We start from the raw sequence: 61,296 nt of genomic DNA on the forward strand, positions 1-61,296 counted from the left end.
AGAAAATAAGAAGAGGTTGATCTACGAGAGCCGCTGGAACTTGTGGGATGCACCTTACCTTTACAGAGTCTGTTCAGATGGCGTACTACGGAGATGCGTTCCGGCAGACGAAGGCATGAAAATCATTGAAAAGTGTCATGCTGCCCCATATGGAGATCACTATGGAGCATTCAGGACACATGCAAAGATCTGGCAGAGTGGATTCTTTTAGACAACAATGTATGATGACCCAAAGAAATTCGTTCGAAGATGCACAAGGTGCCAGAAGCATAGGGGGATTACTACTCTAGATGCGATGCCACTGACATACAACCTTCAAGTCGAGTTATTTGATGTATGGGGCATCGACCTCATGGAACCTTTCCCAAAGTCCTATGAGTACGAGTATGGTGGCCGCTGACTATGTGTCCAAGTGGGTAGAGGCAATGCCATGCAAGGCGCAGATGCCAAGCACGCTCGGCGGATGTTCCACAAGATTATCTTCCCTCATTTTGGAACTCCGCGGATGGTGATAAGTGACGGAGGGTCTCATTTCATCGATAAGACCTTCCGAAGCTTTTTGCAAGAGCTTGAGGCTCAACACAACATTGCCACTCCATATCATCCCCAGACAAGTGGGCAGATAGAAACATGCAACAAACAAATTAAGAATATTCTGTAGAAGACTGTCAATAAAATGGGGAAGGCATGGAAGAACAAGCTACCTGATGCGCTTTGGGCATATAGGACTGCTTATAAGGCACCCATTATCATGTCACCATACCAACTTGTCTACGGGAAGACTTGTCACCTACTAGTAGAGTTGGAACACAGGGCGCACTGGGCTATCCGGACTTGGAATATGGACCTAAAGGGAGCTGGACAGCTCAGGAAGATGTAGCTCTCTAAGCTGGAGGAATGGAGGGACAAGTCCTACCATAATGCCAAGATCTATAAGGACAAAACCAAAAGATGGCATGATAGACAGAGCAAGCACAAGGTGTTCAAAGCAGAGGACAAAGTGCAGTTGTTCAACTCACGGGTGAAGCTTTTCGGACATGGAAAACTTCGAAGTAAATGGATGGGCCCATATACCGTCGTCGACACTTCATCACATGGAGCCATCACACAACGAGACAACAAAGGTAACACTTTCAAGGTAAATGGCCATCGTTTAAAATTTTTCCTTGATCCGTTAGAAGTTGATCATGACTTAGACGTAGTAAACCTAGTCGCTTTTAGCTTCTACCCGGAGTCCTTAGATCCCCCTTGATCCGTTAGTTTTCAATGGCCTGAGTCGTTAGGCCACCCTCTAGTTATCTTAGGTCTAGCTATTAAAATAAAAATAAAGTAAAATAAAATAAAATAAAGTTGGCTTCCTGGTCTTCCAACCAAATGAGTCCTTTTTGCTTCACTCTTGTCTTTGTTTTTTTATGTCCAATAAAGCATCCCAGGTACAAAGACAAGTGTGTGAGTGATCTTGCACATCAACACCGTAACCAAAGCAAGATCACCCTAGAAGTGATGAGCCATGACAAACTGCAAAGTCACGGTGTCCTGTAGCAAAATTTGCCTACAAGTATAGAGCAATATCATGAAAAAAAAAAAGAGAGACAAAAGGAAAAAAAGGCAAAGAGAAAAAAAAAGATAACCATGCACTCTCCAAAATTTCAAAACAGAAAATAAATGGAGGAGGAGGTATACAAAAGGAGTTATTATTATTAATAGTATTTTCCTTTTTCAACCCACAAATTTGCCATACACATACACATGCACTTCTTGACAAGAAAGTATGTCTTGCATTTCCGTGGGTCCATTATTTGACTTAACAATATATGTGACGCAAGTAATGCTCTACTCTTTTCCATACTCTGAACTCCACATAAGCCTTATTAGATGGTAAGAAAAGAAAAGGCACAATCATGTGCCTTTGTGAGGAATCATACACCTTGAGTGATCGAGAGAATCAACTGAGGAGCAAAGAAAAGTTATAAATTTTGTGTTACTTGAAAAAAACTCAAGTTGTTCTTCATGAAAAGCTAGGGTGATTGGTACATTTCTCAATTGCTCAAGATCGCCTGGTAGACACTACAAAGACCCACAAGTACAAGTATGGCTTTGAATAATTTGTTTACATGATTATTAGTAAGGAAGTCATAACTCTATTGTAGAGTCCATAGCCTTCACTTGGGACAAGCAAATGTTAAGTGTGGGGGTGTTGTTAACGGTCCATAAATCATAATATTTGACCATCAATACCTGCATATAATGAAATAAAATATGGTATCCAACTTAGTGGTAGGGATTATTACTAATCAACTCCACTAGTGTTGGTGAAATATGTGTATGCAGGTATTTTAAGGAGAAAACACAACCGTCATACAAGGAAACATACATCCGGCCAATCAGACGCATGTACACGGATTGAAGTGCCCCCAAGTCAGGTGAAACCACCATGGAATGGGTCATAACTGTCATAACCGCCATCAGAGTCCCCCAGCTGGTCTCCTAGCCAAAGGAGAGGCCAGGAGGTGGCGCCTAGGGTTCGGCCAAACCACCACTGGCACCTTTGATCCTAGCTTTCCACGTGTACGCTGCTGATGACATCCCAATGACGGTTGCAGAGCATTTAGGACATTTCCCATAGCTGTAACCGTCATATAGAGGCTATAAAAGGAGGAGCTCACTTCACTTCACAACAAACAACTTTGAGCTGAATTACAAGAGGCTCTATTGTATCTTTTGTGCATTAGAAAATAGGTAAAGAGTGAGGGGAAGCTCTAGAGGAGTGCCTGAAAGTTTGGCGCTCTCTCCGACTTCTACCTCGATGAGTTTACCTTTCTAGGAAGAATTTTGGAGTTGTACCGAAGCTATCAGTACACTCTGCTCCGGGTTCGAAGAAACTTTTTCTATAAAGTAAGCATTCGAGATCTTTTTTTTTATTTAATTACTTAGTCTAAGTGAGATAGATTTTCATCTTTGCGGGTTCATTATTTAGTATTTGTACTAAGTGCTCTACTACTAAGACTCTGGATAAAGAAGGAAGTTCATGTGCAAGTATTAGAGTAGTAATTAATAACTTAAACGTGGTGTTTAGGTTAGAGATTACCATTGTTTATTGTGTATCCCACGGATTTGTCAGAGGTAGACAGCAGGTGGTGACAGCCCTAAATCCTGTCATAGTAATCCTCCACGTTCGGATACATCATAAAGCTATAGCCGGAACCACACTGGCAGACCAACAAGGGTCGGTGCCTGAAGCAACAGATAGGAAATTACTTTCAACTTCGCTTAGATAATTAAAACACATAGAAAATCCTCTCTAGCCTAGATAGCCTACCAGTAGTTGTTATCCTTGGATAGTCTTAGCATTAGGTAGAGTACACACGTTCTCTGAGTTCGATATCCTTTTGGGGTCATCCGAAGGTGAAGTGTTACAACGGTATTCCGTGGGCTTGCGGATTTATCTGTGGTCGTAAGAAATACCAACAGGCGGCGCAGTTCGGGCCGCACCACTGTACCGTCTACGCCAACGCCTTCCTTGGCCCTGACCTCGGCTCCTTCGTCGAGTGGCTCGCCTCGTAGTTGTGCCTCCTGGAGGGGAGGAAGAGGACACCTAGACCCGACGCGCTGCCGACTGGAGCACCCTCCCATCCACACCCACCGCCGCTCACCATCGACTGGTTCCCCTTTTGTCGCAGCGCCTGTCGCCGATCGGAGCGCCCATCCAGCCACGCCTCGCCACCCCAGCCACTCATGCGAGCTTTGGCTCCACCACCGTTGTCGCCACCTTCGTGCGAGTGCAAGCTCCGACTCTGTCGGCCGCCGCCGCTCGCTGCAGCAAAGGGAGGGAGAAGAGAGAGAAAGAGAGAGAGTGAATCGGGATTGAGGAAGAGAGAGTAGAGACTAGAGAGAGATTGAGAGAGGTGAGAGGAGAGAGATAGATAGGGAGACTTACAGGTCGGGCCCACACTATTTTTAAAAAAAAAATTTGCTAATTGGACAGCCACTTAGGATTAAAACTACTTTGGATTGAGCTAGAGGGGTTATTTGTCCGGTTTGTATAGTTGACGTTGTAAAATATCCGGTATTCGAGTTTAGGGGAGTAATTCGATCGACCGTACATGATAGTTTTGTGGTGTAATTCGTACCCGCGAATGATGAAGGTTGAGCTGGAAACGGACTCGATGATGCTTAAAACGGCACTCCACGAGAATTCTTTTAATTTGTCGGCTTTAGGGGGTGTGATTTTGGAGATTAAGAATGTCATCTCCAGCTGCTTTCTTTCTTTCTCGGTTCGTTACTGCCCCACGGAATGTAATAAGGTTGCGCACGAATTGGCAGCGTTGGGTTGTAATTTGCAGAACTCCCCTAGCTGGGCCAGTACCCCGCCTGGTCTAGAGTGTTTGGTGACCAGTGATTTGGCTGGGCGGAATAAGTTCATCTAAGGTCCTTTAACTTGTCAATGAATTCGATTTTCGTTTTTCAACCGCAAAACCAGATACAGATACAACAGGTTCCTCAACTATCTAAACCGGTGCAGATTAGGTCCCTCGACGGTTTTGGCTGACATGGCGCCTACAAGGCTAATTTGACTTGGTCTTGATCTGACGTGGCACCGACGTGGCGCTTACGTGGCCATTCGATCCGGAAAAATAATAAACCTCATGGGACCCACATGTCAGTTTTACATAAATTAATTAAAAAATAGTAGGGCCCACGTGGGCCCCACGTGTCATTCTTGACCCACTCTTCTTCCTCCTCTCTCCCCATCTCCCTCTCTTCAACTCTCTCTCCCCTCTCCTCTCTTGCGATGGTGGCACGGGCGAGCAGGGGCGGAGCAGAGGGGCGGTGGGCGGAGCGGTGGTGGGCAGCGGGCGGAGCAGAGGGGTGGCAGGTGGAGCAGAGCGACCGGTGCGCTAGAGCTCAAAGGCGCAGACGAAGACGGCCGCGGCGCAGTCGAGTTCGGCGCCGAAGCCACCGTGTGGTCGGGGTCGAGGTCGGCGCAGAATCCGCGGCGCTGGCTCTCGACGATGCCGCCGGGAGGGACAAGCCGGACACCAAGCGTGATGTTTTCGCAGATCTTGGCTCGACGGTGTCATTGCTGCGGCTGCGGCCTGGCGCCGCAGCCACGTCGTCGTCGTCCTCCTCGTCCGCTGGCTCGGCCAAGTCGCCCACGCTGTGCAATGCTGGCGCGGGGGTGGGAAGGGGAGGAGGCTGGGGGAGCCACTCGGGCGAGCTGGTGGTGGAAGGGAACCCGCCACGGCCACCTAGGCACCGCCGCTCCAGATCGGGGCGCAAGCGGTGGGGCCACTAGTGGCGGAGATTAGGGGCAGACTCCCACCGGTGGATCCAGGAACGAGAGATCGCCGAGGTGAGGACGACGTCGCAGAGGGAGATGCGGGAGACAATGTTCTCGAGGAGCTCCTCCGAGATGGATTCCCGGTACGGCGGGTGGAGCCGACCACCACACCACCGGTCTCCTCCAAGAAGAAGCCCGCCGCCGCGCCGACCACCCCCCGCCACCCCGGCCCCCGCCTCGGCACCCACCACCCCGGCTCCGGCCACCGCGCCACCCACCAAGGCGCCCGTGCCGCCGCCCAAGGCCAAGGCCACCCCGCCGCCGGCCTCCTCTCCCCTGGTCGAGGCTCCCGTCGCCTCGCCTCCTTCCCTTTCGCCAAGTCCCACATCCCCGCCGTGGCGCATGCCGAGCCGCCGCCGCTGGATCTCGGATAGCCTGCCTCGCTTGGCTGCTCCGCCACCCACCCGTGCCGTCCGCTGCCAGGAAAGAAGAGAGAGAGAAGAGAGAGGGGAAAGGAAGAAGAGAGGAGTGAGGGAGGTTATTTTTTGTGTGTAGCTAACATGTGGGCCACTATTTTTATTATTTTTCTGATATATAATTGCCACGTAAGCGCCACATCAATGCCACATAGGATAAAGACCTAGTCAAATCAGCCACATAAACATCACGTCAATGAAAACCGCCTTCCAAACCACCGAGAGACCTAATCTGCACCGGTTTTAATAGTTGAGGGATCCGATGTAGTTTTCCGGTTGAAGGACGAAAATCAGATTCGGTGACATTAAGGGAGACCTCGGATGAACTTATTCCTGGCCGGGCCGTCATAGTAATGAAATCGGTTCCCATAAAAAAAAAAGGGACAAGGGATGTGAACAATGGGCATATGCGCTTATCAAGGTGTCATCAGTGTGAGGAATGTAACAAGCCTGCTGAGGCTCAGCCACAGAACGATAGGCAAGACATATTGGCTCACTGCCACAGGACGTGTCGGTGGCACACGGCTCACACGCACGGACACGGACACATTGCATTCTCAACCTCTCAACTCGGGCAAACTCGAGGCACGTTTACATCATAGCCATGCGAAAATATGCTTTGAGAACCTCGTAATACAGCCATTGCTGGCAATATGTGAATGAAACATGGTCAAAACATGAGCACCCTGAATTTGAACTTGTCAGTAACCTATCTATATGATTCTGCAGATAAATCCCCGAGGGTAAGTACTCCAAATTACCAGAGCTTTAGAGTTTATAAGTCGATTCTAAACTTCACTAAATCTTGTTCTCATGTCATCACCATACTCATCACCATCTTGGACTTTATCTGAGTTCGTCTGACGATCCATATCTGGGTCTGCTTTTGCGGTATTCCCTTCATTAGTGGGAGGGACAGGACTACTCCCAGTTCCACTGGTGTGATTGCTAGTTTCTGATGCATTAGTCCCAGTATGTTTTTCCATCATCCCAGACAAAGCTAACTTTGGAGACCACTCAAGAACATCATCAATTATGTTCGAAACCTTCTTCTGGTACCTAGTAACAGGAAAAAAGAGAAATGATTACTCAACTGATAGAATATGATATAGAATGGAGAACATATCATTTGCACACAAGCTTCAGCACACTCCGTGCACACCAACTAGCAAATGTCACGAAAAATTCTACTCCCTCCGTTTCACAATGCAAGTCATTCTAGCATTTCCTACATTCATAATGATGTTAATGAATCTAGACATATATATCTATCTAGATTCATTAACATCAATATGAATATGGGAAATGCTAGAACAACTTACATTGTAAAACGGAGGAAGTATAAGAAATTGGACATTTACTCCTAATAGTATTACACATATCTGCAAAGTCTCATATTCAAATTCATTACTCCCTCCATCCCATAATATAAGGGATTTTGAGTTTTTGTTTGCAATGTTTGACCACTCGTCTTATTTAAAATTTTTTAAAATTATTATTTATTTTATTTGACTTACTTTATTATCTACATTACTTTAAGCACAACTTTTCGTTTTTTATATTTGCAAAAAAAAATTGAATAAGACGAGTGGTCAAATGTTGCAAGCAAAAACTCAAAATCCCTTATATTGTGGGACGGAGGGAGTATATTTTAGCCGTAACAAAAAAGTGAAAAATCTAACAGTTTTAAGGGTAAAAATCTGTCAGGATTTTGTCTTTTTTGTTACAGCTAAAATATAATGAATTTGAAGATAAGATTTTACACGTAGATGTAATACTATTGGAAGTATGTGTCAAATTTTTCTAGAATTTTCTGTGACATTGGCCTAGTTGGTGTGCACGGAGTGTGTAATTGATGGTAATCTGTCAGTACAACTTAGAACAAGCATCCAGTATTTCTAAGTAAGGTACCACGAGACAAACACTAATGGGTTCATTTGAACTTAAAATTTTAGGAAGAGACTCAGCTGGAAATGGGCTGTGGAAGACTTCAATTTAGCACTTAGATCAAGAAATCAAATTATCCAGGGGAAAATAAAGTGCCTCGACACCACCTGTGGGACATGTGTTATGGTGAGCGCTCAAATTGTGCCTATGCTAGCTCGCATTTATGAATTTAGAATTTAGAAACATTGACCAGTTATCCAGTACATGCTCATGCAAGATGTTGCCCATTCTAAGAGATCGACAAAACTATATGCCCAACTAATTAGTTCTGCTTTTGCAAATGGTCTATAAGCACCTAACAAAATTAGGAAACAATATTTATATTTTCTAACATTCAATCTAATTTAAGAGATATAGCAATCATCCAACCAAAAATCATTCACTCAATTTGTTGACATGAAGTAGTCCTAGCAAAATCAGTCTAACTAAACCATAAAGATGACTCCCCATTGTACATAACAATGTGCAAATCACATTGATTTCGCTAACTCAAAATTGAAATAGTATTATAAGCAATCTCAAAAATCAGAACTTCATACCTTGCCCTAGCTGCTTCATCTGGAGCATGGTGCCTGAGCAGTAATATCACCAATACAGCAACAGTGGCATAGAAGAGTCTTGATGTCCACTTTGGTCGCTCTCCCTCATCCTTCTCGGGCCAAAACCGAACAAGTTCTCTAAATGTTGTCTCTTCGGCATTTATATTTGGAAAGAACCACACACGTTTCCCAAGGAGTACCCATAGTATGCCAAAGATAGCAGCTCTTACTGCAATACCATTGGAAACATAAAAAAAGAGGATTGGTCAAAACTAAAACCAACAAAAAAAAGAGATAAATAAGTCATTCATGACAAAAACAACAATTTATTATCACTCCCAAAATTATTTAACAAATTAAGCAATACTAGCGGTATGCGTCAAAATTACATATACAGTGGTCACGTGCAACAAAGAACAGTATGAATAGCAAGTATACACTACCAACACTCTAGCTTTGTGTTCTTCCGATAAAAAAAAAAGAATATTAACACACTGCATCAAACAAACAAAAAATATGATGGATTTGTTTATCTGAAGCTCTACTTGTGTATAGTAAGAAAATCAAACCAGTCAAAAGGACTGAGACCCAATTAGGTTCTTCCTGTACACATGACCGTGCAATAAAATCGACCACCAACCAAATAAGAAAATTACAGCAGGCACACAGATGGACAGGCCTATGCTTCATCTTTGCTTATTGATTGGTCATTCCCGTTGCAGCCTCTCTAGTCCTGCTTTACTTTTTTTATTTAGTTAGTGGTCTGGTGGTCAACATGCCATGCAGGCAAAACCACCGTACAAAATAGTTTGAATGAACTCACAGTCAAAGCTAGGGCAGGGTATTGGGGCATTTCCCTCTTCTTGAGTAGGATTAGAAGAATCACTAGTTGCAGTAACTAACCAGTTGCTATGGTCTTGCATGGCCAAATTGCACAAAGTGGACCAGAAAAATAGCCAACAATAATAAGGGCAAGCCATCAATACTTGCCAACCCTCATTGTTCACTTAGCAAATGGTGATCGCTCATAAAGATGTTTTGCAACAGGTCAAGCAAGAAATTATATATGTATGAATTGGATGGTGGGATTGTGCACAGAAGTTTCACTTTAGTTCCAATCTCTTTTCTGTGTGGAATGGAACTTGTATGATTCATAGTTCCCCTTAGCACCAAGGTGCCCTCAACAAAGAGATTCAGAGGGATCACACATTCAGACTAAACATTCCGCTATCAAGATCCTACTGTTTCACATGCCACCAAACAAACAAGAAATATAACAACCCATATCCCCTCTTTTTTTTCCATTCCCATCAAGAAATTCTCACGAAAAGAAACCTCACAACAAAGTATTTATTGTTTTTAAGAAACCATACTTTTGACTGGTTTTTCCCCCAAAAACAAAGGGTGAACATCTTTTGGTCGACCGGAATTCAAGATTTGGTAAAGTATTTTACCAACATGTAGTAGTTAGGAACTGAAATGAAGATGGTATTGAAGCACAATTTCAGATATATTGGTGTCATGTTTTGGTCATGAGATTCTCTTAACATATACTCCCTCCGTTTCTAAATATTTGACGCCATTGACTTTTTTAAATATGTTTGACAGTTCGTCTTATTCAAAAAATTTAAGTAATTATTAATTATTTTCCTATCATTTGATTCATTGTTAAATATACTTATATGTATACATATAGTTTTACATATTACATAAAAGTTTTTGAATAAGACGAACGGTCAAACATGTGCTAAAAAGTCAACGATGTCAAATATTTAGAAATGGAGGGAGTATTTTCTAGTAACAACAATCTACTTCATCACAAGCAACAGTTTTTTTAAGGAGTTAGATGCACTAGTGGTACCACAACTTGTGAAGTGTGTAATTTAGTCATTCATCTTGCAAATTACTAAAGTGAGTCACTCATTTTTATTCAGGGGTGCAAACCTCATCGTACACATGACATGTTGGGCTGTTCGCTACCAAGGTTGGACAATATGCTAGCCTAACATGATGTCTCATGAGCCACCTGGACAGGACAAGTTTAGGTGCTTAGACAAAATTAAAAATTGCAGATTAGTCCTGTATTTTTCATGCAACTGCATGTAGCTCATGAGTGCATGCAGCAGCTGCACGAAAAACAACGGACTTATTTGCATTTTTATAGCTTGCCATGCCCATGTGGCTCATGAGCGCACAATGTTAGGCTAGCATATCATCCATGTTGGAAGCAAACAGCACACGTGGCATGTGTTTGATGTGATTTACACCCCTGAAACAATATGAGTGACTTTTCTGAGCAATTTGCAAGGTTTGAATGACTAAATTGCACACACCTCACATGTTGCGGTATGACTAGTGCATTTTACTCTCTTTTTTTCAAAGAATTATTGCATATCTCAAAGGTTTAGAGGTCATTTAGTAATCATTTTTCCAAGGCTTTCAAACCTACCAGTCTAACAAAAATATAAATCACATTTTTGTCACACTCCCAAGCTGTCAAACATAGTCAGCGATTAATAGTTTTTAGCTAAAAGCATGATTTTGAGATAGACTGCTAGACAGGCTTAGCCTACTCATTGTTGCAGTAGTTGTTTGTACTACTAAACAGTAAATACAAATAGAACGTTGCATGCTCACAAGCAATTTTAGGTCTACTAGATAATGCCACAAAACGTCCTTAAAAGCAGCACATAAACTCCAATAAAATTTACTCCAGAACATGATGATGCAACTACAAAAATGATATAGCAAAATATTGCAGTTACATGAGTACTAAATTATGTCTCATTTATCATAGGTAACGCAGTAACAGCATATGCGAGTACAAGCCTACAAGGGCATCCATGCATTGTACATATTATTAATAGACACTAGGGAGAGCATAAGCTTATTTTTTGTTTTGTCTGTCTTGTACTCGTGAAAAAAAAATACCTTGATTAGTTAATGGTGCTAATATTTCTAGCATAAAAGACAGTGTTAGAGAGAAGTGCTTACACAAAAGAATAGAGACAATGAACAATAAAGCTCCAGCACATGAGTACAAGACCACAATCTTGCATTGGTATGGGTAAACTGGAAATAAGCAAACTGCCAAAGCAAAGAGAGGCCAAACAAATGAAAGAATCGTTTGCCACAAGGTCCTCCTTTTGAGAAACATCCAAGCAAAAAATCCATCATTCTCAGTGAACACTTGTTCCTGCAAGAATAAATCAAGCTCACATTAGAACTACTGAGGATAATAGTATCCTGAAAAAAGGCTATCATGAAATCACCACTCATTATTTTCAAGCAAAATGAATTTGCGAGGCATAACTGGTTTATTACATGGTCAAAAATAAGCAAGATACAAAAAAAAAAAGCTTCAAAGCGATGCAAAATGGAGCAAATGTGCTAGTTGATACATGTATTGTTTCACCTGATACAGTCGTTATCTAATTTCAAACTAAATACAGGATAAATATGATAGGAATTAAAAGCAAGAACAGAAATCACCAAGACACAAGAAAACCTTCACTTGAAGCCAAGAGAACAAAGATGTGATTGCCATAAAAATGTAATACTATTGTGGATAAGGGTAATAGAAATATTAGGAACATTATATCATCAAAAATACAACAGTACATCAACAAGATCAACAGAAAGTTCAACCTACAATGTTCTTCATTAGCAGTGGTACTTACACGATGTATCTCCAAATGTGCAGGCCACGATGACAATTTCTTCTTTCCTGGTCTGACAGTTTTCCAAACTCGGTCACACCTTATCACAAGGTTCTTGCTCAGCAGAGTGTTAACAATGTCTTCCACTTCTAAATCTTTATCTGGCCCTAAAATTTCCCTAACTTCTGGATGATTCCTCATGAAGGTAGTAAAATCTTTTCCACGGAAATACTCAACACGAGTTTCTTGCATAATTGCCCATCTTGATTCCAGCTGCTTGTTATCCCTAACCTTCTCAGCAAATAGTTGGTAAACATCCTTGTTTGGAGCTGGCTTCTCCTACATATGATTGAGCAGATTAACAGATTATTATAATCTTCTAGTTATATGCGAGAGGGTATTATACCTCCCAGTAGTGATCACAACTGGGGATAGGACAGGAAATTCACATTTGCATTGGCTCCTGACTTTTTGTCCGAGGTATAGGTATTTAGCATTAGTCATGAGGTTATAATACCTCTACTAAAAGGTATATACCACCTGATTAACAACACTATGTACACAATATACCTCCCAAAGGACCCTAAAACCTGACATTTCTGAAAACATCCATTTGCTCTAATCAGTTCAGCCGGTTTAAGTCTTGTGCCTTTCAAGTGGTGGGGAGGTATATATATAATACTTCCCAGGGATGGGAGAAAACCTCTATATGCATTGTGCATTTGTGCTAGGAAGCGAAGGGAGGTACTATCAAATAAATTAACTTGCTACAATGAATTCAAGATGAAGACAAAATCAGCTTTTGGTCTATGCGGGAGCAAAATGTATCCTAAATGGTCATCCAACCATGTTGAGATCCCTGAAATGTTGCCACCTCGAGAAATAACAAGTTACAGTGAACAAGAAACTGGAGGCTCATTTGATAAGACTACCATTTCCAGAGATTCCAACACGAGAATACTAAGCCGAGCACCCAGAATTTCGGACAGTATTTGAGACAACTAAACCCACAGTACAACCTACCGAAACCCACCAGTCCGTGCAGGTCCTCTCGCACCCAAGCGAGAAAACCAAATCTCACAGCCCAAAAATAATAGCACCAGACATAACATATGGTTTTCCAGATCTGTTGAAAGCCTGAAATCTCCCGTGGGTCGAATTTCCAAGACCCAAACAACTGTAATCTCCAACCGAAAATTTCACCAAGCTAAAACGCGCAATTCCAACCAAAGCGGTAGAAAGAGCAATAGCTGAACCCAAGGCGCCTGTGGGAACACCAAAATGCACAGGAAGGGGCAGCAGGCGGACCGAATCTTGAGCGACCACGAACGACGGAGAAGCGACGAGCGGGGGCGGGGAGAGGATGAGCAGTCGAACTTACCTGGGACCCGGCGCGGGATGAGCGGGATACGGGGGCCTTCTTCCCCTTTTCCTTCTCCGCCGACTTGGCCGCCGTCGCCTTGGCTCCCTTCCCCGCCATCTCCCACGCCCCGCTCTGCTCCGCTCGAACGGCGGCGAAAACCCTAGACCCCGGGGCCTGAATCGGAGATCGAATCAAGCGGATCTCACGGGCGATTCGAGGAATTCCGTGCGAATCAGGGGTAGGAGGGGAGACGCAGCGCACGCGAGAGACGAGCGCGACGCGGACCACCAAGTGCGTCTTGGGCGCGTGCGCGGGCCGGCGAGGGGCGGCGCAGGGGGAACGGGCGAGACAGGCAGGACCGGGGGCCGGCACGCTGCAAGCGGGGCCACACGCACCCACCGACCCACGTCGCACTGCGCAACTTGGACCGGGGCGCCGTCAGCCTTGATCCGAAGGGGGAAAGGAGACAGTGGGCCAATTTGGATTGCTACCCTACCAAACGTCGGGACGGCTGATACGCGATCAGCCGCGCAGGGAGGCGCGCGCGCAATCAGTCTCCCTCTTTCTCTAGTCTCTCTGTATCTAATCTACTACTTCTATACGTATGTATATAGTACTAGCAAAAGTGCCCGTGCGTTGTACCGGGTGATTACGGAGTGTGTATATTGACCAAAATTGTTGTTTGGTTTAGCAAAAGTACCCGTGTATTGCACCGGGAAGCGCACGTATCAGAAAAAATATGCAATTAATTAAAATACAAATTCGCTGAAATATTTAGTATTTTTAAGGAGGTATGTGTATAATTAAATAAATTTACAAGTAAAGTGTGAGAAATAAAATGACATTGTTAAATTTAATTTTATTAAATTCTCCATGATTAGTTACGCTCTTTGGAAATTTATTGGAATTTTCAGAGCTTAATTGCTAATTTTAATAATACAAACATCATTTAATAATTATTTAATTGGAAAAAGAAAGAAAATCCTTCCTTTTAGGTTTGCTTAGAAATAAACACATTCAATAACTATAATTGTAAATGCTTCTGAAAAAATGAAGCACTAAAAATGAACTTCTCTTTTTTTCGGCCCGAGGGACCTAATATAGACTTATTTCCAGCCCGAGGGACCTAAAATAGACTTATTTCCATCCCGGTCGGCCCACAGCCTTATCAAAACCCTAACCCTAACCCTAACCCTCCCCATCCCGCCCCCGCCCCCCCCCCCCCAAACTCATTCTCCTCCCTCTCCCACCGCAAGTCGGCGAGTGGCGGCGGCGGCGGCGACCGGTGATCTCGCGGCCGAGGCAAGGCGGCGGCATACCTGCCCTACCGCGGGCAGCGACTGGTGGCGGGGGAGGCGGGCGGCTGGGGGGAGGGGGAGAGGCGGGAGAGGGAGGGAGGGGGCGGCGCCGCCTGATGGGAGGGGGAGGGGAAGCGGCGGCCCTCTAGCCTCCCTCCCGCGGCAGATCCGCTGTCGCGCCGCCGACGCCGTCTCTTCCCCTCCCCCCAGTCAGCCGCCTCTCCCGCCACCGGCGCCGCTTCCCTTCCCATCTCCCTCCCTTCTCGCCGGCTCGGCGCGGCAACGGCGGGGTTCGGCGGAGACGGCGCCGTCCCAACGGCGGCGACGACGGCGTTCGCGGTGGCCGCGCTCCCTCTTCCCCTCTCCTACCCGTCTCGCCGGCTTGGCGCAGCGACGGCGGGGTGCGGCGGAGACGGCGGTGACGGCCGTCCCTCCCCCTCTCTCTCTCCCCGTCGGCCTCGACGGCGACAGCGCCCTCCCAACGGCTGTGATGGCGTCGGCTTCATCCATGGGCGGATCCGGCGGCGGCGGCGGCGGTGGTGGTGGTGTCGGTGGCCGCCATTTTTTTTTTTGCAATTTTTTCCATGGCTATTGCTAACCGAATCGGATTGTGCATAGAAAAAGACAGACGAAAATTAGATGTGACGACCGGAAAAATACGAATATTTATATTAGTTATTATATATACACCACGTGTGTATATATACGTGTGTATATATAGTATGTACATACGTATATATATAAATATATTTTTAATGTATATAAATTTATACACATATACAAAGTTTATATATATATATATATATATATATATATATATATATATATATATATATATATATATATATATATATATATATATATATATATATATATATATATATATATATATATATATATATATATATATATATATATATATATATATATATATATATATATATATAACGTATACGAAGTTTACATAGGACATATACAAACTTTGTATACTATAAATACAAACTTTATATACATATGTATTAAAAAATAAAAAATACACAACGTATACAAAATTTATATGCACGTATACAAACTTTGCATACGCGTATATAAACTTTGTATACGTACAAATACAAACTTGGTATACATACGAATACAAATTTTGTATTCATAAAATTTAAAAAAACCGGGAAAAAAACAGAAGAGAAACCAGAAAAAAAAAGATAAACCAACCGAACCGGAAAAAAAGGAAAAACAACCGAACAGAAACGGAAAAACGAAAAAAAACAAAAAAAAAACGGAAAACTCGCTCTTCCTCACCCGCGCGGAGCGTCGCCGCCCCCTCTCCACGCGCGACATGTGTCCAGTCACGCGGGGAGGGGGGCGCGCGACTGATCGCCAACTTGTTTTCTTGCCAAACGTTACCCTACCAAAATTGTGGTAGGGTAGCAAACCAAACACCTCTATTAAAACACTACTTATGCTACAAATTTGGTTTTGCCCATAAATTTATCTCTTATAGGTATATTTTGGCTTCAATTCAAATGGACATTTTTAACCTCTATTAAAACACTACTTATGCCATAAATTTGGCTTTGCCCATGAATTTGTCTCTTATAGGCGTATTTTGGGCATCAATCCAAACATGCCCAGTAAGCCTGACGACGCGCCCTTACACTCACGGAAGGATTTTTTTTTGGAAAACAAAAGGAAATGGACGTGAGACCGCACACTATCTCAGACCTACTTCATCTCCAGCAATAGTCCTTATTTTGAAGACAAATTTTGCTATAGGACATCACGACTTTGTGGTTTTAGCCGTAGAACATCGCACGAACTCATTTTTGGGGGAAACACTCCATAAACATGGTAATTTACCAGTAGACACCGCGTCGATTAAAATAATGTATACGTGCTGACGAGACGCTAAGTGACCGATATTTTACGTGCAGTGACCGAAATGCCCATGCTTCCTCATATTTCTAGGTGTATATATGTCGTCGTCTTTGTCGTCATCACTGGAAGCAGACCGAGAAAGATGTCCCACTTGTTGCTGCAGGCTGCGGAGGGCCTGCCAGTGCTATCGGAGCACCGTCGCCCGCCGCCCACATTTGGCTGGCCGACGACAACGTTCTGGTTCTGCAGCTACGGCCGTTGGAAATGGGGCGTCTCGTACTGCACCTACATCTTGCCACCGCCGATGTCGTCGGCGGCAGCGGCCATTCTGTTGTTGTTGTATTTGTGGTTCATGGCCAACAGCTATGTCTGCCTTTGTTTTGATCCCAAAATTACAAGATTTGATATGTGACATTGTTCGATTAGAACGGATTGTACAGACAAATAGACAACGATGCTTACTTGCATGCTCATGTGCACGCACAAGTACGCAGCACGAGTTGATGCAATGCGTTTTTAACTAACTAGTTGGGTGCCCGTGCATTGCAACGGGAAATAATATATACTCCCTCCGTTTCAAAATGTTTGACACCGTTCAACTTTTTAGTACGTGTTTGACCATTCGTTTTATTCAAAAAATTTAAGTAATTATTTATTCTTTTTATATCATTTAATTCATTGTTAAATATACTTTCATGTATTTTACATATTTCACAAATTTTTTAGATAAGACGAACGGTCAAACATGTCGGTTTCAAACATTTTGAAACGGAGGGAGTACCAATTTCAAATTATATCAAGTAAAAAGATGTTAAATAATCATTGGGTGAAAATTTGTTGAACATTGAAAAAAATCTGGCAAATCAAAGAGACTACAAATCAAAATTGTTATGTAGATTAATTCCAATTCAAGAAACCTGTTACCACTACAATCAGAGTGCAAGCTTTCTGACGTACAAAACAATTTCATGGTGTTTATGAAATCATAAAAAGACAATATAGATAGAAGACTGCTATGAAAATTTAATGATGTCATACTAATTAAAGCACAAACAAAAAATCTAGAACATCAAACATACCCAGATATGGTATTTGTCATGGATGAGCTGCATATCTCCCCATCACATATCTCCCGTAAAAATATATTGGCATTGTCATGAACCATCACCAATTCACTCCAAACAACAGGACATTTCCCTTTTTTTCCTATTCACATGTAACAATCTTCTGGACATCATAAAAAATCATGATCTATATACAGAGAACAAACTATTATATATTACAAAATGAAAATTATCTCCATAGATTACAGATGAATACTACATTTTTAAATCAAAGGATAGAGACTGAATTGAAATGATCAAATACAGTACATTAAAGACATGTATCAAACATCTGTTAATTTTTGCCACATAATTTGCATACAAACCGTTCTGATAAATGTAAAATTTCCATCAAGAAATTTCTGCCACGAGTTCATCTGTAATGAATGTACTTATCTCCATCCACATCTCCAGCATTACGCGATATGCTATCTATCATGAGAGATTGTTGATCTTAGAGCATGCAAAAGTAATAAAGTGAGGTAGCACATCAGTCCACTGCTCTTTCAAATTCAATCTTCGGATGATCCCTAAGAGTTCTGAGAGAACAATTCCATATCAGTGATAATAACAGTGCAAAACATGGACTAACCAATTCAGCATCATAGATCCTGAAGAATTAATTATGTTTTTCTCTTTTTGCAATACCACCTGATGCATAAAGAACTACACAATATCTAGACAAGTTCAATTATGGAGAATACCATGACAATCCATGTCTTACATTTCTTAGTGAAGGGAGCATAAATACAATACAGTAACAGCACAAAAAAAAGTGTATTGTCTCATCACCCTGAATTGTGCAACACATTTTTAATGCCATCACGCAAATTCAGTTACTGAAAGTTTTGCTCTATGTTAAAAATAGCAAGGTAATATGAATAAGGTATTATATATGTGGAATATTTTCTACGCATATGACTCCAGAAATTATATTTCACATATCGGTTTTAGTTTTCAGCCTTAACATATTATTCATTTGATTTAAGACCGGGCATAAATAATTTACTGCAGCAAAGATTATGCAGCGCACTCATCTAGCTTGAGCATACATGTTCCATTTATAATTACAGGTCACTATTAACCAAATCATGCATACTAACCTTCAGTTTCCAGTGCTATTAGTTACCTAGCAAGCATAATATATCGTATGAGGTGCACAATATTTGGGTTTTTTTTGTAACATAGAAGACCAAATAACAGTCCATACATTATTTTGCTGTCTACAATTAGGATTTGCAAAGTCCAGCATGCATACTGCATTTTGCTATGAATCAAACTAAACCAAAACATAACTAATACAGCCAAATATAAAACAATGAGAAACTGACTTGACATTTTTTATAGGGGAGGGGGCTTGGACAGTCTAATATGAAACAATGAGAAACTAACTTAACCTTCTTATTATAGGTTAGGGGGCTTGGAGGATGGAGGCATGGGCAGTGCGGACGGAGGTGGAGGGACGGATGCGGGAGTGCGGGTGGGGGTAGGGGCACGGGCGGAGGGGTAGGATTTGCAGGCGGCGGTGGCGCGTCCGTCGGCTCGCAGGATTGGATAATTAAATCATCGCAGCATATTTATTTAACATACTATGGCAGTAAGCTCGGAACAAAGAAACATTGATCATAAGAGTTTGATGCTTTATCACTATAATTGGTGGAAACCTTCTGGATTGCAAGCAAATTTAGAGCCTCAACTGACCTGCTTAATTTGATCAATGCAGCAGGGCCTAATCTTAAAGCTCCCGAAGACATTAGCATAAGGCAAGTTTGCATGGCTCCAACTCCTGGCCTCCTGAGAAACCAAACAGGGCCTTAGAAATTTTCTCCTTAGCCACATCAAATCATTCAAGCAAGTTACGTCCAAATAAAAAGAAATAACAGAACCGGGCATAGAATTATGCATCATATATTAGTAACTAAAAGTCATCAGAACATTGCAATATTTAAAATGCCAGAGAAAACACATTTTTACTGGATTCAACCGATAGAGTTTTTTCAAGGATATGAAGCCATGGTTTCATTGTCTAGAGCTCCAAAATTGAACAATATCTCAGCTTAAAGGAAAAATGAAATAATTAATGGCAATGAAATACACGTTGACATATTCATAGAATGATTTTCATTGATAAAAAAACCAAAGTCGTAAGCTTGTAACTTCATGGCTTTTTTAGGAACAATTAAAGTTCTTATGCAAAAAAAAAATCAAGGTGCATCTTGATTTGATTATGCAATACCTTTAGCAAGAGGGCTTCATCAACCAAATTGTGCAATGTCTCATGACCTGCACAGGAAAAATATAACGAAGAGAGTGTCAATTTGTCTAAAATTTGTAAAGACGTAAATCATACCTCGTGGAATTTTCAGGATTAGCTTGATCTGAAACTGCATCTCTTCCTACATTTCCAATAATCCCAATCAACCTATCCATTTGGAATATCCATTTTGAACAATCTAATCCGAACAATAAGACTCAAATCTGCACCCAAATGGACGCCATAGCAAAAGAAAATCACAAAAAATGTACAAATAAAAACCACAGTACTTGATCCATTCAAAGTCAGCCTCACCATCTAATTCCTTACGTAAAGCTCTTTTTTTTACCCAATCACAATATAAAATATATATTAACACAGATGTGACGTGATATTCAGTTAGTATAGATGTGGCCATTTGTTAGTCTACAATTAAGGAATTCAACAACCACCTAAATTACCTTGCTGTACTGTAATTTCAAACTGCATTACCCATTGGTATACTATGCTGGTTCTGGTACCATAGCAGACAAATACATTCAGACTCGAGTAAATTGTAGTCAATGATCTGTTTTTGCTAGTTTGGGTTTTGTACTAATAAAAACTTTTAACCACTGAAAATTACATACTTACCACGAAGGTGGCAAGGCAATCCACCATGGTCTTTGATGGTTTCCCCTGGACTGTAAAATGCAAATGAGAGAAACAGAACGTGAGCGCACACATATAATCAGAAGAAAAAAAAAAGCAAACATTCAATTGGGGGACACTCACAGAACAGAAGATTACTGGGAGCAGGACGAGACAGACGGGCGACGCCATGCTGACCAGAAGCGAGCATCCCATGGCACTGAGCCACGTACCAATCAAATCCCCCAAATTTCTCAATCACGCGAAAATGAATCAAACATAAATCGACATTTCGCCCAGGATAGCCTAAATTAAACATTTAAACCCCAAAAAAAAAAAGCCTAACCCAAGGGGAGAACTCGAGCTGTAAGTTGTCGTAGCCATGGTGGTGGTCGTAGTTGTGGTCATGGTGATCGTGGCCGAAGGCATCGAGCTCGAGATGCACCTTCTCCGCAAGCTCCTTCAGGAGAAGCCACCGCAGGATCTCACCGCCGTCACCGAGATGGAGAGCCCCATCCACATGATCCCGCTCATCGAGATGTTTGACTTGGGTGCAGCGAGGAGGAGGAGATGGGTGGCGGACAGTGGCGGATCCAGAAAATCAGTTTGTTGGTGTCATAACGTATCTATCGGTGTCATAGTATGCTAATTATACTTAGAACATAGTGTTATAGTATATAGATAAGCAGTTTTGTTATATGTTTTGCCGAAAGTCGTCGGTGTCGCCTGACACCGACGCTTATACTGTAGATCCGCCCCTAGTAGCGGACGACGGCGCCGGGGATGGGGAGGGTCGACTGGAGGGAAGGGTTGGGCACCGGGGATGGAGGAGGAGATCGAGGCAGCATGGTGGACGCGGGCATAAGGAGCAGCGGCGACGACGACAACCTGGAAAGATGCGTGGGGGCGACGGCTGCCGGCGAGGCGTTCGCACTACAGGATGACATAGCTTAGCAGGCATTTCAAAACGCCTTAAATGCCTGATTAAACGCCTCAAATGATCTTTCAAGGCATTTTAAAAAGTGCCAAATATACTGTCGACGGGAAAAGTGATTTGAGGCAGTTTTAGAAAACGCCTCCAAAGATATTTAGGAGGCGTTTCCAAAAATGCCTACTTAGGTATTCAGTGGCATTTCTCATAATGCCACCCAGGAGATATGAAGGCATTTTTCAATACGCCAGCTAGCAGATTGGGGGCATTTTTTAAAATGCCAGCAAGAAGATCCATGGCGTTCATTGCATCATTAGTAATTAGTGGTCTTTTCCACAATGTGCTCGCATACAAATTGTGAGCATACCAATATGAGATTGCAACTCAAATAGAGAAATCAAATTTATGATAAAAAACTAATAACAACGATGATTTCTCAGTCACAGGACAAAACTATAATCAACAAGAATGACATGATGCTACTGTAAAGTGCAATTTGTTTTCATCCTCCAGCATATGATGATCACACAATCACAAGTGTCTATATTGCACTTTGTACAAAATCTTGATAGTATAGCTTCGAATTCTTATTGGTGCTATGTTGCACTTGCAAGCCATGTGAAGAAAACCATACAGCGAAAATAATATGCTTCCCCTGCAAAATACGAATTCAAATAGGATGTTCAGATAGCCTGTAATACAAGTGCAACATACGAATTCATTTGAAATAGACAGGCTATCTGCAAATACAAGTGCAGATCTGCACATCTGTATTACATTTACAAGTCAAATGAGGTATCTGCAGAAATTATAATTGTCCATAAAAGTTCTAAGGGAAAGAAACAAATGAGCATAATATGCCAATATGCCAATATGCCATAAAAGGAATCATAGATCAAGAAATAACATAGATGACTATTCACCTTAACTGCAACTTGTGACTTCACAACTTTCTAAAACTTCTACATTGCAAAATATAAACAACTACAATTGAGTTGCTACATTTTACAATTACAAATCCACTTAAATCCTAGTAAAAAAATAATATATCCAAATCAGTAGTTCTATTTCTTATTATGAAACAACAGAGTTGTTGCCATGGTCTTGAGAAAAGACATTCGAACTTGGGATAGGAGACTTACTTTCATAAGCTAGAACCGTGAAGTTGTTAGCACTTGGCTATTACTGAACTTGATAGCACTTAAAAACCAGCGCTGGCTTTTCCAAGACTACTTGTCCTAGAATGTACATCTTCATGTCCTATGTTCTCCTTGTATGTTAGATCATGTATTTGTCTCCTTGGTGCAGATATGTCTCATTGGTCAGATGAGATGTGTCTAACAGCAGTTAACACCTAGAATTGGGTACAAATAATATTTAGCATCTAAATTTTTGCAACCTTGGAGTAACAAACTATGAATTAGGAAAATTGTCTAGTACCGTGGAATATAGTGGACAAGGCGAAGTCTATAAATTTATTAACCCCGATATTATATTCAATACTAGATCTCGATGCTTTCATCCACCCTTTATCCATGATGTTCCAATTATGTTTTGTGCTCTGTTAAAGAATACAAAAGTGTAAAGAAAAAGAAACGTCCAGTATACTCTTATCAAACCATTACAATCAGGCAACCAGCCTAAAAAGAGGCTTTGCCTTGATATCATGCATAGCAACAACACAAATGAAATCAGCAGGAAAGACTTCTTTGCCTTGATATCATGCATAGCAACAACACATATGAAATCAGCAGGAAAGACTTAGGTTGTTTGGGTTATGAATTTTGCTTACAGGAAAGACTGAAGTAAATATAAGCATGTTAATCCCTATCGAGCAAGCTATATATTTTTTTGAGCGGGCTATATATATTCAGATTTCAGAGAACCCAGAACAAATCCTACTATTCAGATTTCAGTGCTACAGCCATTTCAGAGAATTGAAAATATCCATTTCAGATAATTTATACTGCAGCCATTGTTCTGGGAAATGTCAAAAATTGAAAACCAAATCTATACTATATTGAAAACCAAAGTTCAGAACAAGCACTACTGCAGTCTCAGATTTTCAGAACAATCTACAGAAGTTTCTGAACTTATATGCATATATAGGCAGTATATTAGGTCATCTATATCAGAGCATATGGTCTAAATCAAGAGTAGAACATTTTTTTTACTATATAGATCAGATTGTACAGCTACAGCTCTTCGAAACAACTCATGGATTAATTCAAAAATATACTAGGGATGATTTTATAATTTAAGTATTGTACAACCCACAATTCAGTACTGTACTTCCTAGAAAAGAACTTATCACAGCAATTTAAGAATCAAGACATACAAATTTCAGAGAATTTATATTACAGCCAAAGTCTATATAAAAATGTCAGAGCATTTCAGAGAATTTATATGTAGGCATGTATCTACAAACTGCGCAAAGTATATCAAATGAAGTTCCAGTAATATGTATCTAGCAAATGGATTTATACATTCAAATGCTTGCACTCTGATATTTCAAAAGTTCAGTTCTGCACATAGGACCAAAATTCCAGTGTGAATCCTAGGATCCAACCAATAATAACTGAAAGTCCTCGTTCTTTGTGTTGTGGATCTTGGTGGTTGTGAATTTGGTGTTTGAGGGCCTAATGTGTGTTTCACTCGATCTTGAGCACTAGGGTTTGACCAAGAGTTGTGTGGTGTTTGTTACTCTTGGAGGTTGAGGACTCCTAGAAGGCTAGGTGTCACTCCCGAGCCACCGATCTACGTGTGGTTGGCCGGGAGAAGTTTGTGAAGGCCGGATCTCGCCTCCGCAAGGAAAGAGATATCCCTTAGTGGAAGGAGGAGTGCTTAGTGCAACCTCTTGAGAAAAGGGTTAGCAAAGACCCGGCTCTTAGTGGGCTCCTCAACGGAGAGTAGAATCCCCTCAAGGATTTGAACTCCGGGAACAACTCCGTGAACTTCATCGTTGGTGATATCTCTTCATCCTCTCTTTAGCTTTGCTTAATTGTGCCGCTATAGATCTAGTCGCTGTTTGCACTACTCTTGTTTGTGTGCTAGATTTGCTTGGTGTATCTCTTTAGTGGATCAGACAGTCTGATCCAACATCAGACTATCTGATATTTTCAGATAGTCTGACTGTGGATCAGACTTTCCGACCCTATCTCAGTTTTAGCTTCCGCATAAAGTTTTAAACTTAGCCTATTCACCCCCCCCCCCTAGGCCTAATTGACCCTTTCAATAACACACACTATAAATCGCCATTGAGGTCACTATGATTAGATCAGATTCTATTTAGGTCTAATCTAAAACATCTACACAACACCAAACATCTCCTAACCAATAGATCAAGCAAATTTCTCAAATCCTATCACGATTGAGGTGAGAAGGGTGGGTAGCGATAGGAACATACCTTGTACTTGCTGCAGTAGGCCGACGATCGTCCTTGTCTGAGGCAGCGACAGATCGCGATGTAGGGGCCTAGGGCTTGAAGCGGCGATGGGGAATCGCAGCGCTTGTGTGTGGAGCCGCGATGGAGCAACGGGTGACGGTCGACTGTCGACGGTGTCACGGCGCGACGGGCGGGGCGCAGGGCTCTCGCCGGCGGCAAGTCACCCCCACGAGGTCACCGGGCGGCTGGGGCGCAGGACGCTCGCAACGCGATGCGCTGATGCGGCGATGGGCGCCGGTCGACCGTCGACGGCGGCACGACGGGACGGGCGACGGGAGGGCGGGGTGCGGTGCGGTCGCCGGCGGCAAGTCACCGGCCGGGCGGCGGCCAGGAGTCGCGCGCTTTGCCAATTTTTTTTCGCTCGATCTGATCTGAGAAAGCTAGGGATCGGATATGGTAGCGTCCGCGTGATTGGTGATTGAGTGGTGAAAGGACTAATTTCTATACCTTAAATTCTTTTAGGGTTCTTTTTGCATATGTGACATAGATTAGGAGGCATTTCTCTCGAAAGTGCCTTCTATCTGTTGCCCTGGCGATTTTGCAAAATGCCCCCAAATAACATAAAATTTACGGCGTTCCGTGATTACGCTTGAAATAGGAGATTTTCTAAGGCGCTAATGAAAATGCCTTGAAAGCACATAGTTTTTGAGGCGTTTTTCTTTAAAACGCCTTCTAATGATAAAAGTATTGAAGGCATTAATTAAATTTGCCATGTATAGGAATATTTTTTTGGCATTTTATGAAAATTGCCTTTAAAAGAGATGATTTGAGGCAGTTTTAAAGAAATGCCTTCCACCAAATGCCTTTAAATGACATACATCCGGTAGTGTCGTCAGTACGTCGCTGCCACCGCCACTTCAAGCTTGGCTGGTCGCGTCCATGCTTGCCACACCAGGAGGTGGTCGCTGGGCGATGGGGGTGGGCGGTGTAGTGCACACGGAGGAAGGGGCGGCGATGACGCAGGGTGCACACAGGAAGGAGCATCGGCGGAGGGCGTAAGCTGGGGCGTAGGCGGAGAGATTCGTTTTGATGGCTTGTTTGGACTTTGGAGGGTGTTGTGGCGCTGGATGGGGGAGGGAGCGGGTTGGGTCGGGGACAGTGGTAGAGGCAGAGGTGAGCTTCGTCGGGACTCGGGAGGGAGAGACGGCGATGGCTGCGCTTGAGGTGGAAGGGATCGAGGAGGCGCTCATTGAGGGGGAGGAAGGAGGACGAAGGCGGCGTCAGGACGACAGATCGGCGGTGGCTGCATGCAGTTGATACGGAGAAGATCGCAGCAGCGGTTGAGAGGAAGGCGGATCTTACATCGCTCGGGAGAGGAAACGTGTGCGAGTCTGCAGGATGAGAGCGTTGCGGAAGTGATCTGATTCCGGATTGCGGGGCGCCGTTTTTCTTGGGTGATTCCGGATCGTGATCCAGTCGCACAATGGTGGTGCGGAGGAGTGCGCCCCTCCGTTTTTTTTATCGAGGATGTTTGAGCGTTGTATCACACGTGTATATTGGCTTCACCATCATCACTACGGATTTTTTAAGTAATAGAGATTATGTTGTTATTAATTGTCGCCGCCACGACGTTGCCATTGCCGCTGGCGGGGTGAGTCTGATTCGCGAGCGTTCGCGACAAGCGAACGGACTCCAACAGTTCTCGCTTCTCCGCTGCATATATGCATGCACGTGATTAGCATCTAGTAGTATCTCACGAATGTTCCAAGTGCCGTTTCATCTCTTCTTCCTCATAACTAATTACATGCCTAATTACATGCTTAATCGTGATTAGTAATGACTAACGTGCCGGTAGTTTGTTTCTTCGGTTAAAATACTAAGTACACGCATGCTTTATGTTTTCTTGTTACAATTTGTTTGGATTGGACTTTTTTAAAAAAAAAATAATTCGGTGATGATCAACATTTTTTTATTTCTATATAAAGTTTACATATAGAAATTTATATATATATATAATCTACATATAGAAACTTTATGTACATAAAATCTACATATAAAAACTTACATACATAATCTATATGTATATATAGAAAGTTTTCATGAAATAATTCATATAAAAATATTTCTGTTAAAGAAACAATAAAAGGAATTAAAAAAAGAAATCTGAAAAAGAAAAAGGTAGTGAAACAAAAAGGATAAAGGACCACGTAAAAAGAGGAAAACCGAAAATTGGAATGGGAGGAATAATATTGCTCCCTTCCGACTTCTCCTCCGTTGCGATCCCTTCTCCGTGGCGCCATTCGCGAATGAAGTAGTTGGCGAACGTTCATCCATTAACCTTCTCGTGTCCGGGGAGCTACTGCCGTTGTTGTTAGCACTCGCCCACCCATTCGCATTGCCGTTGTTTTTACCGTGCTCCACGTGCAGCGCCGCGGTAAGCACGGTGGTGGTCGCTGGAGCTGACGAGGCGGCGTTGGCCATGCTGCAGCCGATAGAGCGCGTCTGATACGGGGGAAAGCCCGACCTTCTCGACGTAGGATCCGGAAACACCGTAAAACCTCACGAACTGGATGAACAACACGTTGCCCGTGCAACACACCTTTCACCATGAATTCGCAAAACCACACGCTTTGATAGGTTGATCCACTTAACCACGCAAAAGTGAATCTATTGCCCCCTCAATTCCCTGCAAGGAAAAGTAAGAACAATCTATGGCAGAACTCCCAATCCCTCTCTCTAGTTTGGCGGCGGCGGCACAAAACCTAGGAGAAGAACAAGAGCAAATTTGCTGCAATTTTCATTAGAATAAATGTTGTCCCCCTCATGGGTCGTGCACAAAGGCATATATAGCCATTACATGGGTTAGAAACTAACTAAGAATCAAATACATCACAATATGGAAATTTCTCTACAGCACCGTCAATTTGTTTCGGCTCTTGCGGTGAAACCAGAAGGAATTTGTGTCGTGGGCCCTATCCACCACGTGGGCCATGAAGTTAGCTTTCCAACGAGTGCTCACACGTCCAAAACGGACTCCGGACGAGAGAGAAACAAGCGTTTTAGTCCATTATATTCAGGCTGGCCCAAACCGAGTCCGAACTGAATCTTTCCTTTCTTATCTTGAAACTCCTGGTTTTGGAAAGCTTCAATCCATGGAGAAATAATAGATGGACTCCTTCCCAACCCAAGATGGGCCATATGATAGTATAACTCTATCCAACCATGCCGTGCAAAGCCGACGCTCATCACCATTGTTGTTACTTGCGCGTCACCCGGTCTGCCCGCACAGGATGTCTTCAACTTGCAATTGCCGTTGGTAGAAAGCTCGGAATGACATGCCGTTTGATTTGATGGAAAGTAGACTTGATAACCTTTCCTAATATATAAGCCATTCATGTTGAAAGCCTTCTCATCAATGCAGAATTCGCCATGAACTTCACGAACAGAATAGCATCCGATCTTCCACATGTGCGCTGCTACACCCGTCACCTTCGGCTGGACCCCATGTTGTTTATGCCAGCCAATGGTCCAAATCTCTCATGTCTGAAAGTAATCAAGTGCAAAATATTATGTAGCATCAAATTCTCATATATTTCACGCATAGACTTAGAGAGAAACGAGTTCACCTTATATTCTGATCTGCAAGTAAAGAACAATGTACTTTTGATAGGTATATCTGCATCAGCGTCAAGCTGATGGTAGTAGGGGCATGTCTAGGTGTCCTTGAGATGTTTCTTGTTTCTCTCCTTCTTGATGTTTTCCCACTTCGGCAACCTCAATGACGACACGCCGCCGCCACTAGATGTCCTCGTGTCGTACTACTCTAGTGGCGGCGCTTGAATGGTGTTGGCCTCCTTGCTCTGTGGATGTAGTTGGAGCTGGGACTGTGGCATCATTGGTATTATGTGGTGCTGAAGCTGAATCGGTGGTGGTGTTTGCTGATGATGCTGCGGTGGTGGTACAGCGAAAGACAACGGCATGGACTGTAGCTGCAGAGGTGGTACAGTGATGGACAAGCTGTTGACCCTCGATATGAAGGAGATGACGACGGCGGCGGCACAGGAGATGGCAAATTGGCAATAGCACGCTACTGGGTAAGGCACAGGGGCATTTTGGTCACTCCGCGTAAAATATCGGGCCCACTAAAACTTCGTCATCACGGATACACTATTTTAATCGGCGCGGTGTCCGCTGGCAAATTACTACTTTTATAGAGTGTTTTCCCCAAAAACGTGAGTTCGTGCGGTGTTTCACGGCTAAAACCACGAAGTTGGCCCAGGTGGGGTTGGCCGAGGGCCCAGCTCTGATACCAAATGATACAATGGCCTAACTCTGCTCTGATACCAAATGATACATCTGGCCCAGGCCCAGGTGGGGTTGGCTGAGGGCCCAGCTTTGATACCAAATGATACATCCGCCCCAGGTGGGGTTGGCCGAGGCCCAATAAATTATGGGGTTGGCTCCAATAAATTAAGGTTGCCCCAACAGTTGCCGAGACCCAATATATTAAGGTTGCCCCAACAGTTCTTAGGCACACCCACTCGGGGAAAGGCCAATCTCCCTAAAAGATTAGTCCAATAGGGGAGGGGTGGCTCTCCCTTTTAAAGTGGCTTCCTCCTCCCAAGCTAAGCAAGGTGAGATTATTCAGAGGTTCACACGGTCGCCGCCCGACTACAACTAGACAACTTGGCCCCTTATTGCGTCTTTGCCAGCGGGTAATAGTGGATGATGCCCTCATCAACAATTTCAAACACCACAATTCAAATTCATCTATCTACCCTATAATTCACCAACTGGGTCTTACATCCTTCATACTTCATCTATCCTATAATTCACCAACTACCTCTTACATCCTTCACACTTCATTCATCAAATCCAACGGCTCATATTCCTCTACCCCGATCGAACGATCGAGATCAGCTCTACCTCTCTTCCGGGTGCGATCGCTCATCACGGCCTCTGTTTCCGCGCTCCCCTGCCAAACCCCCCCACACATCACGCCCTCACCCCTCCCCGTCGCGTCTTCAACCCCCGCCGGCGCCGAGTGCGCCGCTCGTCGCGCCGCCCACATCCACGGTGAGACCCTCTGGATCTGGCAGTCTCCGATCCCCATCACCGTACCCCGCCTCCGCCTCACCGCAATGTCACCCGATTCCGCGCCGCCAGTTCACCGTCGCCCGGATTGACCACCGTCCCCCGCCTCTCCACCGCGCCGATCTCCTCCGCGACTCCCACCGCCGCCGCCGCCGCTTCTCTTGGTTCTCGATTTTGGTTTGGTTTGCTCCGGATTTCTTGAGTCGGGGAGGCCGGGAGGGGATTCGTCTCGTGATTTTCTTTGTCTATTGTTTGATTGATCTACCTATTCAGGAAAATGATCGAGGCAATCGACGAGTACAGCGCCGAAGATCCGCTCCAACCATGGCTAGAGTAAGCAATAAATTCCTCTCTTAGTCCGGTTAATTCATACCAGTTGGTTGAGCCGAAGGATTTTGGCATTTTAGGGATTTATCTGTGGTTTCCGCAAGCTTTGCTGCTCATTGCTGGCCTTGTCTGCTTCCGACAGGAGGGGATTGCTCAAGTCGGCTGGTGGTGATCTACGACCAGACGACGACCTCTACAAGAAGGATCTCCGCTACCTCAAAGTGTGACTGGAATATGTGAGTTCATGAATTCAGATTTGGTTCTGAGGTGGATTGGTTTGGTTTCCTTTTGACATCCAGCTTGTGTTTATCTTTTCATGCATGACGGCGGGGAATTGTGCTGATTCCTGGAGGCTAACCCGATCAGTCAGAGCCATACCAATTACTACTTGTGTAATGCGTTGGTAATATATTGAACCACAGGGTAATCTCTCTCAATAATTTAAATTGGCACAATTAAAGATGTTGGATTAATTGCATCAGTGTGACATCCATGATTTGTTTAGCACTCTGGGCAGTTTTACTGCAAATTTGTTGGTTCTTAACTCTGAAGAATATGTCTAGCTTAGATTGGATGTCTGGCCATTGGGGAGATAGACATAGCAGGATATGGTAGTGCATGCGTTCGCGAAAAAGGATATGGTAGTGCATGAATAATATGTTTAACTGACTATGATCCTACTGCTTGTATGTTCACATCAAAATTTTTCTTTCTTAAAGATCTGATAACGTGGGGGATGCATGTATGTTTGTGATATGGTTCATCAGTATGGATGCATCTTGTCACCCTGAAAGTATACGGTTGCCATCCATGGAATAAAGGGGTGAAGAAGATGGCAAGTGTCAATTTAGAGTGGTAATTTGGGAATCCATGTCGTATGCTTGTCTTAGGAGCTTATGACCCACGTAGACAAGCATGTGGCAATACTACAGTAGCATCTTGGCTTAATCATCTTATCAATTGGAGTATTGTGCATGAAAGTCAGATAAAGGTTTACGACTGAATATGATTGTGTGTTTAAGCCAAATATAATAAATTAATATGCTAATCTTAATTTATTTTCATGATTGTTGATTTGTAGGTAGGTATGCTTGCATTTTCTCCCGAGGGAAAACTCAAATAGTCTCAAATTTAGCTTACAAAACAGGAATTGAAGATCTATGATTTCTCCATTTTTCTTTAAATTAAAATCTGTTTTGCAGTTATGAGAAAACAAGGCCATTTGTTATTCTTATGTACGAGTACAACGCTTTGGCAGCAAATTTCTTTACTTACAGTTTCACATCTTACTTGGAGTGCACTGTATAGAAAAATATGATTCAGATTGCATTTCCCATTAAGTATACGCTTCAATAAGCAATTGCGAGGGATGACCTTTGCATCCTTCTAGCTATTTATTTTCCACTTAAGTTCTATGGAGTATCACATCATGTGTCAGTTTTTGATGGCATGCCATCGACGAAGCCAGTCGTGCCTTCTGCTTGAACACAATGGACATTGCCTCCCCACTTGAACAGGTATTCTGTCATGATGTTTTTTTTGACTCCTAATTTGCACTGTGTTGAGATGAATCCTTCTGTACAGACCAAATCTGGAACCTCTGCCTTCATGGACTTCACAGCTCGACAATTCCATTCTCCAAAATCTGTTGTACAGAGCAACAAGTGCAAGACATCACCCTTAATGTTCAAATATATTATGCAATATAGCCTGATCACTTAATGTTCAAATGTGCTCAAGCAAAGTTCCTGCAGTTGCTATTTTAGAGATGTGCAAGAGATAGAATCCCAAATTCTAGAATTGAGGTCATGTCCATGCTGCAATATCCTGAAAACAAAATCAGAATATTACCTTCTTGTATTTGTTCTCTGTAGGAACATGGGCCATTTCGCTAACCCGAAATGATTGGGTGTTAAAAACAAATTGCTTTCAGATATTGCATTTGCCTTATAGAGTTGTTTCCCTTTTGCAACAATGGAGACCTTTCATCCCTTCGAAACTGGCAGGGTACTTGGATGCTTTAAAGGGATTCTTGCTTGCCAAAATTCACGAGATGTGAGGATCAAGTCTCAACTAATGATCAAGAAGATGGATTTTCCAACTAGCTATAAGTATCCAGCGGTTCTGCAACTGTTTGCTATCATTTTTGTGCCGAGATGGAATGTTCCCTAGAGAGATAGCTTAGGTTAGCTATCCAGCGGTTCTGCAACTGTTTGCTATCATTTTTGTGCCGAGATGGAACGTTCCCTAGAGAGATAGCTTAGGTTAGCTTGTTCCTTTGTTCTGTAACTCAGACTGGCTTGTTCTGCCTATTTGCTGAGCCAACAACTTTGCCTTTGTCCGATGCTGTTGCAAGTTAAGCTTGAAACCCCAACAATACATGTATCATACTCGTGCTTTTAGTAAAGCTGGGCGAAAGCCTTTTGTCTAAAAAAAGGTCTGATACCCTGATCACAAGAAAATAATGTGAACAGATAAACAAATGGTGGCAATAAAATTCAGAGATGTCTCCGATACCTCTCATATATGTGTGAGAAAAAAATGCTAATTAATTTGGTGAATACAGCTAGAAATTTGCAAGTAGTACAAAAGATTACCGTGGCGTTAGCACGGGCATGCTACTAGTCTACCTTATAATCCACCTACTGGGTCTTACATTCTTCATACTTCATTCATCAAATCTAACGGACGAAAATGATCGAACCATACCTCCCTGACCTCCCACCGCGCGTCGCTCCCATCCCACGGAATCGCCGCACCGCTCCCATATCCCAATCCCACGGAAACCGCATCCGCCATCATCGCCGCACCCTCGCTCTCCCCGCGTCGCGCCGACCCCCAATCCCAAACCCCCCGCAGCAGCTCCACCTGCGCCGCCGCCGGATCGATGGGAACGAACCCCCGCGCTCGCACCAGCATCCAGATAGGCGCCGCCTCACCGATCTCCTCTGCGCCGCCGCCCACGATTCGCCGTCGTCGCTCACAAATCGTCGTCGAAGATTCGCTGCCCGTCGTCGACGACTTCATCGCTGCCACCTCCGACTTCTTTGCCCTCGATCTCCGTCACTGAGCGTCATCCACCGGCATCCTGATCACCGCGTGTAGTCTTCGCTCCGGTAAGTTTACGTTAATAGACTGATTCATGTCTGTTTGCTATTTTTATTGTTCGCGGCTATTTGTTCTAATCACCCTTTTTTTTTTGCGGGAAGGGTTTATAAATTGCAGCAGCGAGCCAGCGAGGCGATTCATCGATATTAAAATGTTGTGCATATCTCATATCTGTCATCTCGTAGTATGATAGCTTGTGTGTTATAGCTCGTGGACAACGACAATTTCTATAGATTCTTGTTTACAGCATGAACCAACTGTGAACAATTGCAATCTTTACTTGTTGATGATCATGGGTGAAGCTCACGTGTCTTTTCTCTAGGATTGGTCACTGATATGCCATTACAGTTACACCTGTGAGTTTAATATTTTTTACCCTACGTATATCGCTCGCATTGCAGCTGGTTTATTCCATAATAAACAACTTCTTTTCACAAGGTTATCAGTGATTAGATTCTTTGGGCATACGAATCTTTAAAGTTTGATTTTCTTTTTGGCATGTTTGGATGGGTATTTTGATTTAATCTAGATCATTTTACGTTTTCATTTTTTACGGAATCTCATAACTGTACTTTTGTAAAATCATGGGAAAAGAATTCCCATGTGCTCTCAGGGAAGGAGAAAAATAAGAGGAAATGTTAAGAAAAGAAAGGGCATCTGATCACCCTTCTTATTTTTAATGCAATTTGTAGACAATTATGCAATCGATTCCCTCTTAGTAATTTCTAATGGAACAAATTTGTTGAAGCAAGGGAAAATTGCTTACCCTTGCTTAAAATTCAGTTCAGTCTAGAAACTCATGCAGCCCAAAAAGTTTCCATTATTTAATTGTTGCAATTTCCAATCATGCTTTAAAAACCATAATGTTAGTCATACTCAAAACCATACTGCTAGGAAGTAAAAACAGCACCTACACTGACTCACCTTAATGACTATGACAATTAGATTTAATGGTGGTTACAGAATGAATCATGAATACTGTGTTCTCAACATATATTTGCAGAATAAATTTTGTCAAAAAAACTCAAATTCCTTGGATTAATATCACTGTCTTGGTAGTTAGTAATATTTAACCAGAATATGGTTCCTTGGATTAATTTTACTTTCTTGGGAGAAATTATATGGCATTCTCTTCATTTTTTGTATGGATGAGGACAAGTGTATAAATTAGGTGCCATTCTCTTCATTTTTTTTGCATGGAGTATCACAAGTATATAACCAGCGCTGTAACTTGTTGTCACCCTTAAAAAAATCACTTGTTTTCAAATTGATAAGGGTACAGGGGTACAGAATTAGCTCTGTCCTACGATTGCGTTAACTATTCAGGTGTTATATGCCTGTTATAGCATATATCAATACCATAGAGGTCATTTTTTAAAAAATTCAGATGCATGACTATATACGATAGTGCTGATTGGAAAATATGCTGAGACTATGCCATGTAAAAAAAGTGAAACAGGCAAACAAAACTGAAAATAATCTATGCATCTTATCCTAGGAAAATAGTTTATGTCCACTTCCCTGAGTCCCACGTTTACGTTTACAATTCATGTTTTGTGTTGTTTCAGTGTACTATTGTGAACTGTGGTTTCTAGGAGCTGATTGGGAAGCTGTTGATTTTTAATTGTTCAGGTTTGCATATCATGAAAGATCCCATATTGGAGATTACTTGTATATAGCATACGGTAAAATCACCAATGAACAGAGGTAAAATTACTTGTCTATAGTAATTTTCCACTGTACATAATATTTCTTTCAAAAGATAGAATGCAGCCTGGTAAAAAAACCTGGGACAACGTGCAGCAGACAATGATCTGTGGAACCATGGTTGTGGCTGATGCTTTTTGCTGGAGAATGGAGTGAGGGTTGATGCATCATATATTAAAGGTAACTATTTTTCAGTATACCGGGCTGAGGGTAGCATTAGTTTTTAGGGTTATATATGTATGGATTTTATCTTAATGTCGGAGCTCTATTGACGATGGGTTGAGACTTGATCCCATGTCGTTGGTTTCAGAATTTCAGTCATATTCAGCATTTTGACAGCATATGGACATGTTCAGAGTAGCATGTACTGTCTGAATTTACAGTGGTATACATGCTGATAGTAGCATGTACAGATGTAATTTCTGGACTTTGGCGTGCTATTTCACTGCTCTTGCTCATCGAAATCTTTCTGCTCATGAACTGCTCGATTTGATATCATGTTAAGTGATCAGGTCCCATATTTGAGATGATGTTGTTCTTTTCCAGTGCATTCCTTACTTCTATGTACTTTTCAAATAATCTTCGATTTATCAGTACAAATAATTTGTGCTATTTCGGAATGTTTTCTTTTCCAATTTTCTATCAAAAAAAATCATGTGCCTCATGTTTATGTTTAACAGTGTGGTTTGGCATCTATTGAGCTACAGTGAGTGTTATTTACAAGGTAGCCAATGACAACAGAGGTGGATGCCTACATCATGGTCTTAGCCTCGTAGGGCACATGAAGGGGCTGTCCTGGTGAAGTGCTGGGGAGGCGACGACCTCTGGGGCGGTGAGGTCAGCTTGACTGCATGGTGTGTACTTTGACTGGTATTACATGATTTGGTCAACTTATCGTTTTGAAATATGATACACTGATTTGCATGATTTTGTGTTGTACCTAATTGGCAGGATTGTCAATAGTTGTATTATTCCCCACTTGATGATCAAGCATGATTCCCCTTAAGATATGGTGTTGTTTAATGTTGGTGTTTATGCTGACTCTTTGCCATGTAAAACATTGAGCAAGCTAAAATTTAAATGAACTAATTTATGCTGATCAAGGCCTAGCATTTTTCTTTGTTTTGAAACACCTTTCGTTTCACCTCTCTGTAGCACAAGCAAGGCATTTCAAGTTCAACACAATGAAGTGCATAATGGGCTATTGGGCTGTTAAATAAATCTGAAGCATGCAATGGCTGTAGATACCTTATTACTCTCCTACATATTGGATCAATCAGAATTGTGGAGGTTTTGTGGGGATCTGGATAATATTTTTCTGAATCAGTGGTCATAGTATGCGTATAATAGATTATTATTGAGAGAATTCCTTGCTACTTAACTAGATTTGTAACCCCTCCCGAATTCCTTGCTACTTAACTAGATTTGTTACCCCTCCCATGCGATTCCCAGAGATGTATAGTTATCAAACCATCAAGTGGTTATTGTGGTTTATGTGTATTACATTTTGTATTAAGAACAACGGAATGTGGAAGCATTTTTCTGGCGATTTGGATGTGCAATATTTGAACTACATAAAATATTATCATAGCGTTAGCACGGGCATATTACTAGTAATTAAAATTTTCAAACATGGAAATATGGTGTGGGCACAGTGCCATATACAACAACATGCAACCAAGATTTATAATTCACCAATGAAAATGAAAATTGCTCATAAAAAATGGACTATGTGAATCCAATGATCCATTATATAAATTAAAAATAACACATCCTACAAGTATGAAACAAGTATGAATGGTTCGATTATAAATAACAAATATGAAAGTAATATAAATTATTGCAGAAATAATTAACAAAAAGGACTCCAAAGGCCAAACGTGGTAATGACATATCCTACTAGTAAAGGACACATGGATCATAATTCCTGTTAACTATGCTATAGTTTATATTCAAAATTTAGATGGATCGCAAAGAAAGAAACAGTGATACTGTCCTTAAGGTTGTAAAAATCATTCATATTTCCATGTTCAGATAATGCAAACTGAGTAGGCTATATTCTATTAATCACAATCGATAAATGAATTGTACTTCATTTGATAATTAACAGTGATAATTTCCAAGTATAGTGCTCAAGAACAAAATAAAACACTTCACAAAAATCTGAAACCTGATCTGGACAGTGGGGGACATCGTCGGAGAGGGCGCCATGGACGAGGGGCACCTGGGGTGCGATCGCCGCCAGAGACAACACGCGGGAGAGAAAAAGGGGGAAGAGCGGGAATTTTCTCCCGCGCTTCTCCACCATGGGTCCACAAATGAGCCCCAGCACTGGGGACCTAAGGAGATTATTTGTGTGCCTTCCTATTTTGGGGGTTTTAGTAAGGGTCCTGTTGGATCTTAGTTTTTGGTCTTAACTCTCAAAACAGTTTTTGGTCTTAACTCTTAAAAATTGTTTGAGGGCTATGTTTAGAGGCTATGTTGGAGATGCTCTAATACACCAAGCGATACATGTATTTTTTTTCTTCTTATAGAATTTTCTTTTAAATTACTTATTCGATTTATAATCCGATTACACCATTGTGTTTGTTGCAATTAAATCTTTACAACAAGATCTTACATTACTATATTTTGAGAAAAGAAATATCTACATTGTAAATTACTTTTATTATATATGTAAGTTATTTTTATCATATATATAAATTACTTTTCGATTTGATTAAATTACTTCTTATATATTCATAATGTTGTGAGTTGTTTATTTTATTATTATTTTTAGTCAATTCCATAATTTTTGCTGATTAAATTTAATTTCTAGATAGACTCATGTTTTTACCTCCATAACGAATCTACTTTTAATGTCATGATAAAGTTACTTCCTTTTGTTTTAAGTTACTAGTGGGTGCCCCTGCGTTGCAATGGAAGAAGAAAATATATTTATGAATTCAAAACACACCAAGAACAATGATGTTAGATAATCATCGGGTGTATGTTTGTTGTATCAAAAACATTAATACACAATAATTATATCACATCTTTATAGTGTTCCTAATTAAATAACAAGAACAATAAAAAATAGTTGAATAAAATATCACGGTAAGAAATAAAATAGTGCCCCTCTAATCGGAATACCACTTAGCTAAACAAAAAAGTTAACTCATGGCATACAGAGACATGAGTAACATTATGATCATGCAAAAGAAGGCGAATTATGATGAAGCAATGCAAGCACAAGAATTGTTAATAAATTCCGATTCAATCTTCATTGTACAGATAACTACAAATAACACCTTGGTCGTCACAAGCTTGGACAGAAGCATTGTTTCATAAACTGAATTTCAGCTGCTCCACAAGCTTCAATCTCCACGGTACAAATGACAGTACCACATTATTAACTATTCGAATGCTAAATGGAGAATGGTGCAATGATTAGTCATCTACAAGGTCCTAGTGAATTTGAAATAAAGTTGATCAGTGGCATTACGTGTTAAACATCAAAGTTCCAGAAAAACAATTGCACCAAATTTAAATAAAGATGGGAATTATCTTGTTGCAAACCCCATGATAGGTAATCGACGATAATTAAAATTCTACAAATAATGCACAAGAGTGATTCTCCAGTGCTCTCTATTGATAATAGAATTAATCGGAGCAATTTTTTTTAAATCTAAGGGATCAGATCTATTCTACTACCAACTTAGTAAATGGTAGTAGAACCATGTAAGGGTATAATTGTCTAATAAAATAATAAAATAAAAACATCGGAGAAAAAGTCAGACAAATATTTTTGACTCAGCTAAAACTTAAACTTGGGCTTTCTTGTTCTCCATGATGAATCAAGGCGGCGGCACGAGGCTTTCGGTCCTGATCGAGGACAGATAAGCAATCTTGCGGCCTGGCTACCCAATTAGCAGCTACCGTGTTAGTTTTGATGTGAACATGTATTCATGCATCTTCATCCAAACAAATCGTATAGGAGTATAAAAAACTGAATAGCGCTATTCAAGTGCATGAGTTGCTTGATATATATGACAAGTGATCCTCTCACCGCAAATCAAAGGCAAGAGATAAAAAAAAATAATTTCTCATTATGCGCGAGATCTAGTCATGCAAATTTCTCGAAGAGAAAAAGAATAGAAGGCACAAATCATATAAAGAAAAACTTAACATTATAGCCTAATAAATCAATGGCTAAGATCGTTTCTACTAATAGTATCATACAGCAGAGAGCACCGGAGAATCACTCATCCTACAGATATTGCTGTTGCTCCTCTTCGTTGATGCAGATTGGACGCCATGCGTAGCATCAGCGTCACAGACCATCTCTAGGCAGTGCGGCAGCCCTGACAGCTGCGGCAGCAGGGAGATAGGGGACAGGTCAGGGCGACCACGGGGCCCTCGAACTGTTGCCGCTGCTGCTTCGAGCTGCAGCTCTCCGGCCGTCAGATTCCGAGGATGAACAGAAGAGAGTGGGGAGGAGACGAAGGAAGAAGAAAAGAGTAATTTCGTCTATAACATTTAGAATATGGGTTGAAGAGGTAAGTAGTGGTATTTATCTAATAACTCTAAAGTTATAATGGTATAATTCCAAATAGTTGAATTGTAATGGCATATTTTAAAACCATGAAAATTATAATGGCATGATCTAATTAACCCTTTTATTATTGTCATTGAGAAGAGGGAACATTGAGTTAGATAACTCTAAATTAGATGGATGGAACTCAAACATTACAGCAGGGAGAAGACATACATAGTATAGTCTCCTCCAAGAACAACATAATTTTGTACCCCATTGCGTTAATCAGCTATTAGCAACATCCTTGTCTCATGCAGATCGAGGACATATCTGGCAATGGCGGCTCAGATCGAGGACACATGAGCCTATGGCGGAAGAGATTGATAATGCTCCTCTATGGCGACACAGAAGGAGGCCTCCCAGTTGGTGATGGTGCAGATTGACAACTCCTCTCGGTGACGGAGTACACCCTCTGTAAAAAAGAACATGTTGGGCCACAGTAGAACCTGGGCGCCATAAAGGCCATTGTCTACCTCACCCAGGTGATCTCTCGGTATTTCTGCTCTACCATGTCGTCACAAATAGGCAGAATATGTAAAAGTGAGCCTATTAAGTTCAAGAAAACATATTGTTTTATATCGTTTCAGACAAACCCGATTCTATAAATAATTAGGCAAAATTGGTTATATAGCATCGAAAGTTCACGTTTTTGGTTTTATAGCACCGAAAGTTACCGGTTCACTTTAATAGCACCCAAAGTTCACCATGTTCCCATTTTTAACACTTCCGTCAATTCTCGATCATTTTCCGTCCGTCTTGATCCAGCCACACACACGATATGACGTTTTTACCCCTCACAAGTACAAGTATAATGCATATCAATGAGGGGTAGAAATGTTATATCATGTGTGTGGCTGGATCAATAACGATCAAGACGGACGGAAAAATTGACGAAAGTGCTAAAAATGGGAACAAGGTGAACTTTGGATACTATTAAAGTGAACCGGTAACTTTCGGTGCTATAAAACCAAAAACGGAAACTTTCGATGCTATATAACCAATTTTTTCAAATAATTAATATTTGATCTGAATTGAACTTTAAAATTGGTAATTCAGCGACTATCAAGCATCACCCTAAAAACATTAGTGAGTTCACACATAGATCTAATAATTTTTCTCAACATAACTGCAAGATCACTTGAGCTTACATATAACCTGATTTAACCTGGTTTTGCCAACTGGCGCGTTAGTTTTCATCTTTGATTGCTGCTTCTAAGTAATCTAGTAGTCGTTAGTATTTCTTCAAGGAAAAAAAAAGACACTGCAATAATGTTTGAGAAATATTTCTTCTAACTTTGTATTCCACAAGCCGAGAATATCTGGGACACTAATGCCTTTTTTCAGTTGTGATAACTTTTATAGCTATACAGTTTCCTTAATCATATGAGATGCTTTAACATAAAAGTTTTTATAGCCCAAGAGCGATAGTCATTATCCTTTATTTGTTACTATGCATTTTGTGCCTTACCATCTTGCTCCTATGTGTAGAAAGTTGTAGTGCAGAATTCCTTGCAGTAACTTATATGAAGCGATGCCCTGGATGAATTTAGAACCGAGGTAGCTGTCTGCAATCCAGTTTTATGACTGCAAAAAAGGAAAGAAAAATACCTTAGCTTCGATACTGAATACCATCATGTTTTGTTTTCTCACATCAGTGAATTGAGGCCAATTAGAGGGAGAAGAACAGAATTTGCATGAATAAGGAATCATGTAGGAGAAATTTGCAGGAATTATAAACATGTTTACAATACACAAATTATTGAGCGACCAGAATCATGTATGAATGATCCATAGTTATCAACTGATCTACAATACACTAAAGATGCAAAATCTCTGCCTTGACTGTTCACTAAAGCTTTATATCTCCATGACAAGGGATTTGAACATGTATATGCAATTAACAGAAAAAAGATTTGTTAAGAAGAAAATAGAGTGAAACTAAATTCATTTGTGAAACAATAAATCAGCAACTCAACTGAATTTATTAGTCGCACAACTAATGTACAATATATGCCATCAGTCCACATTAACTCGATAGATGCCCTTATTTGGCCAGTGAATAGCAGTTAGAGAACAGACAGAAATTTTGATCAAGCCTGAAGTCCATTCAAGATAGATCTAAAAAATAATAGCTAATATAGATTATGAAATGGACTTCTGGAACAAAGTAATTTATAGTTCTTGATAAATAAGATGATGCAGTAATCTGAAATCTCACATAAATGAAAAAACACAGACCAAAATCCTTTGTGCTCCAAAAGACATAACAGATGGCATAAAATGGAGGCATCAGATTTTTTACAGTTCTCCAAATCGAAGGAGATGCGTACCTTTGAGCTCGATTTTTGCGGAGATTGTGCACATATGCATTTATGCTACTTCATCAGGAGCCCTCTAATTTCCTATTTCCTGCTTAAGAAGAGAACACCTAATCACATGGTTGATCCAATCCTTAGCCATCAACAATGTATTGTTCCATGAAAACATGAGCCATAAACCCTTTTCTATACAGGACATTATATGAAGCAAAGAAGGTGATGTCAAACCATTACATAAACAAATCTAACCATTTCCATGCTACAAACAATGTACTCTATATGTCAAGCAAACTCATGCTTAATGTCATTGTGAGAACCAGGTAATCCAAAAAAAGCATGCCAAATCCAAAGATCTTTCGAAGCAACAACTTCCAGTATTATAGTAGGCTCATGAACATGGCCTTGGTACATGCCAGACCAAGCTGTTGGACAGTTTTTCCACTTCCACATGCAATCTATGTTCCCAAGCATACCTGGAAAGCCTTTTTGTTCTCCAATTGCAAGCAATCTATTAGTATCATCTTGATTGGGAGACCTTAAATATTCATCCCCAAATATTTCAACAATAGCTCTCACAAACCTTCTAAGACTTGACAAAATGGTGTTCTCAGCCATACCAAGATAATCATCCAAAAAATCAACGGGCACACCAAAAGCAAGCATTCGTAAAGCAACAGTAATCTTTTGCAATGGATGTAGTCCAAGTACTCCAGCAGCATTTCTCCTTTGAACAAAATAATAATCATGATTTTGTACTGCATGCACAATGCGCATATACAAAGATTGAGCCATTCTAAACCTACAAGTTAACAAATATAAAAAGTATCATTATAATAGGAACAACTAACGATGAAAACAAAATATTTAAAATGGTGTAAAATGATTATTGCGTACCTTCGACGAAACAAAACCGGACCATATGTAGGATTATCACAAAAATAGTCCCTCATTAATCTTGCAAGTCTTTCCGTTCTATCGCGATTAATCACTACATGCCCCGAAATAGAACCTCTTCTACCTCCTACATTGCGTTGGGCTCGTTGGTGATGCTCTATCATGACTGTTGTTGCCATAATAAACACATCGTCATCATCCGACGACGATGACTCCAAAGCAATTTGCATGGCTACACTACGGCGCCTCATTATGAAGTGGTGGTGGAGAAGCAAGCAAAGAAAATGAAGTGTAGAGTGGTAGAGAGGTAGTATGAGGGGTGACATATATATAGAGGTTTGAAAAACTAGCCGTTGGAATATGAAGAGTCCAAAATGGAGAGTCTGTTGGAGTGGATGGAGAGTGCAGATTTTTTGGAGAGGGAACTAGCCGTTAGGATTTGGAGAGTCTGAAATGGAGAGTCTGTTGGAGTGTGCAGCAGGTTTGGAGAGGAATCTTTTTGGCTAGTTGGCTAAATAGACAAATGGAGAGTCAAAAATAGCGATGCTGTTGGTGTTGGAGATGCTCTAACGTAGGAACGTACATGGACACGTTTCATGGCGACACGCTCCTCCTCCGCACCACCCACGCGCGATTCCTACGGATCGCGATCCACAATCAGGAAAGAAAAAAACATGCTCGCGCCGCTCCCCTTCGCCACTGTTGAACCCTGAGTTACTCTCGACACTCAAGGCTGTTGTTGGCCCGATCTTTCGGTGAGTTGTGATAACTACAATTTAGGAGAAACGTTGACGATCTGACTACAACCGTATGAGACGTTGTGTTGAGCCTTAGCGATCGATACACCTCTCCGTGGGTTGCTGATCTTGCCAGTGCAGATCAACCCTATTCCTGCAAGCAAATCGAAGAAACAAGTAAGAACAAGATAAAAGCAATCTGATATTGCAAATAGGAATTTAATACAAATGATAAGTTAGGGTTCCGAAGAACAAGTAGACGGACGGTCTAGCCGACATGCGCGCTGCAAGCAAGTAGCAATGGCTAAACTTTAATCTATCAAAACCCTATAAACTCTAAAGGGCTACCTAGCTATTTAAGGAGGTGGGAGGTCCTCTAGGTCGTCCTCCACCTGGTTGGGGCGCACCCCACATGGGCCCCACTTGGGCCGAGGTCCCAGACGAAGTTACAAGCCCATAGGCCCATTACAGGTGTTGCAGCACCTTGTTTCTTCAGTTTCTGCCGACTGAGATGGAATTTGACAATGAGGCTGGATCCATTGGAAAGAGGACTCCGAGAGCTTTCCATCAAGTACTCATGGGCCGAAAACGGAGGTCGTATGCAGATTCGGCGGCCGTTTGAAGTCAGCAGTGTAGCAGATGGCCGAATTGGATTCTGGCATTTGGAGGACTCGAACTTGATATCTTATTGTTCTTCTATGATGTGATCAACGGATGTATCCGTAGTAACCATGGTCACATTAGCCACGGCTCATCATCTCGTCGTGAATCCCCTCCGCCTCCGCAATCCGCGGCGGCACCACACCTCCCTCCCGTCCCGCACCTCCTCCTAGATCACCGCCACCGATCCCGCGTCCTCCACCGTAGCCGAATCCCCTTCGCCGCGCCCATCGTTGGATCGAGCGCTGTCGTCATATCCACCTCCACCGCTGTCCAGTCTGCCGCCCCACATCCCCGTCCCCGGCGTTTCTCCACCTCGCACTCCACGCTGCATCGCCTGCCGTCGACGCTCGTCGCCGTCGTGCCCCGCCATCGCCTGCCGACGGCCTCCAGCACCTACCTCCGCCTGTCTCCTCGCCTCCCGCCCCCTCGCTCTCCCCCAAACGCCACCGCCTCCATCCACGCCACGCAGTCGATCCCCGCTCTGCTCTCCTGCGTGCCCCCCTATGCGTGCGCACTCTTCCTGCCGTGTGATCTCCGTCACGCCGCCACAGAGAATCACCGTCGCCTCCCACCACGTCAAGGCAGGGGTCGAGCAGGCCGGCAGGCCATGGACGGCTGTGCCCAACGCTCTTGACATGTACTACATTGCTTCGTGCCATTGCTCCCGTAGTGCTCGATCAAATGCCTTTAGTTTTTTTCCCCCAAAAAGTTAGGCAAAAATTCAGTTCAGCCTAGACATTCATGCAGCCCCAAAAGTTCACCATTATTTAATTATTTCAATTTTCAATCATGCTATAAAAACCATAATGTTAGTCATACTCTACCATACTGCTAGCAAGTAAAAACAGCACCTACACTGACTCACCTTAATGACAATGACAATTAGATTTAATGGTGGTTGCAGAATTATCACCCCACTTACATGGTCAGGTTGTGACGAAATATCATACATACATCTGGTCAGTATAACACTATATCCTACCATTTATCCCTTGTTCTGCATTTTTGTTGTAGATGGACCTTTCTGTGCAATTAATTAAAGGCACTCAACTTTTGTACTATGATCTCTGAACAAAGAAATTTTGTGAAGGGGGAAGTCTTTCTGAAATTGACCATCTGGAAAAAAAGGTTCTGACATTGCTTTCTATGATCAACAGTCAATTGTTACTAAATTGCAGGGCCTAACCTTTGTATGTGCTATGAGTCAATCCAATGAAGGCATAAATTTTTAATTATCGTTGTCCAATTCTGGTGTTGCCTTGAATTGTGGGAGAGGTACTACTAACGTGCATATGACCAGGTGTCCTATACATTGTAGATGAGATCATTTTGTGAAAAATTAAAACCATCTCATTATGGTAGTGTCTGAGTTGTGAAGTTGCTGATGAAACATCCAAACTGAATGAAGTTTTTTTTGCTGTAAGTGTGATTACTGTATTTAGGAGGTCAGTGGTAATTTATTTTTTAAACTCTCTCGCTGATTTGGTTTCATTTCATTTAGGTAGATAATGTGCTAAATTTATTACAAATCAAAATTCTACCTTGCCCATCACCATCGTTCTCCATCATGATCGACCTTCTCTCCAGTCTCTCCAAGGTGAGTTACGCAAACCTTCTCTTGTGTCAATTTTATTCAGTTATGTATTATTTTTTGCTGATTAAAAAGGATGTGGCTGCATGTTTTGATTATTTTTTTGCTGTTGCAGTAGACAAACCACAGCTTTGCTGTTGCAGAAGGCAAACCACAGCTCGTGTCCCTAGCGCAAGCGGGGAATGAGATCTCTCATGAGAGTTTGAAGCGTGAAGGCTGTTTTTCTTGCGGGTTTCTTGTGTGAGATTGGGGTTTCATGTCTGTATGTGTGTATTTGTGTGGACATCTAACTTTCTGGTGTTGTGCAGACCTAAGTATCTTGGATCCGCTTGTGATCGAAGGTCTTGACTACTCTCTTTTGATCCATAGTATTGTGTCAAATAAATTTGATATGTAGCTTTGGTGTCCTTAAATGGCTTGGTTATTTTATAACTGTAGTGGTGGCAGCTTCGAAATTTGCATTGCTCATGTAGACAGGGGACAAATTATTTTTTTTGGCATGTGCTCTTTTGCTTGGAGTATTGTGTGCCTATATAGCTGATTGAGCTATGTTTAGAAGCACTGAACAAGAATCATTACAGAATAGGGGCACTGAATAAAATGTCTCTTCTCCGCATGACCCTGATTCTTATTTCCTTATTTTTGGGATCGGTTTTATCATTCATATATTCAAGCATATAGGTGCAATGGTGAAGTTGATTTGATTCTCTGTTATTGCTTAGTGTCTTCTATATATTATGGTATTAAGAAATCCATTTCAGTACATGCACCATGTTTTTGTCTTAATTTTCTGCTGTGCAGTTTACCCATCTACCTTTCTGGTAGCTCTTTCACGTCATGATCCCCACATCATAATCTATATATTTCAGTTATAGTTAGAGAGGAAAAGTCGAATTTGTTATGAGCTTATGAGGATTTAATTGATACCAAAAATTGATTTTTGTAGAGTTGCATTTAAAATATGAAGAAGTTACTTGCAATGGATAACAATGGTAGGGATTCCGCCTCAAGATCGTTGAAAAGATCATGTCCGACTTTCATCCACCCAGACATAGTCATAGTCATTGCTTGATTGAGATATTTTTTCCTCCTAATTTTACAAATACCTCCCTTAGGTCCTTTTGCCGATATAACTAATCTAATTGATACCAAGTTGACAAACAAGCGTGCCGCTGTTAACCAAAATGAAATCAATGTTCCAAAAGACCGTGACAACTGTGAACAGATCAGTAAGAACGATAAGATTCAGACAGCCTCAACAATTGGATTTGGTAGCCTACTCATAATGTTTATATTTTTTAATATGATATATTTGTAAGGCTAACACCAACATTACGATTCTATGGTACATGCAATGAAAATGTGTGTTCTGTCATGACGCCCGTGCATCTACCATCTACAGAGTCTACTTTTCCTCCCTGCCGCTACAGTGGCATCTTCAACCTCCAGCCGGCTGGAGACAGAGCCCGATGCCGCCATTGCCGTCGATTTCCCCTCCAAATCCGGTCTCCTCTCTCGTGTTATTTCAAAATTAGTTGAGGGGAAATATTCCTCTTATCCTCCTCTATCCTTTCCCCCAAGAATCGGACTTTATCCCGAAGAATCAACGCGGAATCTAGCTCGATTCGTGTTTATCTCTCCAAACCAAACCCTAGAAAATCCCGGCTCCGATTCTCTCGTTGTTGGATCGATCTCTCTCCCATGGCTATAAATAGAGTCCCCTCCCTCTCCTCTTTCGGCTGGCACCTCTACCTCTCTCCACCGTCGCTTGTAGCGTCGTCGCCGCGTTCGTCTTCTCTGTCCACCGCCGGCAGCCGCTCCAGCCGCCCCTAGCAGTCGCCTCGTCCCCAACCTGTGCCGCCACCTCCCTCGGCATCGCAGCACCGAGGAGAAGCCCGTCCACCCCTCCGTTGCCGCTGCTCGTCGCCGGAAAGTCGCCGTCGTCGTCGTCCCGACTTCGCCGCCGTTCGGAGCTCGTCGCTGGTCGTCTTCCATCGTCGTTCGTCGTCGTGCCGCCCCTTGGTGAGTTTGTCTCGTCATCCCCTTCGCGTAGATGCCCTCGGTTGGTCCGGCCGAGTCCTCTAGCGCCGGTGGCCGTGTGGTCCAGTGCCTTGTTCCGGTGATGATGTCATAAAGCCCTTTTCTTTTCTGAAATAAATCGTTAATCCTTTTCTGTATAAGGCTAAAATCAGTTTAATCTTGTAAAATTCGTAACTAATTCAGATGAACTCGGAATGAGGCCGTTCAAGTCTCTAAATTCATCTAAAATCATGATCTATTTGGTTTTTATTAGTCTTTTTCCTCGTTTTGCGTGTTAGCTTGTCGTTTTCGTCGTTGCGAAGGTTCGTGAGTGCGTCGGAAGTGTTCAAGAAGACTAATTGAAGACCGATTATTGCAAAGCAAGTCACATAGATCCCAAACACAATCCTTTGACCATGTTGATCCTATATTTAAATTCTCTATTTATTTCAACTGTGTATTTATTTTTCGAATGTCACCGGGTGGTGTGAACCTATTCCTTTGTTATGGCCAGTTTGCATTGATTATCCTATTCCTTGATACCTTGGATAACAAATTGATTAGTTTGAACCTTATATATTAGTTTGGTTCAGCTAAAAGCTATATATATATATATATATATATATATATATATATATATATATATATATATATATATATATATATATATATATATATAATTGCTTAGCTATGCTTAGAAACATTAGCTCATTAATGGGATGGATCATTCTACATTATTATTTATGGTTATATTTAATGGTAGCTCACGAAGGTTAATCGTGTTATGATAATTAATTGATAATTAAAACTTGTCAATGGTGGGTTGTGAGCACATGGTTTTGAAGATCGTACTCATAACAATTAAGGACCGGTTCGCGAGCACGACCTTCAGGAAAAGAGGAGATTGGGCCAAGAAAGATAGAACTTTTCCTGTTTCGGCCCGAAAAGGAAAAGAGGAATTTTAATTACTTTTCCAATTAAATTAATCACTGAAATGATCTTTGAATTGTTAAAAATACTTCCAATGCTCAAATAATTTCAAGAAAAATCCTGAAAATACTTGGACACTCGAAGTACTTAACAAGATTATAATTAGACCATTTAATGATTAATTTAATATGTGGATAATTACTGAAATGTTGTTTGTAAGATTAAAATTAGGAATTGAGCTCCGAAAAATCCAAGAAAATTCCAGAGAGTATAATTAACCATGGAGAATTTAATAAAAATTAAATCCAGCCATGCTTTATATTTAGGAAATTTTATTTCCCACATTTAACTTCTTGTAAATTAGTGAACATTTAATATAAATTCTAATAATAATTTATTAAATAATTTATAAATCCTAAAACAAAAATCAGGATGTGACAGTGGTATAAATGATCACAGTAGAACTAGTAAGAACAAGCCGGTCCCAAATAAGATATGTGGTAAGTACGTAGGGTGCTTGATTAGAAGTCAAAATGTTCGGTCCTTAATGACCTAGACGGGGCTACTTGCATCAGGGGAAACCAACCTCCCATCATCGCCCTATCACCCGTCCAAGTCCAACATATTTCATCAACCATTATTTTGTGTAAGTGCTCAAGTTTTATGCCCAATAATGCAAGTTGTCTATATACCACAATTAACAACATTGTCCATCCCTATAGTTCTATTAGCACTAAGCATGGCTAAGCATTAATGAATAAGACATCCCAAGTAATCCCGACTAGTGGTAATAGGGTATAAGGATAGCAATATCACAAGAACTAAATGCATAAATAGGTTCTACCCATACACCATAAACCGACAATATTAATATCTAGGCAATGCATGCATATATATATATATATATACGTATAGATTGCAAACAAATCATTTTTAGAGAAAGCATAGGTTCTATATGCTTAGGTGCTTGCCTTGCTGCTGAGGGTAGTCACTATCCTCCTCTGGATATGGCTCGTTACTCTCCGTATTCTCTGAATCTACCGAAAAGAAGCAATATGCGAATAAGAGCCAAATAAACATGCACATGCAAAATGATCAATAAATTATGAAATAAATACAGTGGGTAGATCATATTTTAACTTGAATTTAGATGAAAGAATCACAAGATTATCACTTATGGTTTGGGAGATATGAAAATGACAAGCTCTAAGGTGCTGAAAATGGCAGTTCTGTAAATATTAATGTTTCCTTTAGTACATTACAAGAAACATGCATTTCAAACCAAGATTTCATAATAATGATTATTTTTAGAGTAAAGTACATCACTCACAGGTTCTAAGAAAAAATATTTCATAGCTATATGTGTTGTCATTATTCATATATGGGTTTTACAAGTTAAAATCATGGGAATGCTAAATAAAGTCCTAAACAAGATTTAAGAGGTAGTTTTACCAAAAACTTCACAATAGCAAAGATTACTAAAATATAAGCTCAACAAAATTGGTTTGCAATTTTAGCTTTTACCAATAATTTCTTACGAAATTATTAAGAGCTAGACCACACAAGGGAGACATATAGCTATTTATATTTTTACTGGGAAAACCAGTACAAAAGTTGGTCATTTTTATGAATCTATAGGAATTTGGTTCACTGAATTCGGAGTTCATATGAATTAGTTATGGATTTTTAAAGTTCATACTCATTCAGCTCAATAGCTATCTCAGAAATCGATTTCTAGTTTCACTCCCCTTTTCTCCAACTTCCACCGGATTTCGCTCACATGGCAACAGCCTGGACGTAGGGTTGTGCGAGGCTAAGGCCTCGGGCTGATGGCAAGAGACGGAGCAAGGCCTCGGGCTGACGGCAAGAGACGTTGCCTAGGGCTGCTTCAACCGAAATCAAAAGAGATGAACTCGGGGTGAGTTGCAGCTACCTTCTAGCTACAGCAATGGAGTGGATGTAACACCCTGAAAATTCAAGACAATCAAAATCACTAGAATTTTGAACTTTTTAAAATTTTTGCATCATGCTGGATGTTATGGTTGCTTTTGCTTGCCAAACTATAAATTGTCACAATGGAAAATTAAACTAAAGTTATACAACTAAGTAATAATTATAATAATAAGATATTTATTATGAACCCTATAAATATTTACGCACAAGAAAACAAAGCCATAAAAAGGGAAGGTTAATTACTAATTTAATTTATGGATCAAATATTAAATACTTGAACATGTGATGCGTGCCATGAAATATAAACACTTAGGAAATGATAATCGTTCAAATAAATGGAACTCTATCTATAGAATAGTTTTACTGGGAAAAAATAATTAGATATTATATAATTTGAATTGAATCACAAATGCTAAATTATAGAAATCCATGTGGTGGTAAAACCAATCCAAGAAGATAAACCAATATGTGTGAAAACAGATAAATACCAAAATCCCAAATATAGGAAATTATAGAATCTTTAATAAACCTTAAATATTGGACAGTATTAAATTTTGGGCAAATTCACATTGAACACTTAATACGGTCACCCAAATGCTTAGGAGTAAATAAAAAATTAATTTGCAACTTTTCTCAATTTATAAATCAACCAAAGCCTTAAAAGTAAGAAAATAGGAAAACTCAGAAAAATATATAATAATAATAAGGATATGTTCAATATTAAATTTGAATATAAATTTTGATGGAATAACATAGATTTTGTGTGAAACACATTGTAACAAAATAGGTGGCAATAGTCCATTTTCTAAATTAGAAAAAACATCTAATAAAATCCAAATAAATCGGCTAGCACTGTTCATTGCCCCCTAGGTGCTCAACCCTGTCCCATCGCCGCCCTCCCCCTGCCCGCGCTGCGCCTAGCCTTGCCCTGCCTTGCCGTGTCGCGCCTAGCCCTGCCGCGCCGCTGCCTTGCGCCCCGCGCCGCCGCACCCCATCGTGTCGCCGTCGCCGTCGCTCAGACGTGCCGCGCGCCGTTGCTTCGCTCTGCGCGCGCTGCCGCGCCCCCTCGCGTCCCATCGTGTCACGCGCCGTCGCCGTCTCCGATCGCGTCGCCTGGAGCCCCACCCCTCCGCGCGTCACGTCGCCGTCGCCATCACGTCGTCATCATCACCGCGCCGCGTGCCGTCACCATCGCCGTCCCGTCGCCACTGCCGCGCCGAGCGCCGTCCTATCGCCGCGCCGCGCTCCATCGCAACGCCGTCACCCTTGATCCCCGCGCCACTGCTGCGCTATCGCGTCACCGCCGTCGCCATCACCGCCTCGAGCCCCGCCCGCGCCGCGCACTGTTGTCGTCGCGCTCGCCATCCCAACGCCGCGCGTCACCATCGCCCCGAGCCCCGCGTCGCCGCGCCATCCCGTCGACGTTTAAAGCCGGCCACCCCTCCCCCGAGCCCTATAAATACCCCCCCTTTCCCTTCCCTCCCCACGCCATTCCCCCCATCTTCTCCCCTTTTTGCTCTTTCTTCCCCTCCACCGACGCCGCATTCCGCCGCCGCGCCGCCGCTGCCATGCCCCGGCGTCTCGCCGCCGCCACGCCGCACCCCGCCGCCGTGTCCTCGCCGCCGTCGCCGCCGGTCCAGTAAGCCCTCCCGCCTCCCTTCGTCGCCGGTAGCCGCGCCGCTCGGCCGTGAGAGAGAGAGAGAGAGGAGAAAACAGAGAAAGCAGAGAGAGAAAAGAGAATAGAGAAGAGAGGTTAGAGTGGGCCCCACGTGATTAGTAAATAGTAATCCCCTTCTTAATCTTTATTAGTTAAGTCTATTACATGTAGGTCCGGGTCGTTAAAAATCTAGTTATGGAGAGTTTATAGTTTCGAGTCTATGACAAGCGGGCCCTACCGGGTTTAATGGCCGGTTTGACCCTAGTCAAAGGAGTTAGGCCCACCTGTCATTTGCCCGTATGGATTCCTTTAGAAAGAAAAGTAAAATAAAAGAAAAGAAATAGGAAGACCCCACCTGTCAGTCACTATAGCTTGTGGATAAGGTTGTATTATAAATAAATGAATTAGGAACAGTACCATTTCGTAATTATTAGAATTAATTCAAATTTGAATCTTTACACTAGCATAACTTATTCATTTTAGCTCTGATTTGAGTGAAACTTGAACCTAAATTCATCTAAATTCATAAGCTTTCCAATGGTATATAATTCACTATTTATTTGATAAAATATATTTATAATTATTAAATAATTAATATCAAGATGATGCATAATAGTTAACTTAAAAATGTGCTAATAAATAAAATTGATATTGTACTGTAAAGTAGATGTCAAATAATTGTCTTTAACACGCTTTCTCACTGTAAAACCTATGTAAACTAATTAGGAGCATTGTTTCAAATTAATTAAAGCATAGGAAATACTAGTGCCATTTATTAATATATGTCAATATATAATTATACTCGTGACGTCCAAATTGTATAAATAATGTTTAGCCTCATACTTTGCGACTAAAAGTTGAACACACATAGATGAGTCTTTAACTTGTTTATGAGAGATAATAACAGAGCTAGTGTGACTAAAATCACCCGCACGAAATTAATTAACGGCATTTCCTATACAGTAGTATATGTGTAGGTTGGAAATCGACCCTTAAGTTGTATAGACGGTAACTCACTCATAAATCCACTTAAAATCACATGTACTGTGTAGCTCGTAGGAAATAGCAACTATTCAAATAAATGATTCAATATTAAGATATTGTGCACACACCTATACTGTACATCCCATTATAGCTATACGGTATAGTATTAATTTGCTTGTTGCATATATTAAATTAGAGGGACTATATGACAAACATGAATATTAGATAAATACTAGTTATAAATCTTGATCTCATATAATTATAGTTCAATTGTAAATTAGGATTATTCATTGTAAAATTATGTGATGGGATAATCTGTAACCATAATATGATTAACCTAAACAACTCTAACATACAAAGCATGGATAATTATTAACCTTTTCTAATTTATTGTGACAAGTAAAATATTTTCATAATTAAAGCAAAGCCTCCATCAATAAAATAATAATACAAATGGTTCCCTGCGATTAATTGCTTGATCCCAAATCCATCCGACGACAACAGAACCTCTAGTATATGACCATTTTATTTAGATCGATGCATGTGTAGCCATAATCCTTCCATAGCCTTTAGCTAGACTAAACCACATATTAGCCAGATATGTATCTCATTTATACTACGTTGGCTAGCTCCTAAATAGACCACCATGACAACAGAAAGATTAAGAAACTTTAGCCCTTAGCATGTTGGAATCCATCAGCAAGCGCGAATAAAATGAGCAACCCTAGGTTCGACCTCATCAAATATATTTTGTTTGTGCATATTTGAATGTTGCTTGAATATTGGTTTTTCTCGCGTATTATAGAAATTGTGTATCGGTCAGTTGTAAGGCAACATCTACAACTTCCAGGAGGTGAAGGTTGAACAATAATTATATCAAGAATAAGGACTATCATGCGCAGGCAAGTCATCACTATTCTTTGAACATGTTGATCCCAATTGCGAAATTATTTTATTTACAAATAAAATTGCATGCAATGATGAACATCCTACTTGTGATTATGCCATGCCTTGATTATTGTTTACCCCTTATTCCTTCGTAACCATGTTTACGTATGAGTCCCTAGTCAATTATGACAATTGCTTAGAAGTGCTATTCTAGAATCATGCATACCCATATTTATCAAATGCTATATGCTTGGGCAATTACCTTTGGGAAGGTAATTGAGATGCGGCATGTGGAGACATGAGCGCCACACTGCCATGATGTTGATGACATGATTTGTGAAAGGAGAAATAAAACTAAACAACCGTTTTCGACTGGGGCGGACGGAGGATTTGGGTGGTATCTGGAAAAGGCTAGTACTGTCCCCGGTCAATTAAGGACCGAGCCATGAAGTTAAGCATGAAACGACCCCCGTACAACCGTACTTCTCGAATGGGTATAGACCTAGCGGATTAGATAGCCGAGCGGAGGCAGTATCCCTGCATAGATGGTTCACCCCTGAGTGAGGTAGGTGCGCTACTGTGGGACAGCCGTTGAGGTAGGGCCGAGAGGCGTGCCCTACATCGGTGTCGCCATTGGTAGGATTGCCATGAGTGTGTGAGAGAGAGAACTTAACTTGAACCATAATTTAATATGTGTGTGAGACTTCTCTTTCCCGGGAGCGCCAGAACTCCTCTCACTGCTAGAAACATGGACGCCTAGAGTGCATGAGGATTTAAGTTCATGGAGCGGGTACTGCCAATGCGAGGTTATCGAAAAGCTTTGCCGTGACGCGTCTCATGTGTTGGGACGAGGCTCATGTGTTGGGTAGTCGCGGAGTGCGGGTAAAGTGTACATCCACTGCAGTGTGAGTAAACCAAATCTATTCGAATAGCCGTGCTCGCGGTTATTGAGCACTGGGACATGTATTACACTTGGCTAGACTCTAAATTCTTAACTTGTGTGGGATGGGATATTGCATGATGATTTTTATGCTGATGGAGCCACTTCCTGAGAGGAGGGAAGGTGGACGTCCTCAGAAAACCATGACGACTCAATGGCGGGAAGCTATCCTTGGGATCACAATGGATGGTGGACAGAACCGTCATTGTTTAATGTGAACACTGGTACTAAAATTTGATCAGTCTATGCTAGGTCTTAGGCTTATGAAAAGAATTGCAAAACTTGCTTTGCGCAAAAGAACCGTGGCTATTCCTTGAAATACCCTCTATCATATGCATTGTTGTTGTGGTGGCTTGCTGAGTACGGTTGGTACTCACTCTTGCTATTTATACATCTTTTAGGAGAGTGTTGAAGAGAAGCCCTTGTCGGTACGCTTGCGTATCCAACAAGATGATCGGAGTGCGGTCTGGTTCTAGGTCTCGTTCCCCAGTCGACTGCCTGTGGCATGTTAACCGGGCCCTTATATTATTTGGTCTTCCGCTGCTGTTATCTGATAGTTGACGGGCTACCTGGCCCTAATGTAAGTATTTAACTCTTTTAGCCTGAATTCATTCGTGATATGTTGTGATTCAACTATGTATGTGTGTACCAACTACTGATCCAGGGATTGGTACGGATAAACACAGAAGATTTCCGATTTCCAAAATCGGGGGTCTACAGTGGACAACGTTATGCTATAGATGTTCAACATGGAGGGAATTCAAAAGAGGCACCATGGATGAAAAGGAAGCTCACCAAATGGAGGAAAACAAAATGCTGCTGTTGCTGCCCTGTAGGCTGAAACCACCACTCTCTTATTCCTTCTCGATCTCTCTCAACTCTCCATGCATGTGCAAGATGTTGGGATGGATGGAAAGCTTGGATGATGGGGATTGTTGTGGTCTAACATGCATGGATTGATCTTGGGCTATTGGATGGGGTTTGGGGAGGAGAAGTTAGATGTGAACTCAGCTTGAGGAGGAAAAGAAAGAACAGGCAGTGAAAATGAAAGGGAATCCTTTCGAAAAAAAATGAATGGGGAGGAAGAAGAAGGGGTTTTCTCTGCCCCCCTTAAGTTCTGAGGTGGGAGCACGCCCATGGGTGTGTTGTGGGGTTTAAGAGGCACCCAAGGTCAGTGACAAGTGGACCCAAGACATGGCTGTCTATGAGGGTGAGAGAGGTGGGTGAAAAACTGAGTATAGATTCGTTCTTTCAATTTCCAGGATTTATTTTCTTTCCCTCTCATGGTAAATTCGATTTGTCTAGGTAAAACTTGTTCAAAAATTCAGGAATATGGTGTGGTGATAGGTGTTGGTTTATAGGTTCCATTTTTCAAAGTTTCACACATAAATTCCAAGTATTTTAAATCTGGTGAAAAGATGAAATTAGTTAGGCTGAAAGTTATATTGAAATTTCAGGAGGTCAAAACGGAGAGCTAAAATTCCACAAAATTTATATTTGTTGGTGATAAATAAACAAGTATTTGAATAAATTATTAAACATGTATACTTCTATTCAAGTTGTTGTTCAAGTAGAAGTGGTTTCAATTTTACCGTTTAGAGTTAATTTTGTTATCGCATACGATCAATTTGCAATATAGTAAATATGTAATCTAAAAGACAACAAATGCACTTCTAAATACCTGGTTATGAATGTAGGGTTGTTCGAATCTCTCTGGACCGAGTCGCATCTATGTTTAGACCAAGGCAACCGATAGTTGAGCCGATTCCGTAGATAACCATGGGACAACATTTGCCTATTCCACAGCAACAGTGTTGACGGTCCTTAAGTCATAATATTTGACCGTCAATGCCTGCATATAATGGAATAAAATGTGGAAACCAACATAGTGGTAGGGATTATTACTAATCAATTCCACTAGTGTTGGTGAAATATGTGTATGCAGGGATTTTAAGAAGAAAACACACCCGGCATGCAAAGAAACACACCTCCAGCCAATCAGGCGCGAGCACACGGATTGGAGGGCCCACAAATCAGGTGAAACCTCCATGGAACAGGCCATAACTGCCATAACCGTCATCAGGGCCCACCAGTCAGTGTCCCTACCAAAGGAGAGGCCAGGAGGCGGGGACCAGGGTTCAGCCGAACCACCACAGCCTCCTCTCATCCTGGCCCTCCACGTGTACGTTGTTGATGCCTTCCCAATGACGGTTGAGGGCGTTTTGGACAATTCCCATAGCTGTAACCATCATATGGAGGCTATAAATAGAGCTCTCCTTCACACTTCACAACACACAACTTTGAGCTGAATTACAAGAGGCTCTATTGTATCTTTTGTACATTAGAATAAGGTAGAGAGTGAGGGGAACCCAAAAACTCTCCTCCCGGCCCCTCCTTCGGCCAGGGGGTTGCTTATTGGGCCTCCAACAACCTGGACTATGTTTTGGCCTAATTCTAAATGGTTTTTATTGACTTATTGGGCCTCTAATCCGTGTAAACGCGTCCTGAATGCGCGGAGGTGCATTTTGTCATATGACGGATGTGTTTTCTCCTCAAATTACCTGCATACACATATTTCACCAACACTAGTGGAAATGATTAGTAATAATACCTACCACTAAGTTGGATACCATGTTTTATTTCATTATATGTAGGTATTGACGGTTAGATATTATGATTTAAGGACCGTCAACAACACCCCCACACTTAACCTTTGCTCGTCTAGAGTGAAGGCTATGGACTCTACAATAGAGTTATGACTTCCTTACTAACAATCATGCAAACAAATTATTCAAAGTCATACCTGTACTTGAGGATCTTTGTAGTGTCTACTATGCAATCTTGAACAATTGAGAAATGGAACAATCTTGACTTAAGTCACCCTAACTTTTCATGAAGAACAACTTGGGGTTTTTTCTCAAGTAACACAAAATTATAACTTCGGTTTGCTCCTCAATTTATTCTCTTGATCACTCAAGGTGTATGATTCCCCACAAAGGCATATGATTGTGCCTTTTCTTTTCCTACCATCTAATAAGGCTTATGTGGAGCTCAGAGTATGGAAAAGAGAAGAGCATTACTTGCATCACATATATTGCAAAGTCAAATAAAGGATCCATGGAAATACTAGTCATACTTTCTAGTCAAGAATGTGCATGTATATGTGTGTGGTAAATTTGTGAGTGGAAAAAGGAAAATAAAAATAACTCCTTTTTGTATACCTCCTCCTCCATTTATTCTCTTTTGAAATTTGGGAGAATGCATGGCTATCTCTTTTTTTTCTTTTCTTTCTTTCTTTTTTTTTTCATCATCATGCTCCATACTTGTATGAGCATTTTTTTCTTTCTTTTTCATAGCCATGCCTCTCTCTCTATCTCTCTTTTTGAAAGAACTTTGGAGGAAGATGCATAAATGACATGGAGTATTTATTTTGTGGACTATGGATGAAATGAATGACAAATGAGCAATGCTAACTTCCAGTGTAGAAGTCAAGCATTGGTGGGTGTATTTGGAGTGTATGTGATCTTGACCATGAAAGTATGAAAAGCATTTCACTAGGGTCACAAAACTTGACAACGCTCAATGTAATGACAAGCAGCGTATGTAGCAAGCTAATCATGAATGATCAACCTATGGCTCTAGTGGGAATAAAAATATCAATGAGGAGTTTAGCATCATTATATGTTTTTTTTTCTTTTTATAAAATTCCCAAGTGTGCCACATGAAGAGCAGGATTTCTATCATCAGACTATATTTCATTCATTAATTACCTAGATAACATGGGGTCCCTATTGGATATGTCACCACAAGCAACAAGTAATGAGCAAAGAATAATAGGCATGCATGTTATTTTCAGGGAGACCATAAACTCTAATTGTACCATCTCTAGCTTGAGTTTAATTATCTTCGATATTTTAGAATTGATAATCAAATTAAACTCAAGATAGAATGGATTTCCAAAGGAAAAATTGTGCAAACCTGCGCTCTGTATAAAACAGAGGACGATTCACGATAGAGGTGGTTCAGCCGAACTGGAGGTTCAACTGACCCCTCATTGGGTTTGACTACATCAATTCCCCTTGTGTGGTTTGTCATGGCTCATCACTTCTAGGGTGATCTTGCTTTGGTTATAGCGTTGATGTGCAAGATCACCCCCACACTTGTCTTTTGTCACGCTCAGAAATTCACTAGTAATTTCCGAACTAATTTGTGCATAGATTCCTCGTCCAGGAATCAGCCGAGGTACACAAACTGATAATTTAATATACAAATCTATCATAATAATAACGTTACATACTTACAAACCAAAAGAAAAACAACAGCGGAATAACAGTCTAGCGATGGCTTCAGCTCCACTCCCACAGGCAGCTCAACTGGGGTATAAGCCAAATGTCTTCTCCTTCTGGATCCTTTTTCTTCAACTGAGGTTGATTGATTATTGCAAGGTGAGCATATGACATACTCAACAAGCCACACAACAAATATGCAAATGCACAAGGATACCAAAGGATGGCATAATATAGGCTCATTTGCAAAAGCAGCATTTAGCAAATATTTAAGAATAGTAAAACAGTAGAGTAATCATCAATTTTAATCAACACTGAACAGCACACCCATGCTGCTCAGGCCCAACCATTCTGAACAACCAAACCCGGCTGCACAGATCTAACTCCAAACCAGGAGGTAAACAAATTATTACCAATTATAGCATTAATAATTATTGTGAGAGGTATGAGACTAATCACGAAAAAGACTGCTTAACCCGCCCATAACCGCGGGCACGGCTATTCGAATAGTTTTACTCTGGCCAGAGGTGTACCACTGTACCCACAAGACACAGCTCCACGACATGTTACCATGCGCCTCAATACCACCACGGTATCTCGGAAAGGAACTGTGACAGTACCCCTCGCACAACACAACTCACCATAGTGCACCATTCCTGGATCATAATCACCCCCTCAAAAAAAAAAAACAGAGGCATGGACTCCCCAGCGACCCCCACGGACTTCTCGCCGCTTCTCAGTCTGGTGCCCCGTAATGAACCATGCTATACAAAAGGTAAAGCCATTGCCCACGCTGGCTTGTGGTTGGCACGGTTAATGTCTCACAACAGTAGCTTGTGAACCGATCCTTAATTGTCATGACCACGACCTTCAAAACCATATGCTCACAACCCACCATTAATCAGGTTTTAGTTATTAATTAATTATCATAGCACGATTGACCATCGTGAGCTACCATTAAATATAACCATAAGAAATAATGTAATATGATTCATCCCATTAATGAGTTAATGTTTCTAAGCATGGCTAAGCAATTATATATATATAGCATTTAGCTGAACCAAACCAATATATAAGGTTCTAGCTAATCAAATTATAACCCATAGGAAAATAAAGTCATCTTCGGCCATTAATTAATTGGGAAAGGCTCACCACCCGATGCTATTCTAAAATAATGCATAAATTGAAATAAAACATTAGCTTTAAACGGGTTCAGAATGCTCAAAGGGTTGTTTAGGATCTGTGTGACTTGCCTTGCAATAATCGGTCTTCAATTAGTCTTCTTGAACACTTCCGACGCACTCATGAACCTTCGCAACAACGGAAACGACAAGCTAACACGCAAAACAAAGAAAAAGATTAATAAAAACCAAATAAACAGTACATAAAAAGTAAACAAACATGTAGATCATGATTTTAGATGAATTTAGAGACTTGAACGACCTCATTCCGATTTCATATGGATTAGTTATGAATTTTACAAGATTAATTCCAATTAAAGCCTATTAAAGAAAAGACTATTCCAAATTAATTAAACAATTTACAAATAATTTATATCTGAGATAAAAGACTAAAACATCCTCCGGAAATTATTGGAATGAATTTAGTAGACGACATATAGTAAAAAAAACTAATATGCTATTGAAAAGGGATAACAGGATTTATATTGATTTTGATGGCCAAGATAGCGCTGATGTCAGCGATGACATGGCTACCACGCCAGATCGACGCCGGCGAGCACAAGAACGGCGGTTACCAGCGAACCACGGTACAATGATGCAAACGGAGGGCACCGGGAGAGAGAGAGGATATCAAGGCGACCCTTACCACCACTTACGCGACGACAGACGGCGAGGGAGATGGCCGGCGACGAGCTCCGAAGG

The 61,296-nt window shown here is 41.5% G+C and overlaps 2 protein-coding genes and 5 long non-coding RNA genes across 21 annotated transcripts; 4 read left to right on the forward strand and 3 right to left on the reverse strand.

Annotated features, from left to right (window-relative positions):
* Nucleotides 1-6,327: 6,327 nt before the first annotated feature.
* LOC4329219 (uncharacterized) lies at nt 6,328-13,716 on the reverse strand. Its single transcript, XM_015771823.3, has 5 exons — nt 13,284-13,716; nt 11,924-12,241; nt 11,238-11,439; nt 8,244-8,472; nt 6,328-6,816 (listed from the first exon to the last, which is right to left on the reverse strand). The coding sequence occupies exons 1-5, from the start codon at nt 13,380-13,382 to the stop codon at nt 6,546-6,548; spliced, it is 1,119 nt and encodes a 372-aa protein (XP_015627309.1). The 5' UTR covers nt 13,383-13,716; the 3' UTR covers nt 6,328-6,545.
* A 4,069-nt stretch (nt 13,717-17,785) lies between these two features.
* LOC107276744 (uncharacterized) lies at nt 17,786-20,984 on the reverse strand. Its single transcript, XM_026023448.2, has 7 exons — nt 20,772-20,984; nt 20,570-20,645; nt 20,429-20,478; nt 19,892-19,937; nt 19,778-19,824; nt 19,243-19,335; nt 17,786-18,080 (listed from the first exon to the last, which is right to left on the reverse strand). Exons 2-7 carry the CDS (start codon nt 20,634-20,636, stop codon nt 18,072-18,074), a joined length of 312 nt encoding a protein of 103 aa, XP_025879233.1. The 5' UTR covers nt 20,637-20,645; nt 20,772-20,984; the 3' UTR covers nt 17,786-18,071.
* Nucleotides 20,985-21,745: 761 nt separating this feature from the next.
* LOC136351261 (uncharacterized) lies at nt 21,746-25,183 on the reverse strand. Of its 2 annotated transcripts, XR_010739062.1 has the most exons (4): nt 24,763-25,183; nt 22,797-22,917; nt 22,499-22,710; nt 21,746-22,011 (listed from the first exon to the last, which is right to left on the reverse strand). It is a non-coding gene; the product is annotated as an uncharacterized lncRNA (long non-coding RNA). The 2 variants fall into 2 exon arrangements; XR_010739063.1 differs by lacking the exon at nt 22,797-22,917.
* Nucleotides 25,184-29,731: 4,548 nt separating this feature from the next.
* LOC136355037 (uncharacterized) lies at nt 29,732-32,504 on the forward strand. 3 transcript variants are annotated; one of them, XR_010739066.1, is made up of 6 exons: nt 29,732-29,817; nt 30,109-30,168; nt 30,305-30,398; nt 30,515-30,585; nt 31,244-31,679; nt 31,747-32,504. It is a non-coding gene; the product is annotated as an uncharacterized lncRNA (long non-coding RNA). The 3 variants fall into 3 exon arrangements; XR_010739065.1 differs by having other exon boundaries at nt 29,732-30,168; XR_010739064.1 differs by lacking the exons at nt 29,732-29,817; nt 30,109-30,168; nt 30,305-30,398 and having other exon boundaries at nt 30,399-30,585.
* A 358-nt stretch (nt 32,505-32,862) lies between these two features.
* Nucleotides 32,863-36,526, forward strand: LOC9267148 (uncharacterized). Of its 9 annotated transcripts, none has more exons than XR_010739067.1 (6): nt 32,863-33,278; nt 33,372-33,626; nt 34,903-34,977; nt 35,077-35,157; nt 35,658-35,831; nt 36,133-36,526. It is a non-coding gene; the product is annotated as an uncharacterized lncRNA (long non-coding RNA). The 9 variants fall into 9 exon arrangements; XR_001543687.3 differs by having other exon boundaries at nt 33,372-33,423; XR_010739069.1 differs by having other exon boundaries at nt 33,130-33,278; nt 33,372-33,423; nt 35,074-35,157.
* Nucleotides 36,527-44,214: 7,688 nt separating this feature from the next.
* On the forward strand, nt 44,215-46,188 carry LOC107279925 (uncharacterized). 3 transcript variants are annotated; one of them, XR_010739074.1, is made up of 5 exons: nt 44,215-44,802; nt 45,070-45,124; nt 45,344-45,584; nt 45,667-45,762; nt 45,872-46,188. It is a non-coding gene; the product is annotated as an uncharacterized lncRNA (long non-coding RNA). The 3 variants fall into 3 exon arrangements; XR_010739075.1 differs by lacking the exon at nt 45,070-45,124 and adding an exon at nt 45,180-45,293 and having other exon boundaries at nt 44,654-44,802; nt 45,484-45,584; XR_010739076.1 differs by having other exon boundaries at nt 44,658-44,802; nt 45,484-45,584.
* A 953-nt stretch (nt 46,189-47,141) lies between these two features.
* Nucleotides 47,142-57,610, forward strand: LOC107279897 (uncharacterized). 2 transcript variants are annotated; one of them, XR_010739077.1, is made up of 4 exons: nt 47,142-47,778; nt 54,105-54,201; nt 55,529-55,707; nt 55,792-57,610. It is a non-coding gene; the product is annotated as an uncharacterized lncRNA (long non-coding RNA). The 2 variants fall into 2 exon arrangements; XR_010739078.1 differs by lacking the exon at nt 55,792-57,610 and adding an exon at nt 50,496-50,623 and having other exon boundaries at nt 47,299-47,778; nt 55,529-55,763.
* Nucleotides 57,611-61,296: the final 3,686 nt, after the last annotated feature.

Source organism: Oryza sativa, chromosome 2 (assembly GCF_034140825.1).
Source record: "Oryza sativa Japonica Group chromosome 2, ASM3414082v1".
Taxonomy (NCBI): domain Eukaryota; kingdom Viridiplantae; phylum Streptophyta; class Magnoliopsida; order Poales; family Poaceae; genus Oryza; species Oryza sativa.

Coding starts and splice junctions, on each gene's coding strand:
- LOC4329219 (XM_015771823.3), bottom strand. CDS start 13,382: ATGGCGGGGAAGGGAGCCAAGGCGACGGCGGCCAAGTCGGCGGAGAAG. Junction 8,473..11,237: donor CATTGTCTCTATTCTTTTGT/GTAAGCACTTCT, acceptor ATGGTATTGCAG/TAAGAGCTGCTATCTTTGGC. Junction 6,817..8,243: donor GATGAAGCAGCTAGGGCAAG/GTATGAAGTTCT, acceptor TCCTGTTACTAG/GTACCAGAAGAAGGTTTCGA.
- LOC107276744 (XM_026023448.2), bottom strand. CDS start 20,636: ATGCTCGCTTCTGGTCAGCATGGCGTCGCCCGTCTGTCTCGTCCTGCT. Junction 19,825..19,891: donor AATCCTGAAAATTCCACGAG/GTATGATTTACG, acceptor TTTCCTGTGCAG/GTCATGAGACATTGCACAAT. Junction 19,336..19,777: donor ATGAAGCCCTCTTGCTAAAG/GTATTGCATAAT, acceptor TTGGTTTCTCAG/GAGGCCAGGAGTTGGAGCCA.